Here is a 72,089-nt window from a genome sequence, read left to right on the forward strand (position 1 = left end):
TAAAACAAACGAGGCCCAAAGATTCTGGGAGAAGCTGAGTAGGGGTCGGATTCTGGGAGAATCCCCAGATTATGGCAAAAGAACTGGGCCTATATCAATGAACTTCCACACGATATTGCTTGAGACAATTTTAGGAATTGTTAGACCTACTTAGTAGATATGATCCCATTTTTGGTTAATTTGTGTCAGACTTTCAACAGTGCTTATATTTGACCTTTCCATTTGGTCTGTGAGATGGGGTTTTTTTGTGTTCGGACCGCATGTTGAAGATAACATGGCGGATAGTTCGGACAATCACATTTCTTCTCAACATATGGGTTGGATTTGGGGAGGCCGGACTGTCACGGTTGAATTTTGAGGAGTCCGATGGGTGCCCATTCGGTATCCGAATACGCCTGAACGTATGAGGAAGAAATGAGCTTCAACCTTGAAGACGGACTTAATTATTTATTTGATTTATTTTTCTAGCCCGTAGCATTCGCGGCAGTAAAGGTCAGCGCCCCATCTTCGTTTCTTCCTCATCTATCCTATCGCATGTCCGAGTCTTGCGTCGTGTGCTACTGTGTTGTGCCTTAGCTGGAATGATTCCCACGCCATGCATGTGCGCATGGTGGGTTATTCACGACCTTTGCCTCTATGGTCGGGACTGGCGTGAGCGAGGACAGATTGATTGTTCTCGGGGGCGCGGCGAACATCGGCGGATCAGAGGGCAAGGGCCAAGGGTCGCCGTTTGTTGGCCAGGACGGGACGGGAATCATCGCGATGGCACGGATGGAGGAAGACTTGTGTTGGTCCGTCCAACATTGGGTTGTCAAGCTAATTGGTCCGTCAAGGCAAAGGTTCTTACTCTCTTTTTAACCTTCCGTGTCTTCTTCTTCCCTGTGAAGGTGAAGTTCACGTGTCTAGAACTCTGATTACTTAGAACTATGATTGCTTGCTAAACCTTGTTAACTCAACCACCTGATGTTACACTATGTACTACGTGTATGCCTAGATTGCGTACTAGCTAGCCCTTGCTTGTTGACTCTTATGTACGTGTATGTCTACATTATTTGTTGTATATGATGACCCATATTGCCGGTCATACAAAGTTTGTTTTTTTGAATTTTGTAAGTTCAGTTCAGATTTGAAGTTTTTCACACTTTTATTTGTCTTGATAGTGTGTGTTAGCTGAGATGTGCCAATATTGAAGCTATCATTTACATGGAGCTACATCTATGGTAGTCTTTAGGTCAGTCTACTCTTCATTATACACCAATTTGCGCATTTGACACTTATTACACTTAAATCAACACTGTTTTTTGTTGTTCATTTTCAAATTCATAATACATAAAATTTGTTTTTCCAGCATGTATATCTTTAGAAGACACCCAAATCTTTTTGTTCAGCGGCGAGTGTTGTTGAAAGTTCTAAGAGCCTTCTGTTGGAATTCGTCCAGAGGATCGATCACATCACAGTACGACAAACACGCGCACAAAAACTTTTATAGCCAAAGGCCCTTGTCGTGCCCTTCTTTTATCTTTATTTATTTTCCTCTCCACGGTACAAATCTTGCAGCCCTGGCTATGTATATATATATATACAGGGCCAATGCTAAGACACCAAGCCGACTAAGACACAATCCTAAACCTATACGTACAAACTTGCTAGAAACCTGACCGGACTAGACCTATCTAGCTCTACACGACCGGATACAAACATGCACATATATGCCTCCTCCTACTGCTTGGACTCTCCTACTAGTGCACGTGCATGACTTTGGTAAGTTGCCAAAGAACTAAGCCACGTGGCATGCAAGGATACTACTTTTCAAACCTAACAATCAAGATTATATCTAACAATCTCTTCCTAATATTGATACTATGTCTCTGTGCTTCTCCGGTCTTGACTCGTTGATGATTCATCCCTTGTCGACTCATCCGCTCGCACCACGACAAGTTAAATTGATAGGCTTCATTGACTGCAACAATCTCTCCCCAATTTCAACTTGGCGAATTTACGGACCACCTCAAATATGCCTTGGACTACCCAACCTCGCTAGTAATCTGTGAAAAAACACCACCCAGTGGACTTCACCATCCACCCTAGCAAGATACATGTCGACTCCTTGTGGATCACACCATCCTGTGGACTACACCGTCCACTCCAGCCTCATGTAGAGACATGGCCTCATTGAAGAGACTCACCTTCACTGGTTTACTGCCCCCGCATACTTGAACTTGATCCTCTCGTCGAGACACATAGATGACCTGGATGCGCTTCATCTTCAACGCCTCCTCACTGAGACGAGCACTTGGACATGACGACGCTGAGGACTGACCGACCAACCGACCGATCGACCGAGACATGCTGACTCACACGACTCCTTGACTCATCAAACTCCCGCGGACGACGATCTTGACGACTTTCCGGCACCGCATCACCACACCACCGCCCCCGTCAACGATCTCCATCCGCCGCGTTGCCGACGACAGACCGCCGTCTCCCTCCTTGTCGCTCCATTGAACGACCATCACATAGTCCTCCTCGTCGCTGCAGCACCCAGCGACAACATCGCCCGCTGCTCCTCGTCGCTGCACCACCCAGCGACCATATCGCCCGCCCCGAGGCGCTAGCAGATCGCCATCCCGGGGCAAGCGCGGCTTCAAATTGACCTAGCTCTGATACCAACTGTTGGAATTCGTCCAGAGGATCGATCACATCACAGTACGACGAACACGCGCACAAAAACTTTTATAGCCAATGGCTCTTGTCGTGCCCTTCTTTTATCTTTATTTCTTTTCCTCTCCACGGTACAAATCTTGCAGCCCTGGCTATGTATATATATATATATATATATATATACACGGCCAATGCTAAGACACCAAGCCGACTAAGACACAATCCTAAACCTATACGTACAAGCTTGCTAGAAACCTGACCGGACTAGACCTATCTAGCTCTACACGACCGGATACAAACATGCACATATATGCCTCCTACTACTGCTTGGACTCTCCTACTAGTACACGTGCATGACTTTGGTTAGTTGCCAAAGAATTAAGCCACGTGGCATGCAAGGATACTACTTTTCAAACCTAACAATCAAGATTATATCTAACAATCTCTTCCTAATCTTGATACTATGTCTCTGTGCTTCTCCGGTCTTGACTCGTTGATGATGCATCCCTTGTCGACTCATCGCTCGCACCACGACAAGTTAAATTGATAGGCTTCATTGACTGCAACACCGTCAGCTAATGCATCTTTTTGTTCTCTGTTGCATAGATTATTCAACACTAATACATTTGTAACATTTACCAGTTGTTATGATACTCAGGTGACAATTAAAGTGCGGAGAGAAACATCGCAATCCTTGCCAAGGACCTAAAATTCCTAACAGGTGATCTTCCTCTTACCACGGTTGTCACTTGAATTATTTTTATGATCTACTCTGTATTTATTCTATCCCTGTTAGACGATGTGCTGAAGTATAGTTGGAGGTACCAATTTATGTACCATCACTCCTTCGTACATAGATAGAGATGTTATGCATGTGTTTCACGTAACAAACAAATCCTTAAAGAGAATATGACTGTTGGCATTGACCACAATCCGTATCAATTCTAATTGCATATATGTAGTCTTTTTTAATAAAAAACAACGGTATTCTGTTCCATTACCAGTAGGAGGAAATTTCTCATCGGTTAAAGAGATAATAAAATAAGGCAAGCAACACAGGCAAGATTTGATAAATATTTATTTACACAATCGCATTAGTATGGGCAGGTCATTACAAGCTAGTAACATACTATTAGACTATTTAATATTAATGATGATTGCATATGGACCTATAGCTATTTTGTTTACCTTAATTAGGAACAATACCAATCTTAGAAAGTAACAATTACATGATGTTTTTCGCCATTCCTACGCTACCCTTAATTTTATTATGACATATGAGAGTATGCGTCAAGGGGTTTGCAGAAAGTAAGAAAAACTAGGTGGATACAAGCCCTTGTCACCTTATATGGGGTGATGATGGAGGAGACACAATGAGGTGAAAGAGGTGTGATGGGCATAGAAGAGTAGAGCCATGAGGGGGGCGTTCGACACCACTCGCCGGCTTTAGGGTGGCGGTGGTAGGTAGTTAGGCAGGGAGAGGTGGGCGGGTCGATAAGGTGGACGACAAAAAAAATAGCGGCTGGAGGAAAAAATAACTAGTAGCAAATGAAGTGGTTGTCGTTTTAGGAGAAGGGGCAGGGGATTAATGGATTCGAGTGTAGGTACGGGTCTCGGGTGGTAGGGTTTAAAGGGATTGACGGTGCAACATGTTGCAACATTTCGTTTGCACAATTCATCTCGAGCAATTATAAAATAACAGAGATTGCTAAAACTATGTTAGAAATTAAAATCTATTTGGGTGGAGAGACCGTGAGTAATACAACTCATGGCAATCGCTTTCATCATCTACGTATTGTCAACATAAGAATGCAGATTATGTCCATTGTCTTCCGTAGCAACGTACGTGCATTCTAGTAGTCAACATAGCAATTGACAATTGTGTCATCAGTTGGCCCATCATGTGGTGGTGCTTATATACAATATGTGGCAACTAGAACTCGGAGTCAGCAACTAAGTGACCTACAACTCGGAGTCTACACCATATTTAATATTTACACCTAAATGTAAAGTGACTTGTTGTGAAGGGGAAGTAAATAGATCACCTTGTCCTATCACTGCTCCATTCAGAAGGTTGTTGAACACATATCAATCAGTTCCAAAAATAAGTTTAACTCAAGTACTAGACCAATGAATGCAATTAATTTGTCCAAACACAAACCTAGTTGATGTATACATACTTGCAAATATAAATTGTGCATCGGTACATAAATATTGATAAAAACACAGTTGATGTTAGTAAATAAAATATAAGCTCCCCTCGAAAGAAAGTCAATGATCATGTGTTTTTTGTTTGTGTCTATAGTACCAAAAAACTTGGCATACCACTTTAAATCGATGGGACTAAATGCCCTTCTTACCTAGAGTTAACATTCAGATCGAAACACGGGATGGATAACTGCATCTAGAAGCATGAACAAAGTCCATATCAGTTCTAGGTACAGAGCAGTTAACGAGAATTCATTTTGTCTCTACTATAGGATACACCATCTTCCTTATCCAACCATTAGTAAATGGGAACAAAAAGGCATTCATCATTAAACGGGAATACACCTGGTTATTGAATGTGAGTGCTCCTTTTTGTAATACATAGTAAGTTGGAAGAACAATATTAAATGAACACTACACGAGTCGCTATTTCCACATAGATTTTCCGCAACATGATACCTTATGATAACATCGTTGTAACAAACTATTAGCTGTATGAACTCTAACTTATCTAAACAACTGAACTAACTAATATGATGTACCAGATTACTAACTACCAAGGTCGATCTTTAACCTATGAATAGCAGCCATCTCTTACATACCATATTTACAATATAATGGAAGCATATTTCAACAACAAAAAGCTTACATACCTGTCAATAAAACTGAGAACTGAAAATGGTTAACCAGTCCCCAAAAAGTTAGAATGCTGGACACGTATTGCAGAACATACCACACTTAATGATTAGGATGTGTATTGCTACTAGAGGAAATTAAGAACAAAAGAAAAAAAGAAAAAACACTATGAGGTCGAAGGCAAAATGGATACATAGACGATGAATGTTTTGTTTTTACATGCTTATTTAATCATCTATTCTACTGCGAGTGGACATAGTGTTGGTGCATAATATGCCTTATGAAATCCTAGATATTTGACTACACTTTTAATAGTATTACATGCAGACTCTTGCTATGATAACATAAGACATACTAATTCTATAATTAGTGATAGTGCAGACCTACTCAAAAAACTGCAAATATTGTTCTTCCAACTTTCAGGTCACGGGTCCCATGATCTAACCTGCAAAACAATTTGACATACTCTTTGTAACACCCCGGCCACAACCATCGGTGCTCGATCATTACGCCTGATTTGCTAGACATACATATGAAACTCCTAGCTACGTTGTAAATTCATTATCTAGATCGTGGCAACTTACCATGTGTTTGCTACATATATGAATTCCTGGATATGCGACAGTTTGACTTTCTAGGTTCATGGCAGTTATTTATGTGTTTGCTACATATATGAAATTCCTGGCTATGTGGTAGTTTTGTTATCTGGATAATGGTAACTCTTTCGTGTTTCATGTATTTTTATGTAATTCTTGGACATATGTCGGTTTTATTTATAGACCATTGCAATTTTTATGTGTATTGCTATATAAATTTGTGGATATGTTCCAATTGTATCTCTAGATTATGGCAATCCTTTTCTATGCTAGCTATACACATATGAAATCTTGGACATGTGGTACTTCCTTTTCTATATCATGGAAACTTTTGTGCGCTTTTGTGTGGTGCTTAAATTTGATTTTATGGGGTTGAGATAATTAATAAATGTTCAATAAAACTATATATTGCAGTTATCTATATAAACTATCTATTGCCATGCTGAATAAATCAAGTCGCTCTCCTGCATGTGTGAGTTGGGTGTCATGCACTAGCTCTTTGGCGTGAAGTCTTTCTCGGTGATAGTTTTATGTTGCTCGCTAACTAGCAAGAAAGTAAGAGGTATGGAAAAATCATGTTTTTTGAGTGGTAGTTTTATGATGTTCGCAAGGTGGCATTCCATATTGGTTATAGGAGGCAACTTTTCTTTGCTTGTTGTAGGGGGGGGGGGGGGGCTTGTGGATGCTTGATGGCAACTTGTCTACAAAATATGGCTGCAATTCTTTATATTGACTATCAAATAACCATGAACTAGTTAGTGTGCATGTGCCTTGGTAAGTTCCCCACATTGGGTGGGGATTACCATGCAAGCGCCCCTAGTAGGTAGTGTCAAGTGCCTTGGTAACTTTATCCGTTGGCCACTAAAAAACCATGAACTAGTGAATAGAGTTCCCACTTTAATAAATCATTGGGTGTTAACTGAAAATCTAACAACTTTTATCGTAAATGTGGCATATGGTAGTAAAGTGGTTGGCAGCTACCTTCTCTTGGTAACTTTTTCCTGCCAATGAGTGACTTACAACTTCCAGCAATGACACCATGGCAACCTGATCTCTAGTTTGATAGCAACATGCATGGAAACATAATGGTCTCCTTTGTAAGGAGTGGGTGGAGGTCTGAGGTAACAAAAGTTAAATCTTATACTTTTTTAACTTCTTTATTCTTGTGCCACGGTATGGGATGGGCAGTGCAAACAAAGCAAAAAAATCTTCACCTTTGTCATGAAAACTGTGACAACAACTTTAAACTATCATGGACAACATCACATGTTTCTCGCTCGTGTTAACTACATGTGTCATAGGTTAATAACTTGTTTTTCTAGATTTCACAACCTTTTTAACTCACTCTTTCTTTTTGTTTGAGCAGGTATATGTGGATCAACATCAACCTCCTAGCCGCGTTGAATTATTGAAATGATGCGAATACCCGCTGCAAAAAGTAGAAACCACATAAACGTGTACACATACTTTTATATGTACTTGAAAATACTTCATACAATTTTAAATAGTGGGCCATGGCAATTATGTATAGTATTTTTTTCATCTTTTTGGCACCTATTTGTGTGTTTGACATGTGACAGAAAGACTTGGCAGTTTTATGTTGTGGGTCATGGAAAAAAAGATGTGGCGATTTTTGTTGCATATATGTGTAACCTATATATGCATTGGAAGAATTTGTGGTAGGTTTAGTAAGTGAAAAAACATGGCAACTTTATGTAGTATTTTTTGTTCTGCATATATGTCACTTGACTTTTTTTTCATGTAAGATGTTTTTTGTGTTGGTAAGTCAAGTTTAGCTGATTTTTCAGATATTTTTATTGTGTATTGCATGGAAACTTTTGCTTTATGGACATGGTAACTAGTAATGTCGATCCACAATTAGTCTTGCCATCGGGATTTTAGATTAGGCCATAGCAATTTAGTAAGCTCTCATGGATAACACTGATGCATACTTTTCTCCTCGGGGAGATTTAGATTCTTGAATGTTTTAGATTTTTGTGCTATTTTGGGGGTCATCTGCAACTACCTAGCAAGGATCTATGCTATGGTCCTGCTCACCATTGAGAAGGTTGTGTTATTGTAGTTGGGATTGGGGGTAGTTTTCTTGAGAGAAAAAGGAGGTGGGGTTGGGAGTAGAGTTGTCCTGGCTAGGTTGCTCTCATGGCAATGTCCATCCTATCTACGCTTACGACGACTCACGCTCATGCACATCACGCTCTTGTTCTCATATGATAGGGGACAAGCGGGTTGACGCGCCAACATGGCATCATGGGATGGGTGAGCTCTATCACGTGTACGTTCATGCAGAACTCATGTACATTTATATTAGTTATGCCATTAATTGCATTGCTCTAGACCATTGAGCATTTATTCTTTTGTTGCACATTCAGTAGCAATTGTTGTTCTAAATTTCATATCTAACGATCTTTTGATACCTCGCAAACTCGTTCAATTGAGCAAACAAAGGAAACTTTCTCTAGACATTTAGTCTTTGTGATTCTACTATTGTGGCTTGGGAATATTTGGAATGAGTGTAATAATTTCACCTTTAAGGGTAGAACTAATGCATATTTGTGTCCTCTTTATTATAGTCTCTCTATGATGGAGTGGTGCTTGTTCATAACTATAATTGTTGGCACCTGAGTCACCTTCCATCACCTTTCCATAAGGAGTCCATGTGTTCAACTTCTTCCATGTTCGTTTGGTGGAGGCTGGTGTTGTTGTGCAACTTCAGTTCCGGTCAGCGATGGGGAAAGCCGATGGACGCACGTGCAGGTTGGGTGCTACTGGTGGCATCTCTAGAGATGGAAAGTGACATGTGTTGCTTACATGTGTTTAGTAAGGCTTTATTTTCATTTGTCATCTTTTGTAAGCATGGATTTCTTGGATAGTAAATTCGTAAAGAAGGGCAATAATCCAAGTAAAGGAGGTGTAGCAGACATAGAGTTTCTGCTCCCGGGTGCACATGCACCCTGATGAACAATTACCTATAAACAAATAGAAAAAACAAAGCAAAACTGTTTTTTGTGTGATAAATATTTATGAGTGATTCACATGTGTGCACAAATTCGTGATGGGATATGGTAAATACAACAAAAATGATGCTCCAAATAGATTAATTTTGAAGAAAAAATGGTGCGGTGATTTTTTTAATTTTCCCCACACATCCATGAATGCCGTTTCATAACGAAAATTTACACACGCTCATAAAACTAAGCAATGTTTGTTGCCAAAAAACAGATTTTTTTAAAAAAGAATCGATTCTATAGTTCATAGCAGGTGCGTATGAATTCAGACGAGAATGACACTTTTGATGTGTAGCTTTTTGTTTTGCGCATAGGGTTTGTCCCTATAAACATATTGTGTCTCTTTTATATGTGTTAACATGCATGGTACAGTAGGAGACTCATACTTTTGACAGTGTCAAAAATAAAATAAAAGTAGGCATTCCCTTTTTACATGAAACACCTCCAATTCCATCAACAAACATACTTGATTTGCCAGAAAACATAAAGAATACAATTTTCTCACTCGCTCAATACCTATATTTCATAGTATAAACTATTCCTTCCAATCTTCTCACATGCGAGAGCACTCTGCCTAGGGTAAAAGTTTTGCAGGTTGGTGAATCATGAATCAGGTACTAGTAATCATGTACATGCATTGCACATTTTCCCTTGACTTCTTCGAAGATATCGCCAAGCACAAATATGTCTTCACAACCCGCAAGTATCTCGGCATACGTTGATGCGACGTTTAATCCTTCTGTAGCAGGGAATGAAGCTACCTTTAGAGTATTCCTCAAAAATGCATTTAACAATCACTATATATTCATTCAAACAGTAGCCCTAGTTGTGTTCTCAGTTTTGCAGGCAGACGCTATGGGATTGCGTCTTGCGGCTTCAATGGTCAAGGCTTGGGATGGAATTTTCTTTCTTTCTTTCCTGATTGCAGGACCTTGGCTAATGATGTGGAAGCAAGGAACTTACTTAACAATCGACATTGGAAGATTAGGCCCATACTTGTGGATTTCTTCAACTTTGCTTCTTGCCCCAACTCTTTCAAGGTTTCACACATTTATAGGACCCAAAATCTCCTTGCTCATTCTCTTGCCAAAAAGGAATATCTTTGCAGCAAAGCATCTAGATGTAATTTCAGGAAAGCCTTTGAAACTAGTACTTTTGCTTTGGAAAACTCCTCTCTGTATACTGTTTGGGATGCTAAATAAATAAAGGTGAGCCCTCTTTGAGGGGCATGGTTTGCCGCAAAAAAACCATGGCTAGCTTTATTAAGTCGTAAATAATGCTTACATCGTCAATGAGGATAGGCAGAAGGAAGCCAGGAGGCTATTCCAACCACATAGTCGGCATGGTTAGTACGTGCAATGTCAAGTAGGTGATTAATGCAAACATTTATATTAGGTATGCTATTTAATGTGCGCTAAACATGTGCTCAATATTGGAGCAATTCAGGTCATTGATTGACAGGGATTGATGGCTGAGATTAGTTGGATCTTCTTTTTGGATTTTTTTTATATTATATTAGGTATGCTATTAATTACATTGCTATCGAACAGATCATCGAGCATTTAATCTTTTATTTGCATCCAGCAACAACTGTTGGTCTAAATTTAATATCCAATGGTCTCCGAATACCTTGCGGATTTCTATAATTGAGAAAACCAAGGTCACTTTCTGTCACGTTTATTCTTGGAGATTGGAGCATAACAATCTCAACTTAAGGGTATTAGAACCTTGTGACAGGAAAAAAAACTAAGGCAGATTTGCTCAAAAGCATCCTCTTTATATTTCGTCTATTGTCAACTCCGTGTAGCTTCTATTCTGCTTCTAAGGCTTGTCGCGACTCTTCTATATGTTTGAATGCATCACAGTAAGATCCTCTCCTACTGCTTTTAGTGTCAAAAACAAAATAAAATAAGACAATCCCATTTTTAGATGAAATGCCTCCAATTCCATCTAGAGACAGAGTTGATTTGCCAACAAACATAAGGAAAACAATCTTCTCACTTGCTCAATACTTATATTTGATGAAAACAAACAATAACTATATTTTATTTGATAATGATAATAATAATATAATAAATGGTTTACCCAAAGTCGTTCTGACCAACTCAAGTCAACGGCAGCGTGCACCAGCAAACGAAGAACTAGAGAACGACCACATGACATCTGTGGTCCAGCTATAACGAATCGAACATGTCTAGCAAAAATCCAACGCTAGAGAGCAATGACGAACGAGCTTAATCATATGCGGTACGGGGCAAGCGGATCCTTGGACTCAAGCTGATCATGGTACAGCCCCCACGCGTAGCTCTCCAGGGAGAAGGGGCGAAAGCTGCCTCCATCCTCATCACCGTCTTCAGAGACCTCCTCCTTCTCCTCCTTCTCCACGTCGCCGCCGTCTTCACCGGCACCAGAGAGCGGCAGCAGCGGCGAGACGACGCTGTCCAGGGGCAGTGTGATCAGCACGGTGATGGACAGGCGGGCTGGCTCCCCGCCCTCTTCACCGTCGCTGCCGGGGGCAGGAGTGGGGCGAGCCATGCCTCTCACTTTCTTCAGCTTGCCATTGCTCCACACCTAGAACGCATCACAAAAGAACCACGGCATCAAAATGAGTGTCACTGCTACTGCGTAAAGACTGATAAAAAAAAGGTACTTTTGCAGCAAAAATATATACATGATGACCCCTCTTTGTTTTCAAAAGACGTGGTCTTTGTGACTTTGTCTCTTTCTGTTATGTGGTTTTCAACCAATCATGCTGTGATGCAGACACGCGGCCTAATTAGCTGACCTGGTTCAGGTTGAGTAGAGTGATGCAAAAAAAGGACTTAGATTCTTTTTGAAACTAAAAAAAAAGACTTAGAATTTGATGGCAGTAGAACAATCTCTTCTCTCCTATCCCACATCCTTCGTTTTTGGTTTTGTTGATTTTTACTGGTTTTTCCTTGAGAACCGGCTGAACTAGTACTGACCCACCTCTTATTGGCTAAATCATGTTTTTCTGGTAAGTCAATAAGTATATACTAATAATATTGTATTTTTTTAGTATTTAATTAATCACATTAATAACAATAAAATGGCTGGCATGTGCATTGTATCAAGCAAAATGAAATAAATGCATATCTACTATTATGGCAAAATGCAAGTTGTAGAATCCGCGCGCCAATTTTCGCTCGCCAGCCGACAGTTGCATGGTGCCACACGTAATTTTTACCAACGCGCGGGGAAAATGACGGCGGAAAAAGCATTCACCAAAAAATTCGGCGACCAAATTGCGCGCCAATATGCATGTATGTTGGTTATTTGCTGCAAACCAAATGGAGACCAGCTTTTTTTCCCAATATTTTAGCAGGTTCTAGAGTTACAATCAAACAAGCTATGTACTTGTCAAAATTTTGATCATGCCTTTTGTTTGGTTATGCTAAACTTTTGGTAGGGCGCTCAATGCAAGCATAACCTTATGAATGAAATAGTTGTGCAATGCACTTGTGCTTATCCTTTGCTAAATATTGTAGATGAAATGAACGATTTGCACGACTGTATACACACTACACTACACTACACATCTGTATAAATAATCTAATGCTATCATGATCAGACAAAAGCACTTCCCAGGGAATAAAAACAAAGTCAATAGAGATGGGTGTTGCAGCGATACCTGAGCAATGTCACCGATGGTGACCAGGAGTGCACCCTCGCTGGCGCCTACGGCCCTCCACTCGCCGCTGTCGTCCATCACCCAGCTCGACGCACCGGCTCCCTGCTCCCACTCGCAATGGAGTCCCAAGACGTACGGATACGCCTTTGCGTCGCCGGCGGCCGGAGGCACCGCCGGCTCGCCCGAGCCGACCTTGGAGACCCACACCAGGCACCTCGCCTTCCTTCCCCCCTCCTCCGCGAACGGATTCTCCCCGAAACCCACCCCACCAGACCCAGAGAAAAGCCCCACCACCTGCATACCCACCTCCCTCATCAGCCGCGCGTACTCCAGCGCCGCCGAGAGCGCGTCCATCCCCAGCTCGTCGACGTCGAACACCATGACGGGTTCGACGCCGGCGTCCACTCCCTGATTCTCCGCGGAGAACCCGAGCGTGGAAAGGATGGACGCGCGCATAGCGGACGCGTCGACGCGAGACAGCTCGGCGAGTGCAGAGGATGGCAGCTGGGGAGGGATGCCATGGCCGACGAGATGGAAGTAGCCCACGTCGCCGGCGGCGCGAAGGGAGGCCAAGTCAGGGGAGTCGAGCGAGACCAGCGGAGTCGCCGACGAGCGGATGTTGAGGCGAGAGGGGGCGCCTAGGCGGAGGACTGGAACCGGCGGGGAGAGGACCATGCGGTCGAACAGAGCATTGAGCTCGGCGTCGGCGATGAAGGGGAGCGGCATGTGGCCTTTAGGCGTTGGCGGAGGGGGTCTGGGGAACACGCTGTCCTCGGAGATTGCTCCTGGGAAGGACCCGACGGCGAAGGCGGCGCCGGGGGAGGGGGTGGAGGGGGAGTAAGCCATGGAGGTGGTGGGGTGGCGGAGACGGGCGGAGCGGCGGACAGGGATGGGTGTGGGTGGGAGGCTGGTGCAGGACTGCAGGTGTTGCTGGGCGAGCAGGTGCTCTGAGGGTGTGCGAGCAGGCGGGTTTTATAGCCGCCGCGGGTCCTCGGTTGGGCCCTGTCGCTGGGCGTGTGGTGGGCCAGCTGAGGGGGACGGGTCGTACCTGGACCGGTAAGCAGGCCGGAAGACAAAGGCCCGCAGAACCACTCCCTCGAAACAGTGAGCTGTTAGGGTTTTTTTTTGGCGCTGCAATGGAGGCCATAATGAATATATTTATGAAAGATCTCGCAGGATCTTCTGGGAGATTTGATTTGATATCAGCGCTTGCTGACTTGCCAAAAGAAAAAGATTTTATTTTATTTGGAAGAAGAAAATTATCACGTGCGGCTCCGCATCACTGCAAATTTCCTGAGTATACTTGCGCGATGGCCCCGGTAAGAAAGTCATAATAGCTACAGAAAGCAAATCGTTGGCCTCAGCTGTGGAGAGCCCACACGTGCAGCTGTAGGCTTCTGGAAACAGCAGAGCCTTTTGTTCACAACGCGAAGCTGGAGCTGAACCATCGGTCGGTGTCGTTGCGTCCATCACCCAAACCGAGAACGACTCGAGTCATGCATTGGATGGCGAGAGCACGAGACATCTCACATCTGTAGCACGGATTTCCTTCTGATCGAGCCTGATCAGGGCAAGTCGTTCGACGCATTGACCTTCGAGCTCGAGCTCGAGCTCGAGGACACGTGCCATTCCGGCACGACACGCCACTTTGTCGATCCGGTTAAACTACTGCTGAATAGAGTGCAGCGTCACGCTTTTTCTCACTTTATGGACCTTTTTTTGGTCATGGCTCTTGGATCATGGAAATGTGGAATTTTTTGTCTAAAAAGACCACTTGCCGAACATAATTGACAGAAAAGACCTTTAAAAATGCTATCTGGTCTGATATTAAACTAAACAGGTTTGGAGACGTATCCTCTTGATGATCAAGAAATGGATGATCCTGTTCAAAAAGGATTACCTTCCCCAGATCGAGACATTCGTCCAGTGGGTCTCAGAGAAGCTCAAGAACCCCTTCCAGCTTTCGATGGGGTGACACGCCTGGACCGCGCTGGGGTGCTTGACATGCTCTCCCTGGGTGAAGCTGATGCATCGAGGAGCCCTCCACCTGCTGGGAACAAGAAGCTGTCTGTGCTCAGCCCGACAACCCCGCTGGAGCTGCTGCTGCTGCCGCCATCCCCTGAACCTTCCCCCTTGAAGAAGGCCAGGTTCAAGACAGCAGATCCGGAGAAGTTGATCTCTGCCGCCTAAGTCTCCTGTCATACGGAGTTCTGATAAAAATAGGGGACAGTGCTATGTAATAGGGATAACTTTCATTTTCCTCTTTGCTCATGCTTTTAGAGAAATTTTGGGATGTTTTTCCGCTGCTGTGTAATAGCATGTTGGACCTTTATGTTTTTTCTCTCTTGTGAACCTTATGGTTTCATATATATATATATATATATATATATATATATATATATATATATATATATATATATATATATATATATATATATATATATATATATGGGGAACCGGGAGGGCTTTGCCCCCTCCTGTTGCTCTAAAAAAAAGACCATCCCTGAGTCACATTGGCAAAACGGACCAGCTGGATCGTGAAGGCAGTCTCGGCAGCTGACACATGACGCCTGCCGCCACACGCGGAGGCGGCAGCCCCTGCCGCCACAGAGCCAGGCGGCAGGTGGCCTGCCACAGGATTCAGCAACCGCGAAACGGAACGGAGCGCCCTACCACCTGCTGATGTGGTGGCAGCACTGTGCAAGGCTGTGCTCCTTTGCATTGTAGCTCCTCCATGCGAGATGCATCGTTGTGCACTGGATTTAGCCTGTTCCGTGCTGATCCAACCAAGTGTCCGACAAGTACTCCAGGGTCATGCATGGTCGCTGTGAAAAGCTTCCAAGAGAGCCAGACGCATCTACAGTGTGGCGACATGGGCTAATGTATGGTCACTGTGAAAAATAGAGGGGTTGTTTGGTTGGAGACTCAAATTGCCACACCTAAGGTTAGTCACTAGCCACAAGTGTGGCTTGCCACAATGTGTGGCAAAATCAGACTGTTTGGTTGGTAGCCATGCCTTAGGTTAGGTGTGGCAGATTTTGTGTCGTGTGTGTTTGGATTGCTTCCACACATGTTTGGCAAAAATCTGTGGCTTATGTTTGGTTTCCTGCCACATCTGGTTAGAATCACCTTAGTGCTAGAGTGGTGAGATTATGCCATTTTTGTTACAAACCAATCAGATTACAACATGCTCTAGTAAATGTAAGAAGATTTTGTCACATTACTAATAGCCACAAAAAATAACATGGATCATTTTCCGTTAAATACCATCTGTGCAAAATAAGTCACAACCACAATTTAGTATCAAGATACAAAATAAGATAGATGCATGCAAGTTCCAGCCATCATTCATAAAGTCATGAAGTAACAGTCCTAACCATAGCACAAGTTCCAGCCACCTTACATTAAAGTGTTTCGCTACACATCAACAGATCAATAGGTGTAGCACAAGTTCAACTCCCAAAAGCAGCGAGCAGACACATCACAATCTCCTAAATACCAAAAGTTGCCATCTTCTAAACATCACACGTGAGCAACTAGCAAACCACACAGGTTGCTATCTCCTAAACATCATCTTTGTCAAAGAACTTCCAGACCCAAGTTTCAAAAGTTTTGTCACTTGCACAACATAACCAACCACGCAAACCTTCATTGTTCTTGCTAGACAAGTGCATACCAATAGTAACTCTTTGATCCATGGTAATTGGGAGTACCTCCAACCTGTGCCATAAACTAGCATATGGGTCAATAACTTGGGGCATTTGAGGAGCAGGGGCAGCAAGAGATTGCTGGAGTGACTTCAATGTAGAGTTGATTTCTTCAGCGGACTCCGCAAAAGACTCTTGATTTTTTGTCGCTTCTTACTAGGTGACCTGCTACCTCTTGGGCGCTTCGAACCAACTCGGCTAGTGCTAGATGAGGAATTATCAGCACGTACATGAACTGGAGGTCTTTTAAGACCATATGTTGTTGGCAAAGTGTCAGAATCCTCCTCAAAAGGGCCCTCATATAGTCATATTGTGGGTAGCAATTAAGGTCATACAACCCTTCATCATTATCCGAGTCATGAGAATCAATTGTGCATGTATGCTGGTCCATGGCCAAAGAACCATCAGCACTAGTGCCTGTGAATAGCTCTTGCATCTCGTAGATGCAAGAGAGGCAAAACCAAGCAGCTGCTAGACTAGGAAATCCTGCAGATCACGAGAGAAGGCTGCTATTTTTCTCTTGAAAAAACAAGAACGCCCAGATCTGCATGTTTGAGATGAATAGTAGGTGATGAGATAGAGGAGATGGCGGAGATTACTATTGCGGTGGTGAGGATTTTTACCAGGGAAGAGAAGGTCGATTGTAGCGGCGAGCTCCTTCTCAGTTGGATCGGTCAGGAGAGAGAAGGGCTCTCATCCATGGCGGTGAAGATTGTGTGAAGCAGAGTTTTGGGGGAGGAAACAGGGAAGCGGCGACTTTATTAATCAGGCCCGCGGGGATTTTCACGGCTTCTTTGGCGCGCTGCGGCGAGTATGACGGGCAAATCGAGCGCCACACATTTGGCGAATTTTTCTGCGGCAAAGGCTCTGTGGCGCTGTGGCGAGCCTAACCTTGATGGAGAACCAAACGCCTGCCTACGAAGTCGTGGCACGCCTCATCTTAGGCGTGGCGAGCTGAGGCTCTGAACCAAACAGCCTCAGATTTGCTAGCTCGCTCGCCATGGCCATCAGCCCATCATCATATGAGATCAGACGGACCGTGCACACTATTGCTGCACTGCGCGCGTAGCGAATTTAGCCCGCTTACAGTGCTGCCGCCACACCAGCAGGCGACAGGGCCCACTTGCCCAGCGCCCCGTTCCGTCACGCATCGGTTTCGTTCGCTGAATCCTGTGGTGGGCTACCTGCCGCCTGGGCCTGTGGCGGCAGCCCTTGCCGCCTCCGCGCGTGGCGGCAGGCGCCACGTGTCGGCTGCCTTGCCTGCCGTCACAATCCAGCTGGTCTGTTTTGCCAATGTTATTTAGAGATGGTCTTTTCTGTCAATTGTGTTCGGCGGGTGGTCCATTCCGACAAAAATTCGGAAATGTGTAGTGCATATGATTGTCAACTCACAGATGTGGTATACATCTCTTTAGAATATTGTGCGGCCATACCATGCTGTATCTGCTATTATTTGATTATTATCGACTTATCGTTCGTGCATGCTTTGTTGGCACCTAAACAAACAAAATGGCTTTATCGTCAGGGTTGAGATACTGCCACTGGCCTCTAATAAAAGAATGCAGGGGGCAAAAGTTTCAGCGATAAGCATAAGAGAGACCATCCCCAGAAAACAAGCTTGTCGACAACTACGTGACACTCTTTACATTTGTTTTTGGTGTTATTATAGTTGGCGTGTTAGGTTGGAGAGCAACTTAATCTAATTTTCTTCCTCGTGTCCTATAGTATAAAGATTAATTCGAGGTTCTGCTCGCTCACTGTAGCCTAAATTGCACATTCAGAATACAGAAAATCTGTATAGTCTGTCTGTACTGCATTCAGAATAGAGAAAATCTCGATCGCCGCGAGTCATTAGAATGTTGCTACTTATGTTTTTCTCCTTTCTTTCTTTCTTTTTCTTTCTTCTTCCTCTTTCTGTGTGTACCGGCAAGTTTTTCTTTTCTGATGGTACTAACAAGGCCGCTGATCAAACAAATCATCTATACATGGTGCGATGGGCCGAGAGACGGACCCAAGTACTGGACCCAACTGCATGTAGGCTCAAAAACACGAAGGAAGCTGGTACCTAGTGGCCCAATTGGCCTGCTTGCTTTAATTAACTCAGGTTGCTCTCCTACAACAGCTAATTGTACCATTGTCTCAAAAAAAAAGCTAATTGTACCACATCGGTTGTGCAGAATTAGATTGAGGATGATGGGGTATAAGAGCAAATATCAGCCTTGCGCTTGGGGCAATGATGGAAATAGTGAGGTTGGGGTTAGCTTTCCCCAGTGCCATTAGCGCCCCAATAACACTGAGTCGCTCGCTCACCTGAATCTAGTTGCTTGCTAGCCCGGGAGTTCCTAGTAGGGGCAGATCTGACGACCACTAGCCTGAAAGAATGGGCCAGCCCATTGGCATTTGATTTGTCGGTCAAACTTTGACTTTTGCAAGTCTGTGATTAAATAAATCAAAAAATATTCATAGATTTTAAACAAACTTCGAGTTGGTTCATGAATTTGAAAATTTCATCGATTTTTTAAAACAAGTTATCAAATCTGAAAAGATCACAAATACTGAAAAGAAAGTACAGCAATTTTGAAAAGAGAAAAAAAGTTAAAAGGTTCATCAATTTTGAAAAAAGTTCATTGATTTTACAAAAGAGTTCACAATTTGAAAATATTTTCTAAATTTTATAAAAAGATCATGAATTTCAAAAAAAGTTAGCCGTTTAGAAAATCACGAATTTGAAAATTTTCATGGGTTCTAGAAAACACTTCATCGAATTTAATTAAAAGTTTCCTAATTTGTGAATTTTTAAAATTACAAATAAAGATAAAAGTAAAGAATAGAAAAATAAAAAATTACAAAAAGGAAAAGAAAAACATAACAAGACCGGTCCAGGAAAAACCAAAATCCAAAAAACAGAAAACAAATGGCTGCATGTTGCACCCATGGATGGGCCAACCCGGTAAGAGCGCCTTCATCGCCAATTAACCAAATGTACGTTAACGGGCGCTGAAGGCGCCGAATAAGAAATGCCTGCTGGCCCTTTATTCTTTTGTCGCCCACGTCGCCTGCTTGATTTGCTCATTTACCAGTTTTTTTAAGAAAAAGGAAATGAGAAAATGTTTGTGGTCTAGCAAAAGGTTCATATTTTTTTAGAAGTTCACTAATTCAAAAAAAAAGATCATGGGTTTAAAAAACTGAACGAATTTAAAAATCAGTTTTGAGATTTGTAAAAAGTTCACGAATTTAGAATATCATGATTTGGAAAAAAGCGTGGATTGAAAAGGTTAAATAATTCATAAAAAAGATTGTAGATTTCAAATAAGTTCATGAATTTGAAAAGGTTCATGGATTCTGCGGATTTAAAAGAAACTCATGGAATTCAAAAGGTTAAGGTAACACATTCTAGAAGGTTCACAAAATCGGTGGGAAAAAGAAGACGCACGATGCGAACTTGTGTATTATTTGAGCGAGAAAGTGTTACCCTACATGGGCCCGTCACAACAAAACTTGCTTCTCCGGGAGGTAGGTGGAGGGTGCGCTTTTTATCAGAACCAGCGCTTAAGGCGCCAAATAGCGAGATCACTAATTAAGGGGTAGCCCTTGTAAACGTCAGTCCACTTTTCTTTGGTGCTAAGTGGCACACTTCATGTCACAACCTAGAAGTTTTTCTTTTCATACATTCGTTTCTGTTACAAAATGGTTTATCTGTTGAACCGTGTGTCCAAATCACAAATTGTTTTCACCGTTAAATTTCATGTCGATCTTCGAAACTAGATCTCGTGTTAATAGGTTTTGTTGAACTTTTTTTCACGAAAGCCGAGAATAAGAAAAAAAATAAAAAAAATCAAAAAATGAAAACCCATAAAAAGAGGAGCAATTGTCCGAAAACCAAAAAATGGAAACCCGAAGCACAGTTGTGCCTTTTCACCCTTTTTAAGCAAGACTGTGCTTTCTCCTTTTCAGGAAGCACAACTGCACTTCTCGCAAAAGCACGGGATGTGATTTTTCATTTTCGGGAAGCATAGTTGTGCTTCCTAAAAAAAGGAAAAAGTCACGGCTCGTGCAAGTGTAGGTTATGCTTCTCGTGCAAGCACGGGTTGTGCTTCTCGTAGAAGCACGAGTTGCGTTTTTCTATCATTTCAGAAACCACAGTCATGCTTCTCGTAGATGTATATGCTATCCTTCTCATGGAAAACACTGTTTTCCAAAAAAAAATACCAAAACCTAAATAACCCAGGCAAAAGCTAATAAAAGTATGAAAAAATATCTAAAACCTGAAGACCCGTAAAAAATATATCACAATCTAGAGGGAGCGTGAGTGCGCGGCACATGTCGGCCGCTAAGCGCATCACTTGGTGCTCTCAGACAAAAAAGACCTTTTCGAGAGCCCCCGAAGTTATAGTTAGTTAGTTGCTCCCATCAAATGGGAACCAGCCCACACCATAGCACCTGCCTCGGCGGAACGAATGCCCAAGCGCACCTAATTATCTCAGTTTGTTGCTGTGTGAAAAGGTGAGCTAATTGTATCACATCGGTTGTGCGGAAATAGTTTGAGGATGATCCGGGTATTAGAAAATTTTCTTCAGGCTTTGCCACATCCATCTTTGCACTTGGAGCAATGACGCGGCTAGTGAGATTTCAAGAGACGTGTTAATTGTTGGTTGAAAACTATTTCAAAACCCCCTCTTTGGCTCTCATTGGTCATTGAGAATTTTTGGAAGGGTTCCAAACTTTTTTCTTGCTCCAAACATTACTTGGTACACTCTTTTTGAGTTGGAAGTGATCCAATTAATGCCCAAGCATTGGGCAAGAAAGAAAAAAATGTAGTTGTTTCCAAGCTTTGCATAAAGACTCTAGGGAGAATACCTCGCGAAAGAGTAGATTTTGTCTCTAGTTTGATTTGGTGTTAAGTAGGTTTCCCCTGTTGTAGTGTGAGAGGTAAAACCGCAAGCGACCGCGTCACTCACGTCAAGCGCCGGCGATGCTGACAGTTCCTCTCCCCTCCGTCTGACATGGGCAGCGTGAGGTGGGAGAACCCCGTTTCTCCCCTTTCGGCTTGTATATAGGGTTAGGGTTAGGTTTCACGGTAGCGGTGATGGCGCCCCGTCAGAATAAGGTGATGTCATTCCACCTCCACCATGATGTCTCATGGGGCGGCGCGAAGGACCTGGCAGCTTAGTCTTCTCGATGCTCATGCGTGACAGTAGGATTTTTTTTTCTCGTGGCATCGGCGCTTGGAAGATGGCAGCGATGTGATAGGGAGTTTGTCAGCTCGGATTTGATCCACTAAAACTTCACCGATCCAAATGGAATCGTCGGATCCTCGGCGTAAATTCCTGACGTACTATGGGTGGCAAGGTTAGGATGCTTCTGCCCGTGGTGCCATCCGCTTGTGCGTGGGCGGAGCTCTTTTGGACTTGTGGCATATTGGACATCGATGACTCTTTTCTCCATGGCGATGATCCGACAGGATCGGGGACCGGCAAGTTCCCATCCGCCACTAACATGGACATGTTGGCTCCGGCAGTGGAGCATCGGTGGAGGCGCACCACCGGCCCGTTCTGGAATATGGAGGCAGTCAACTCCCTTTGACCTTGGTGTAATTTTCTTCCTTTGGGGGGTTGTTTGTATTGCTGGTGTTGCTAATAGATCTAAGGGTTTTTTTCCGCAAAAAAAGACAAAAAATGGTGTGGTGTCTTTTTGCCTTCCAGTCATCATGTGATTGGACTTTGAAAATCATGTAAAACTTATTCTCCAATTCTATAAAGATGGTACGCTTAAGCATACTCTCCCCCCCCCCCCCCCCCCCCCCCCCCCAAAAAAAAACTTTACACCTAACCAATGGTACCCAATTATAGTTGTATAATCCTTGGTGCAAAGAAGGCGTGTGGATTTGATTACAAGTTAAACAGTGCAATGTTTGATTAAATTTATAGAAACTAAGAACTGCAATATCAAATTAGAATCATGAAGTACGCAATAAAAATTTAGAACGGGGTGATACAAACTATAATATAAGCAAGCTGGACGACCTGCTTAATTCCCTAAATGTACAATTCTACCTGAACGCGCCATGCTCAACCATAACGTCGAATCTAAACCCCTGATTGAAACCTGGAGCAACTGCTTCTCCGGCAGCAGTGGCACGCATTTGCCTTACTCGGGCAAACTTTTCCCATCCAAATGTAGTTCCGACCTTTCCTAGTCCGCGAAACATTTTAGATGATTTATTAATCAGCAAGGCTATAAAAGAAGATGGAGAAGAAAGAAAAAATAAAAAGAGGAAGGAGAAGTAGCACAGGTTTCACGTTACGCGCACTCGCGGATAGGTACAAGAACTACAGCATTGTTTTTTCAGTGGAAATACAAAAGCCACTAACGTGGTGCCATGGGCCGAGAAGCGGCACAAATCTAGCCATATTATTATACTGGTGCACCGGGAGGCTCAAAGCGAAGGGCTGGTACGTGATGGCCCAATGGGCCTTTCTGTTTTACGTAACTCAGGTCGTGTTTTCCAGATCCAATTAGCTCAGGTCGGTGATGGGTTAATTGTACCACATCGTTTGTGCAGAAATTGTTTGAAGATGACCCGGCTATAAGAAGGAGATCTCTGGGCTATGGAACACTCGCCTTGCGCTTGGGGCAATGATGCAGCTAGTGAGGTTATACTGAGGCGCGTCAATTGCTGGTTGAAAACTATTTCCAAACCCCCTCTTTGGCCTTCATGGGTCATTGAGAATTATTGGAAGGGTTCCCTCCTAGTGAGGGTAATACCCAACAAATTGAAATATAAAATCTTTCTTTCCGGCAAAAGTCAATGGTGTTGACAAGATTTATTTTACATATAATTCCGGTTCAACCCCTTGGCCTGTTGTGCTGCCAATATAATATAGTAGCAGGGAGCGCCGGACTCTTGTGCTGCCACCAGGAGGATCTCTACCTGACTAACGAACACCGAAAATAGTCTGAATGAAAATAGCAATATCTTAGTATCTGATTTGTGCAGTACTGAAAACAAAGTGTGTGTAAAATTCAATGGATGTGGTTGAGTTGGGAAGCAATCTGGAGATGCAACTTCTTAGTGTTCAGAGAGTAATGTTCAGGTCTAGCAAGTCTAGGCAGCCCCCAAACGGATGGAGTCGCCGATTCTACCTGCTGACTGTTCCTACTTCACTGGCGAACAGCGATTATCTGTAGTTTATGCATTACAATGTAGTAGTAGTAGTGCACAAACAAGGCTGAACGGTCCGCTTAATTCCTACACAGACAGTGCTACAGAGACGCACCATGCCCAACCACGACGCCTCGTCTGAATCCCTGACTGAACTGGCCTCAAGCAAGAGCTCAGCCGGCAGCACGGCGGCTTGCACACGGTTGTTGTCTTGTTGCCTCGCCTTGCTCAGGCAAAGGCCGACAGACCTTTCTCGTCCCAAAGTATCTTGATTATCAAAAAAGAAGAAAAAAAGTATCAGCCTTTCCTTCCTGGTCTGCTAAACTTCCGATCCATTTCGGCCGTGATCGCGACCCCGCACCAGATTGTTCACGTGCAATCTAACTACTATGTCATTTAGGTCGTTGTGATGAATTATTGTATTTTGTTGAACTATTCTGTGTGCTGGAACTTATTTATAAGGACATATTATTTGCTGAAATTACTATTTGTAATGACTATTATTTGCTGAATTATTGTACTTTGTTACTATTTGTAATTACTATTTAAGTTACTTTCTCAATGTCCAAACCCTTGCAAATTGTGAGGGTAATCTCACCACCTCAAGTAAAAAAGATTACCACAACCCTTATCCTTCATTCATCCCTCGAACCAAACACTCTGATGGCTATCCTCAACCACGTTTCATCCTCTGAACCAAACAAAACATGGGATAACCCTACCCTTCCAACCAAACAGAAAAAAGGCTATCCCTAGCCACCTGGTTGGGGATACCCACAACCTCCCTAGCTTGTCCATGCAACCAAACACAAGAATTGGATTTGAGGGTTCTACTAGTAATGCTCTAAGAGCAGGGCAAACCATACAGACAGTTCGTGAAGGAGCTACACACCGCTCCTGAACCAAGATCCAACGTTACAATGACTCACGGCGGCAGACTCTGAATTAGTCCATGAATATGTGATGCAGTAATATAGACATACCATACAGATTTTCTGGATTCAGACTGTACAGACCACACACTCACACGGTCAGCAAGCAGAACCTCGAATTAATCTCGATGGGACATGATGACGAACGAAGTAACATTGGACAAGCTTGTTTGACGTAATACCACCCGGAATCAAGATTCAAGAGACTCATTGCTTGTTCATCATCTCGATTACGGGTTAGAGACTTTCCGTTGGATCGGTGAGCGGGGTGGCGAGCCCTTTTGCGCAAGTCCAGGCTGCTGGTGCGCTCTGGTAGATCTCGATGTACAGAGAAGTTAGGATGTGTTTGGTTGCAGGAATATCCTCTGAGGGACAGGGATAGCCCTTTTATCCGGGAGATGCCACACGTTTGGATCCGAGGCGAGGGAGGATAGGGGCAATCAGATGCCTCGAATATTCGCCAAAACGGGGCTGGGGTCACCCGCGAAAAATGAGCGGGTCGCAGCAGCCACCCCGCGCGTGCGTCGCTTCGTCAGGCACGAAACAATATTTTCGCGTATTGACCCCCCCTCACCCCCCATGAAACCCTCACTTTCCCCATTACTCATCTCCCTCTTCCGTGAGCGGCGGCGACAGCGGCGGCGGCGCATCTAGCAGAGAGGCCGGCGAGAGGTGAATCCTCTACTCTTTCCCTCTCTCCTCCTTTCCTTCTATCTCCCCACCTCCATCAATCATGTGTGCCGGTTGGTCGTTGCGGAGGGCGTGCACGGAGGCGACGCTGGCTAGATTTGAGGCGGCGGCGCGAGATCTGAACGAGTACGGCGGCTGGGGGCTTGAGGAGGCGCGAGCGGCACCAGGAGGCCACCCATGCCCACCGTGGGGAGCCTGGCCATGGGAGGAGCTCGCCACCAGGGCCTGCAGGTGGAGGTGGAGAAGGATTCTCCGACGAGCGGCGCAAGTGCACACGGGAGCTTCTCCACGGCGAGCGCAAGTGCATCCGGTGCCGCGCTCGGCTGCATGTGCACGGCTGAATCCGCTCGGCTGCATCGGCGTGTGTGTGTTCTGAAGTTTACTGTTGCAGACTGATGCATAATGTTTATGAGTGTGTGTGCTAGAGTCTGCTCATGTGTGTGTGTACAAGACTGATCTATACTATTTGTATTTTTTTGTGGGAACTGATTGTATATTATCTACTATTGCAGGATATTTCAAGGTCACCGTGAGCACTTCCAGCACAATCCTTCAATTGAGGTAACACATACACCCCATTGTCTAACCCCCTGTTTCTTTTTCTGAAATGTTTGACAGTAGAAAAGAATGTTGATTTACCTCTGAATAATTGGCTTCTTATAGACAGATTGTTTGCTATTGAATTATTCTTGTTAACATGTTAAAGTATCATTTGTAATTGCATTGTAGATGGACGGAAAAATAAAGATGTTAATTTATGGAGTGAATTCCAGTTTTTACCTCTAAGTTTGACATTTTTGACGCTAATTACCCCATTTAAGAGAATTTCATCCGGCATACACCATTTAACAAAAGTGTTGTCAGGGTTTACCCACTTCTATTTTTTGTGAGCATTCTGATTCATGGGTCACGATTGCAAAGTCCACGTGCCATGCCACATTGTCGGTTTTTCTGGGTTTTTTCCTCGTGTGAAACCAGTCCACGCCGTTGAGCCCGACCGGATCGCTGAACCGCACGCACCGTCAGTCATGGCGATCGACGCTCGACCCAGACCGCACCGCGTTCGCGTCTAGCCTAGCGCACGCACCGGTCGCCCGGCTTCTTACTGCACGCACCGCTCTCGCTCACGCCTAGGGTTAGGGATTCGCTTACGACGGCGACGGCGTGTGCTGAAGGGAAATGATGGCAGCTGCAGGTGCTGAATGACATCGACGGCAACTGCGGGTGCTGAATGGCGGCAACGGAGACGGCGGGTGCCTAAGGGCCGCGACGGTGGCAGCGGTGCTGAAGGGTCGTGACGGTGGCGGAGGGTGTTGAAGGGCGGCGATGACAACGGCGTGCGGCTGCCGTGCCTCGAGCGTGTAGTCCCATGCTGGCGCGTTATCCCGCCCCGCCCGTCACTGTCAGCAAGTTCAGGTATTTCTTTCTTCCTCTGAATTGTTTCTCCATGGAACTAGACTCCCTGTGCATACATCGTTAGCCTACTGTATGTGTGAATAGTTCTCGCTTGATGCAGGGTGCAGTTAACTCCTCTAGTGATACTGTGATGGTTGGTTTGATGATGCTCCGGTGATCCATGGGCAAAGTCCAGGGTTTACCCTCTCCTCTAGTGATCCATGCGTGGCGCAACAGACTCCAGCGAGATATGCGTGGCGCGATTGGATGGGATCGTGGTGAATCATACTCAAGCGACCTGTAAATCGGTGAGGACATGCGTCTGCGTGTGCTTGCCATCGGCCCGGTCCGGTCGGCAGAAGCTGGCGAATCGGTTCACTCTGTAGAAAAGTCGCCAAGGAAAAAAACCGACGACGTGGCACGCCACGTGGACCTGGTAATCGGGGCCCATAGATCAGAACACTCACAAAAAATAGAAGAGGGTAATTTGTGGCAACACTTTTGTTAAATGGGGTATGTCGGATAAAATTCTCTTAAATAGGGTAATTAGCGTCAAAAATGTTAAACTTAGGGGTAAAAACTGGAATTCACTCTAATTTATGCGGCTGCGGCACAATGGTTTATCAACATGATAACATTGGTTGTTCAATCCAGAAAAAGAAAAAGAAGAGAAGCAATTACGTATGCCCCAATTGATGAGAGAGATAGGATGAGAAGAGAGTATTTTGACAACAAAATATGGAAGAATGACACAACTTGTGTGAACATGCTTAGGCTTCGGAGAGAATCTTTCTTTAGGTTTTGTCAACTGTTTAGGAATCGCAACTTGCTAAATGACACAATACACTTGACTGTTGAGCAACAACTAGCAATGTTTCTGCACACTGTTGGGCACAACATTAGAAATAGGGTAATTGGCGCCAATTTTGGTAGATCCGGTGAAGTTGTGAGCCGTTACTTCAAAAGGGTATTCCATGCCATTGGTGAGCTTCGAGATGACCTTATTAGGAAGTCTTCATTGGAGACCCAAACCAAAATAGAAGGAAACTACCGGTGGGATCCATACTTTAAGGTATGTGAGACGGAGTGACAACTATATTTTGTCATTGTAGGCATGAATTTGTTTAGATCCTAATTTTTGGGTTTTGTTTTCACCAAATAGGATTGTATTGGAGCTATTGATGGCACACATGTGTGAGCCTCCGTTACACCAGATATGGAGGCTGCCTTTCATGGTAGAAAGACTTATGCTACTCAAAATGTGATGGCGGCTGTAGATTTTGACCTTCGATTCACATATGTTTTGGCCGGTTGGGAGGGGACATCACATGATGCTCTAGTTTTACGTGATGCTTTAGAACGTGAGAATGGTCTATGTGTCCCACAAGGTAATAGATGAACTATATACATCTGTATTGTCAATGGGGTATTTATATATATAACCAAGTAACCTGAATGTCCCTCGTTTAGGAAAATTTTATCTAGTTGATGTTGGATATGGAGCCAAACCGGGTTTTTTGCCTCCTTTTCGTGGTGTGAGGTATCACTTGAATGAGTGGGGAAACAACCCCGTGCAATACGAGAAGGAGCTATTCAACCTTAGGCATTCTTCTCTTCATGTGACCGTAGAACGTGCATTTGGCTCATTGAAGAGAAGATTCAAGATACTTGATGATGCCACCCCATTCTTTCTATTTCCAACACAAGTTGACATTGTTGTGGCTTGTTGCATTATTCACAATTGGGTTATAAATGATGGGATAGATGAATATATCATACCCGAGGATGAATGGGTGCCAAATATTACTCATGCTTCGTCATCAAGTGGTCAAGCACATGAACATGCATACATGGCTAGTTTTAGGCAAGGACTTGCTGATCAAATATGGGAAGACCGACAAAACCATTTGCAAGGTCAAAATATGTAGTAACTACTATGTCATTTAGGTCGTTGTGATGAATTATTGTACTTTGTTGAACTATTCTATGTGCTGGAACTTATTTGTAAGGACATATTATTTGTTGAAATTACTATTTGTAATGACTATTATTTGCTGAATTATTGTACTTTGTTACTATTTGTAATTACTATTTAAGTTACTTTCTCAATGTCCAAACCCGTGCAAATTGTGAGGGTAATCTCACCACCTCAAGTAAAAAAGATTACCACAACCCTTATCCTTCATTCATCCCTCGAACCAAACACTCTGATGGCTATCCTCAACCACGTTTCATCCTCTGAACCAAACAAAACATGGGATAACCCTGTTGGGTTTCGTAATAATTTCAAAAAAATTCCTACACACACGCAAGATCATGGTGATGTATAGCAACGATAGGGGGAGATTGTGATCTACGTACCCTTGTAGATCGACAACGGAAGCGTTAACTTGGTTGATGTAGTCGTACGTCTCCACGGCCCGACCGATCAAGCACCGAAACTACGGCACCTCCAAGTTCTAGCACACGTTCAGCTCGATGACAATCCCCGGACTCTGATCCAGCAAAGTGTCGGGGAAGAGTTCCGTCAGCACGACGGCGTGGTGACGATCTTGATGTTCTACTGTTGCAGGGCTTCGCCTAAGCGCCGCTACAATATTATCGAGGACTATGGTGGAAGGGGGCACCGCACACGGCTAAGAATATGATCACGTGGATCAACTTGTGTGTCAAGGGGTGCCCCCTGCCCCCGTATATAAAGGATCAAGGGGAGGAGGCCGGCCGGCCTCTATGGCGCGCCAAGGAGGAGTCCTCCTCCTAGTAGGAGTAGGACTCCTACTAGGAGGGGGAAAGAAGTGGGGAGGGAGAGGGAAAGGGGGGCGCCGCCCCCCTCTCCTAGTCCAATTCGGACCAGGAGGGAGGAGGCGCGCGGCCCACCTTTGGCTGCCCCTCTCTTACTCCACTAAGGCCCATATGGCCCATTACTTCTCTCAGGGGGGTTCCGATAACCCTTCGGCTCTCCGGTTTTCTCCGAAATCACCCGGAACACTTCCGGTGTCCGATTATAGCCGTCCAATATATCAATCTTTATGTCTCGACCATTTCGAGACTCCTCGTCATGTCCGTGATCACATCCGGGACTCCGAACTAACTTCGGTACATCAAAACTCATAAACTCATAATATAACTGTCATCGAAACCTTAAGCGTGCAGACCCTACGGGTTCGAGAACAATGTAGACATGACCGAGACACGTCTCCGGTCAATAACCAATAGCGGAACCTGGATGCTCATATTGGCTCCTACATATTCTACGAAGATGTCAGACCGCATAACAACATACGTTGTTCCCTTTGTCATTGGTATGTTACTTGCCCGAGATTCGATCGTCGGTATCCCATACCTAGTTCAATCTCGTTACCGGCAAGTCTCTTTACTCGTTCCGTAATACATCATCTCACAACTAACTCATTAGTTGCAATGCTTGCAAGGCTTATGTGATGTGTATTACCGAGAGGGCCCTAGAGATACCTCTCCGACAATCGGAGTGACAAATCCTCATCTCGAAATACGCCAACCCAACATGTACCTTTGGATACACCTGTAGAGCACCTTTATAAGCACCCATTTACGTTGTGACGTTTGGTAGCACACAAAGTGTTCCTCCGGCAAACGGGAGTTGCATAATCTCATAGTCATAGGAACATGTATAAGTCATGAAGAAAGCAATAGCAACATACTAAACGATCGGGTGCTAAGCTAATGGAATGGGTCATGTCAATCAGATCATTCATCTAATGATGTGATCCCGTTAATCAAATAACAACTCTTTGTTCATGGTTAGGAAACATAACCATCTTTGATCAACGAGCTAGTCAAGTAGAGGCATACTAGTGACACTCTGTTTGTCTATGTATTCACACATGTATTATGTTTCCGGTTAATACAATTCTAGCATGAATAATAAACATTTATCATGATATAAGGAAATAAATAATAACTTTATTATTGCCTCTAGGGCATATTTCCTTCAGTCTCCCACTTGCACTAGAGTCAATAATCTAGATTACACAGTAATGATTCTAACACCCATGGAGCCTTGGTGCTGATCATGTTTTGCTCATGGAAGAGGCTTAGTCAACGGGTCTGCAACATTCAGATCCGTATGTATCTTGCAAATCTCTATGTCTCCCATCTGGACTAGACCCGGATGGAATTGAAGCGTCTCTTGATGTGCTTGGTTTTCTTGTGAAATCTGGATTCCTTTGCCAAGGCAATTGCATCAGTATTGTCACAAAAGATTTTCATTGGACCCGATGCACTAGGTATGACACCTAGATCGGATATGAACTCCTTCATCCAGACTCCTTTATTTGCTGCTTTCGAAGCAGCTATATACTCCGCTTCACATGTAGATCCCGCTACAACGCTTTGTTTAGAACTGCACCAACTGACAGCTCCACCGTTTAATGTAAACACGTATCCGGTTTGTGATTTAGAATCGCCCGGATCAGTGTCAAAGCTTGCATCAACGTAACCTTTTACGATGAGCTCTTTGTCACCTCCATATATGAGAAACATATCCTTAGTCCTTTTCAGGTATTTCAGGATGTTCTTGACCGTTGTCCAGTGATCCACTCCTGGATCACTTTGGTACCTCCGTGCTAGACTTATAGCAAGGCACACATCAGGTCTGGTACACAACATTGCATACATGATAGAGCCTATGGCTGAAGCATAGGGAACATCTTTCATTTTCTCTCTATCTTCTGCAGTGGTCGGGAATTGAGTCTTACTCAACTTCACACCTTGTAACACAGGCAAGAACCCTTTCTTTGCTTGATCCATTTTGAACTTCTTCAAAACTTTGTCAAGGTATGTTCTTTGTGAAAGCCCAATTAAGCGTCTTGATCTATCTCTATAGATCTTAATGCCTAATATGTAAGCAGCTTCACCGAGGTCTTTCATTGAAAAACTCTTATTCAACTATCCCTTTATGCTATCCAGAAATTCTATATCATTTCCAGTTAGTAATATGTCATCCACATATAATATCAGAAATGCTACAGAGCTCCCACTCACTTTCTTGTAAATACAGGCTTCTCCAAAAGTCTGTATAAAACCAAATGCTTTGATCACACTATCAAAGCGTTTATTCTAACTCCGAGAGGCTTGCACCAGTCCATAAATGGATCACTGGAGCTTGCACACTTTGTTAGCTCCCTTTGGATCGACAAAACCTTCTGGTTGTATCATATACAACTCTTTTTCCAGAAATCCATTCAAAAATGTAGTTTTGACATCCATCTGCCAAATTTCATAATCATAAAATGCGGCAATTGCTAACATGATTCGGACAGACTTAAGCATCGCTACGGGTGAGAAGGTCTCATCGTAGTCAATCCCTTGAACTTGTCGAAAACCTTTTGCGACAAGTCGAGCTTTGTAGACAGTAATATTACCGTCAGCGTCAGTCTTCTTCTTGAAGATCCATTTATTCTCAATTGCTTGCCGATCATCGGGCAAGTCAACCAAAGTCCATACTTTGTTCTCATACATGGATCCCATCTCATATTTCATGGCTTCAAGCCATTTTGCGGAATCTGGGCTCATCATCGCTTCTTCATAGTTCGTAGGTTCATCATGATCTAGTAGCATGACTTCCAGAACAGGATTACCATACCACTCTGGCGCGGATCTCACTCTGGTTGATCTACGAGGTTCAGTAGTATCTTGTCCTGAAGTTTCATGATCATCATCATTAACTTCCTCACTAATTGGTGTAGGTGTCACAAAAACAGTTTTCTGTGATTCACTATTTCCAATAAGGGAGCAGGTACAGTTACCTCGTCAAGTTCTACTTTCCTCCCACTCACTTCTTTCGAGAGAAACTCCTTCAGAAAGTTTCCGAACTTAGCAACAAAAGTCTTGCCTTCGGATCTGTGATAGAAGGTGTATCCAATAGTCTCCATTGGATATCCTATGAAGACACATTTCTCCGATTTGGGTTCGAGCTTTTGAAGCTTTTTCACATAAGCATCGCAGCCCCAAACTTTCAGAAACAACAACTTTGGTTTCTTGCCAAACCATAGTTCATAAGGCGTCATCTCAACGGATTTTGATGGTGCCCTATTTAACGTGAATGCGGCCGTCTCAAAAGCATAACCCCAAAACGATAGCGGTAAATCAGTAAGAGACATCATAGATCGCTCCATATCTAGTAAAGTACGATTACGACGTTCGGACACACCATTACGTTGTGGTGTTCCGGGTGGCGTGAGTTGTGAAACTATTCCGCATTTTTTCAAATGTACACCAAACTCGTAACTCAAATATTCTCCCCCACGATCAGATCGTAGAAACTTTATTTTCTTGTTACGACGATTTTCAACTTCACTCTGAAATTCTTTGAACTTTTCAAACGTTTCAGACTTATGTTTCATTAAGTAGATATACCAATATCTGCTTAAGTCATCTGTGAAGGTGAGAAAATAACGATATCCGCCACGAGCCTCAATATTCATCGGACCACATACATCTGTATGTATGATTTCCAATAAATCTGTTGCTCTCTCCATAGTACCGGAGAACGGCGTTTTAGTCATCTTGCCCATGAGGCACAGTTCGCAAGTACCAAGTGATTCATAATCAAGTGGTTCCAAAAGTCCATCAGTATGGAGTTTCTTCATGCGTTTTACACCGATATGACCTAAACGGCAGTGCCACAAATAAGTTGCACTATCATTATCAACTCTGCATCTTTTGGCTTCAACATTATGAATATGTGTGTTACTACTATCGAGATTCAATAAAAATAGACCACTCTTCAAGGGTGCATGACCATAAAAGATATTACTCATATAAATTGAACAACCATTATTCTCTGATTTAAATGAATAACCGTCTCGCATCAAACAAGATCCAGATATAATGTTCATGCTTAACGCTGGCACCAAATAACAACTATTTAGGTCTAATATTAATCCCGAAGGTAGATGTAGAGGTAGCGTGCCGACCGCGATCACATCGACTTTGGAACCGTTTCCCACACACATCGTCACCTCGTCCTTAGCCAATCTTCGCTTAATCCGTAGTCCATGTTTCGAGTTGCAAATATTAGCAACAGAACCGGTATCAAATACCCAGGTGCTATTGCGAGCATTAGTAAGGTACACATCAATAACATGTATATCACATATACCTTTGTTCACCTTGCCATCCTTCTTATCCGCCAAATATTTGGGGCAGTTCCGCTTCCAGTGACCAGTCTGCTTGCAGTAGTAGCACTCAGTTTTAGGCTTAGGTCCAGGTTTGGGCTTCTTCTCTTGAGTAGCAACTTGCTTGCTATTCTTTTTGAAGTTTCCCTTCTTCTTCCCTTTGCCCTTTTTGTTGAAACTAGTGGTCTTGTTGACCATCAACACTTGATGCTCCTTCTTGATTTCTACCTCCGCAGCTTTCAGCATTGCGAAGAGCTCGGGGATAGTCATATTCATCCCTCGCATATTATAGTTCATCACGAAGCTCTTATAGCTTGGTGGCAGTGATTGGAGAATTCTGTCAATGACGCAATCATCTGGAAGATTAACTCCAATTGAATCAAGTGATTATTATACACAGACATTTTAAGTATATGCTCACTGACAGAACTGTTCTCCTCCATCTTGCAGCTATAGAACTTATTGGAGACTTCATATCTCTCAATCCGGGCATTTGCTTGAAATATTAACTTCAACTCCTAGAACATCTCATATGCTCCATGACGTTCAAAACGTCGTTGAAGTCCCGATTCTAAGCCGTAAAGCATGGCACACTGAACTATCGAGTAGTCATCAGCTTTGCTCTGCCAGACGTTCATAACATCTGGTGTTGCTCCAGCAGCAGGCCTGGCACCCAACGGTGCTTTCAGGACGTAATTCTTCTGTGCAGCAATGAGGATAATCCTCAAGTTACGGACCCAGTCCGTGTAATTGCTACCATCATCTTTCAACTTTGCTTTCTCAAGGAACGCATTAAAATTCAACGGAACAACAACATGAGCCATCTATCTACAATCAAGCATAAACAAGCAAGATACTATCAGGTACTAAGTTTCATGATAAATTTAGGTTCAAATAATTTACTTAAAGAACTCCCACTTAGATAGACATCCCTCTAATCCTCTAAGTGATTACGTGATCCAAATCAACTAAACCATGTCCGATCATCACGTGAGATGGAGTAGTTTCATTGGTGAACATCACTATGTTGATCATATCTTCTATATGATTCACGCTCGACATTTCGGTCTCCGTGTTCCGAGGCCATATCTGTATATGCTTGGCTCGTCAAGTATAACCTGAGTATTCCGCGTGTGCAACTATTTTGCACCCGTTGTATTTGAACGTAGAGCCTATCACACCCGATCATCACGTGGTGTCCCAGCACGAAGAACTTTCGCAACGGTGCATACTCAGGGAGAACACTTCTTGATAATTAGTGAGAGATCATCTTATAATGCTACCGTCAATCAAAGCAAGATAAGATGCATAAAAGATAAACATCACATGCAATCAATATAAGTGATATGATGTGGCCATCATCATCTTGTGCTTGTGATCTCCATCTTCGAAGCACCGTCGTGATCACCATCGTCACCGGCGCGACACCTTGATCTCCATCGTAGCATCGTTGTCATCTCGCCAATCTTATGCTTCCACGACTATCGCTAGCGCTTAGTGATAAAGTAAAGCATTACAGCGCGATTGCATTGCATACAATAAAGCGACAACCATATGGCTCCTGCCAGTTGCCGATAACTCGGTTACAAAACATGATCATCTCATACAATAAAATTTAGCATCATGTCTTGACCATATCACATCACAACATGCCCTGCAAAAACAAGTTATACGTCCTCTACTTTGTTGTTGCAAGTTTTACGTGGCTGCTACGGGCTAAAGCAAGAACCAATCTTACCTACGCATCAAAACCACAACGATAGTTTGTCAAGTTGGTGCTGTTTTAACCTTCGCAAGGACCGGGCGTAGCCACACTCGGTTCAACTAAAGTTGGAGAAACTGTCACCTGCAAGCCACCTATGTGCAAAGCACATCGGGAGAACCGGTCTCGCATAAGCGTACGCGTAATGTCGGTCCGGGCCGCTTCGTCCAACAATAACGCCGAACCAAAGTATGACATGCTGATAAGCAGTATGACTTATATCGCCCACAACTCACTTGTGTTCTACTCGTGCATATAACATCAACATATAAAACCTAGGCTCGGATGCCACTGTTGGGTTTCGTAGTAATTTCAAAAAAATTCCTACGCACACGCAAGATCATGGTGATGTATAGAAATGAGAGGGGGAAATTGTGATCTACGTACCCTTGTAGATCGACAACGGAAGCGTTAACTTGGTTGATGTAGTCGTACGTCTCCACGACCCGACCGATCAAGCACCGAAACTACGGCACCTCCGAGTTCTAGCACACGTTCAGCTCGATGACGATCCCCGGACTCCGATCCAGCAAAGTGTCGAGGAAGAGTTCCATCAGCAGGACGGCGTGGTGACGATCTTGATGTTCTACTATAGTAGGGTTTCGCCTAAGCGCCGCTACAATATTATCGAGGACTATGGTGGAAGGGGGCACCGCACATGGCTAAGAATATGATCACGTGGATCAACTTGTGTGTCAAGGGGTGCCCCCTGCCCCCGTATATAAAGGATCAAGGGGAGGAGGCCGGCCGGCCTCTATGGCGCGCCAAGGAGGAGTCCTCCTCCTACTAGGAGTAGGACTCCTACTAGGAGGGGGAAATAAGTGGGGAGGGAGAGGGAAAGGGGGGCGCCGCCCCCCTATCCTAGTCCAATTCGGACCAGGGGGAGGAGGCGCGCGGCCCACCTTTGACTGCCCCTCTCTTACTCCACTAAGGCCCATATGGCCCATTACTTCTCCCGGGGGGGGGGGGGTCCGGTAACCCTCCGGCTCTCCGGTTTTCTCCGAAATCACCCGGAACACTTCCGGTGTCTGAATATAGCCGTCCAATATATCAATCTTTATGTCTGACCATTTCGAGACTCCTCATCATGTCCGTGATCACATCCGGGACTCCGAACTAACTTCGGTACATCAAAACTCATAAACTCATGATATAACTGTCATCGAAACCTTAAGCGTGCGGACCCTTACGGGTTCGAGAACAATGTAGACATGACCGAGACACGTCTCCGGCCAATAACCAATAGTGGAACCTGGATGCTCATATTGGCTCCTACATATTCTATGAAGATCTTTATCGGTCAGACCGCATAACAACATACGTTGTTCCCTTTGTCATCGGTATGTTACTTGCCCGAGATTCGATCGTCGGTATCCCATACCTAGTTCAATCTCGTTACCGACAAGTCTCTTTACTCGTTCCGTAATACATCATCTCACAACTAACTCATTAGTTGCAATGCTTGCAAGGCTTATGTGATGTGTATTACCGAGAGGGCCCTAGAGATACCTCTCCGACAATCGGAGTGACAAATCCTAATTTCGAAATATGCCAACCCAACATGTACCTTTGGAGACACCTGTAGAGCACCTTTATAATCACCCATTTACGTTGTGATGTTTGGTAGCACACAAAGTGTTCCTCCGGCAAACGGGAGTTGCATAATCTCATAGTCATAGGAACATGTATAAGTCATGAAGAAAGCAATAGCAACATACTAAACGATCGGGTGCTAAGCTAATGGAATGGGTCATGTCAATCAGATCATTCATCTAATGATGTGATCCCGTTAATCAAATAACAACTCTTTGTTCATGGTTAGGAAACATAACCATCTTTGATCAACGAGCTAGTCAAGTAGAGGCATACTAGTGACACTCTGTTTGTCTATGTATTCACACATGTATTATGTTTCCGGTTAATACAATTCTAGCATGAATAATAAACATTTATCATGATATAAGGAAATAAATAATAACTTTATTATTGCCTCTAGGGCATATTTCCTTCAAACCCTACCCTTCCAACCAAACAGAAAAAAGGCTATCCCTAGCCACCTGGTTGGGGATACCCACAACCACCCTAGCTTGTCCATGCAACCAAACACATCCTAAAGCAGTTGAGGGTTCTAGTCTTTGCCTCAACCCCAACCTTTAAATCTATTATTTGACATCTCACAATTTATGACAATAAGAACACAATCAACTTCCAAACAAACTATCAAATGACAATTATTGATGCATGGTTTAATAGTTTACATCACAAAATCATCATCTTCCTCCTCTTATCGGCACCATCACCAAAAAGTTGCACCTCGGCGCCATCTCCTAGACCACATGCGGGCTCCATCAAGCATCTCCATGGGCACCGGTGGAGTCGTACACACCGCCATTGCCACAACTACTCATCGGAGTGTCACCTCGAAAAGTAGAGGACGCAACACGGAACATCCTCTTCCTCTCCGCGATGTCCTCCTTGTAGTCCTTCCACCATTGCAATTGGTCTTGATCCATGTCCTTCTTGGACATCATCATGTGCTCTTTCTCTTCCACCATGAGTTCTTTACATACCTTTGTCTCTGATCTTGATCATCCTCTCCTCCAACTCGGCCTTGCGCCTTGCTTCTTCACGCTTTGCTTCAACTTGTGCAAGCTTGACCTCTTTCTTCTTCTTGGTGATAACAAGCTTCGTCTCCAATGTCTTCGTTGTCAATTCCTCTCTTGCCTTCATCATGTGGTCCATCTTCTCCCTTAGGCTTGACGCCTCTTCTTCCATCTTCACCCTTAGCTTGCCCTTCTTGGTTCCCTCGGGCTTGCCCAAGTTCCTCTCCTCCTCATCTTCACTATCATCCATCCTAAGCATTGCCAACTTCTTGGGTGCGGTCTCTTGATCCCTCAACTTCCACTTGCCAAAGGTTTGAAGAATTGTCCAAGCATGCTTAAATGGGAATGTCTTGCCCTTGGAAGCGGCCATCTTCTTGTACCTCATGCCGGCAATTGTCTCCTATCAACCACACATAAATTACATAAGAACCCACCAATAGCATAGTACACACACATAATCAAAATAGTGAAGAAATATGTACTCACATAGTCACTCTCCACGGTTCGACTAGGTGGTGCATCCCTCACTTGGTCCATGGCCGCACTCCAACGAGCACAAGCGGGCTTCATCAACTCCCACCGGCCTTGAAGCGACCGGTAAGTGCGAGAGATGAACCCACTATTCTTAGGCTTGATCCTACAATAGGTGTCCTCGATCCTTTGCCAATACCGTTTACCGGTTTGATCGGTGCCGGTGGTTGCATCCATTCCCACAGCTTCCCAAGCACGAACCAAGAGGATATCTTCCGCCTCGGTGTAGTTTGTCGACCGCGCGTGTGGGCGGGAAGCGGCGGTGAATGCCTCCTCCCCTATCTCGGCCACCTCCTTGTCGTCATCACCTTCATCTCCTCATCTTCCTCTAAGTTGTCACCAACCCTAAAGGGTTCGAGAGGCAGAGCCCCTGTTGGGTAACGTTGCAGAAAATAAAATTTTCCTACTCGTTTCACCAAGATCATCTAGGAGTTCATCTAGCAACGAGTGAATAGATGCATCTACATACCTTGTAGATCGCAAGCGGAAGCGTTCAAAGAACGGGGATGATGTAGTCGAACACGACGTGATTCGAATCACCGGAGATCCTAGCACCGAACGGACGGCACCTCCGCGTTCAACACACGTACGGAACAGCCACGTCTCCTCCTTCTTGATCCAGCAAGGGAGGGAGGAGAGGTTGAGGGAGATGGCACCAGCAGCAGCACGACGGCGTGGTGTTGATGGAGCTGCAGTACTCCGGCAGAGCTTCGCTAAGCAATAAGGAGGTGGAGGAGGTGTTGGGGAGGGAGAAGGAGGCAACCAAAGGCCAAGGACTCAAGGTATGAAGTCCCTCCTCTCCCCCACTATATATAGGGGTGCCAAGGGGGGGTGGCCGGCCCTAGGAGATCCAATCTCCTAGGGGGTGCGGCGGCCAAGGGGGGTTTCCCTCCCCCCCAAGGCACCTAGGAGGTGCCTTACCCTCCTAGGACTCTTTCCCCCTTAAACCCTAGGCGCATGGGCCTATGTGGGGCTGGTGCCCTTGGCCCAAGCAGGCCAAGGCGCACCCCCTACAGCCCATGTGGCCCCCGGGGATGGGTGGCCCCACCCGGTGGGCCCCCGGGACCCCTCCGGTGGTCCCGGTACAATACCGATAACCCCGAAACTTGTCCCGATGCCCGAAACAGGACTTCCCATATATAAATCTTTACCTCCGGACCATTCCGGAACTCCTCGTGACGTCCGGGATCTCATCCGGGACTCCGAACAACATTCGGGTTACTGCATATACATATCCCTACAACCCTAGCGTAACTGAACCTTAAGTGTGTAGACCCTACGGGTTCGGGAGACATGTAGACATGACCGAGATCGCTCTCCGGTCAATAACCAACAGCGGGATCTGGATACCCATGTTGGCTCCCACATGCTCCACGATGATCTCATCGGATGAACCACGATGTCGAGGATTTAATCAACCCCGTATGCAATTCCCTTTGTCAATCGATATGTTACTTGCCCGAGATTCGATCGTCGGTATCCCAATACCTCGTTCAATCTTGTTACCGGCAAGTCACTTTACTCGTACCGTAATGCATGATCCCGTGACCAAACACTTGGTCACTTTGAGCTCATTATGATGATGCATTACTGAGTGGGCCCAGTGATATCTCTCCGTCATACGGAGTGACAAATCCCAGTCTCGATCCATATAAAACAATAGATACTTTCGGAGATACCTGTAGTGCACCTTTATAGTCACCCAGTTACGTTGTGACGTTTGATACACCCAAAGCACTCCTACGGTATCCAGGAGTTATACGATCTCATGGTCGAAGGAAGAGATACTTTGACATTGCAAAAACTCTAGCAAACGAACTATACGATCTTGTGCTATGTTTAGGATTGGGTCTTGTCCATCACATCATTATCCTAATGATGTGATCCCGTTATCAATGACATCCAATGTCCATAGCCAGGAAACCATGACTATCTATTGATCAACGAGCTAGTCAACTAGAGGCTTACTAGGGACATGTTGGTGTCTGTTATTCACACATGTATTACGATTTCCGGATAACACAATTATAGCATGAATAAAGACAATTATCATGAACAAAGAAATATAATAATAATGCTTTTATTATTGCCTCTAGGGCATATTTCCAACAGTCTCCCACTTGCACTAGAGTCAATAATCTAGTTACATTGTGATGAATCGAACACCCATGGAATTCTGGTGTTGATCATGTTTTGCTCTTGGGAGAGGTTTAGTCAACGGATCTGCTACATTCAGGTCCGTATGTACTTTACAAATCTCTATGTCTCCATCTTGAACATTTTCACGGATGGAGTTGAAGCGACGCTTGATGTGCCTTGTCTTCTTGTGAAACCTGGGCTCCTTGGCAAGTGCAATAGCTCCAGTGTTGTCACAGAAGAGCTTGATCGGCCCCGACGCATTGGGTATGACTCCTAGGTCGGTGATGAACTCCTTCACCCATATTGCTTCATGTGCTGCCTCCGAGGCTGCCATGTACTCCGCTTCACATGTAGATCCCGCCACGACGCTCTGCTTGCAACTGCACCAGCTTACTGCCCCACCATTCAAAATATACACGTATCCGGTTTGTGACTTAGAGTCATCCAGATCTGTGTCGAAGCTAGCGTCGACGTAACCTTTTACGACGAGCTCTTCGTCACCTCCATAAACGAGAAACATTTCCTTAGTCCTTTTCAGGTACTTCAGGATATTCTTGACCGCTGTCCAGTGTTCCTTGCCGGGATTACTTTGGTACCTTCCTACCAAACTTACGGCAAGGTTTACATCAGGTCTGGTACACAGCATGGCATACATAATAGAACCTATGGCTGAGGCATAGGGGATGACACTCATCTCTTCTATCTCTGCTGCCGTGGTCGGACATTGAGCTGAGCTCAATTTCACACCTTGCAAAACAGGCAAGAACCCTTTCTTGGACTGATCCATTTTGAACTTCTTCAAAATCTTATCAAGATATGTGCTTTGTGAAAGACCTATGAGGCGTCTTGATCTATCCCTATAGATCTTGATGCCTAATATATAAGCAGCTTCTCCAAGGTCCTTCATTGAAAAACTCTTATTCAAGTAGGCCTTAATGCTGTCCAAAAGTTCTATATCATTTCCCATCAAAAGTATGTCATCTACATATAGTATGAGAAATGCTATAGAGCTCCCACTCACTTTCTTGTAAACACAGGCTTCTCCATAAGTCTGTGTAAACCCAAACGCTTTGATCATCTCATCAAAACGAATGTTCCAACTCCGAGATGCTTGCACCAGCCCATAAATCGAGCGTTGGAGCTTGCACACCTTGTCAGCATTTTTAGGATCGACAAAACCTTCCGGCTGCATCATATACAATTCTTCCTTAAGGAAACCATTAAGGAATGCCGTTTTGACGTCCATTTGCCAAATTTCATAATCATAAAATGCGGCAATTGCTAACATGATTCGGACGGACTTCAGCTTCGCTACCGGTGAGAAAGTCTCATCGTAGTCAACCCCTTGAACTTGTCGATAACCCTTAGCGACAAGCCGAGCTTTATAGATGGTCACATTACCATCCGCGTCTGTCTTCTTCTTAAAGATCCATTTATTTTCTATGGCTCGCCGTTCTACGGGCAAGTCAGTCAAAGTCCATACTTCGTTTTCATACATGGATCCTATCTCGGATTTCATGGCTTCTAGCCATTTGTCGGAATCCGGACCCGCCATCGCTTCTTCATAGTTCGAAGGTTCACCGTTGTCTAACAACATGATTTCCAAGACAGGGTTGCCGTACCACTCTGGTGCGGAACGTGTCCTCGTGGACCTTCGAATTTCAGTAGGAGCTTGATCAGAAGTATCTTGATCATTATCATTAACTTCCTCTCTAGTCGGTGCAGGCACCTCAGGAACATTTTCTTGAGTTGCGCCATTTTCCGGTTCAAGAGGTAATACTTCATCAAGCTCTACTTTCCTCCCACTTACTTCTTTCGAGAGAAACTCTTTCTCCAGAAAGGACCCATTCTTGGCAACAAAGATCTTGCCTTCGGATCTGAGGTAGAAGATATACCCAACAGTTTCTTTAGGGTATCCTATGAAGACGCATTTTTCCGATTTGGGTTCGAGCTTTTCAGGTTGAAGTTTCCTGACATAAGCATCGCATCCCCAAACTTTTAGAAATGACAGCTTAGGTTTCTTCCCAAACCATAATTCATACGGTGTCGTCTCAACGGATTTCGACGGGGCCCTATTTAAAGTGAATGCGGCAGTCTCTAAAGCATAGCCCCAAAAAGATAGTGGTAAATCGGCAAGAGACATCATAGATCGCACCATATCTAATAGAGTGCGATTACGACGTTCGGACACACCATTACGCTGAGGTGTTCCAGGCGGCGTGAGTTGTGAAACTATTCCACATTTTCTTAAGTGTGTACCAAACTCGTGACTCAAGTATTCTCCTCCACGATCTGATCGTAGAAACTTGATTTTCCTGTCACGTTGATTCTCAACTTCACTCTGAAATTCCTTGAACTTTTCAAAGGTCTCAGACTTGTGTTTCATTAAGTAGACATACCCATATCTACTCAAGTCATCAGTGAGGGTGAGAACATAACGATAGCCACCGCGAGCCTCAACACTCATTGGACCGCACACATCAGTATGTATGATTTCCAATAAGTTGGTTGCTCTCTCCATTGTTCCTGAGAATGGAGTCTTGGTCATTTTACCCATGAGGCATGGTTCGCACGTGTCAAATGATTCGTAATCAAGAGACTCTAAAAGTCCATCAGCATGGAGCTTCTTCATGCGTTTGACACCTATGTGACCGAGGCGGCAGTGCCACAAGTATGTGGGACTATCACTATCAATCTTACATCTTTTGGTACTTACACTATGAATATGTGTAGCATTACGCTCGAGATTCATAAAGAATAAACCATTCACCATCGGAGCATGACCATAAAACATATCTCTCATATAAATAGAACAACCATTATTCTCGGATTTAAATGAGTAGCCATCTCGAATTAAACGAGATCCTGATACAATGTTCATGCTCAAACTTGGCACAAAATAACAATTATTGAGGTTCAAAACTAATCCCGTAGGTAAATGTAGAGGTAGCGTGCCGACGGCGATCACATCGACCTTGGAACCATTCCCGACGCGCATCGTCACCTCGTCCTTCGCCAGTCTCCGTTTATTCCGCAGCTCCTGTTGTGTGTTACAAATATGAGCAACGGCACCGGTATCAAATACCCAGGAGTTACTACGATTACTGGTAAGGTACACATCAATTACATGTATATCAAATATACCTTTGGTTTTGCCGGCCTTCTTGTCCGCTAAGTATTTGGGGCAGTTCCGCTTCCAGTGACCACTTTCCTTGCAATAAAAACACTCAGTCTCGGGCTTGGGTCCATTCTTTGGCTTCTTCCCGGCAGCTTGCTTGCTGGGCGCGGCAACTACCTTGCCGTCCTTCTTGAAGTTCTTTTTACCCTTGCCCTTCTTGAACTTAGTGGTTTTATTGACCATCAACACTTGATGTTCCTTTCTGACTTCTACCTCTGCTGATTTCAGCATAGCAAATACTTCAGGAATGGTCTTTTCCATCCCCTGCATATTGAAGTTCATCACAAAGCTCTTGTAGCTCGGTGGAAGCGACTGGAGGATTCTGTCAATGACCGCATCATCCGGGAGATTAACTCCCAGCTGAGTCAAGCGGTTATGCAACCCAGACATAGTGAGTATGTGCTCACTGACAGAACTGTTTTCCTCCATCTTACAGCTGAAGAATTTGTCGGAGACTTCATATCTCTCGACCCGGGCATGAGCTTGGAAAACCATTTTCAGCTCTTCGAACATCTCATATGCTCCATGTCTCTCAAAACGCTTTTGGAGCCCCGGCTCTAGGCTGTAAAGCATGCCGCACTGAACGAGGGAGTAGTCATCGGAACGTGCCTGCCAAGCGTTCATAACGTCTTGTTCCGCAGGGAGAACAGGTGCATCACCTAGCGGTGCTTGTAGGACATAATCTTTCTTGGCAGCTATGAGGATGATCCTCAGGTTCCGGACCCAGTCCGTATAGTTGCTGCCATCGTCTTTCAGCTTGGTTTTCTCTAGGAACGCGTTGAAGTTGAGGACTACGTTGGCCATTTGATCTACAAGACATATTGTAAAAATTTAGACTAAGTTCATGATAATTAAGTTCATCTAATCAAATTATAATGAACTCCCACTCAGATTTGACATCCCTTTGGTCATCTAAGTGTTACACGATCCGAGTCGACTAGGCCGTGTCCGATCATCACGTGAGACGGACTAGTCATCGTCGGTGAACATTCTCATGTAGATCGTATCTTCCATACGACTCGTGTTCGACCTTTCGGTCTCCGTGTTCCGAGGCCATGTCTGTACATGCTAGGCTCGTCAAGTTAACCCTAAGTGTTTTCGCTGTGTAAAACTGTCTTACACCCGTTGTATGTGAACGTAAGAATCTATCACACCCGATCATCACGTGGTGCTTCGAAACGACGAACTGTAGCAACGGTGCACAGTTAGGGGAGAACACTTCTTGAAATTTTGTAAGGGATCATCTTATTTACTACCGTCGTTCTAAGTAAACAAGATGCATAAAACATAATAAACATCACATGCAATTATATAAAGTAGTGACATGATATGGCCAATATCATATAGCTCCTTTGATCTTCATCTTCGGGGCTCCATGATCATCTTGTCACCGGCATGACACCATGATCTCCATCATCATGATCTCCATCATCGTGTCTTCATGAAGTTGTCACGCCAACGACTACTTCTACTTCTATGACTAACGCGTTTAGTAATAAAGTAAAGTAGTTTACATGGCGTTCTTTAATGACACGCAGGTCATACAAAAAATAAAGACAACTCCTATGGCTCCTGCCGGTTGTCATACTCATCGACATGCAAGTCGTGATTCCTATTACAATAGCATGAACATCTCATACATGACATATAGATCATTCATCATTCATCACAACTTTGGCCATATCATATCACAAAGCACTTGCTGCAAAAACAAGTTAGACGTCCTCTAATTGTTGTTTGCAAGTTTTACGTGGCTGAAGTAGGGTTCTAGCAAGAACGTTTTCTTACCTACGTGAAACCACAACGTGATTTGTCAACTTCTATTTACCCTTCATAAGGACCCTTTTCATCGAATCCGCTTCAACTAAAGTAGGAGAGACAGACACCCGCCAGCCACCTTATGCAACTTGTGCATGTTAGTCGGTGGAACCGGTCTCACGTAAGCGTACGTGTAAGGTTGGTCCGGGCCGCTTCATCCCACAATACCGCTGAAGCAAGATAAGACTAGTAGCGGCAAGAAAGTTGACAAATCTACGCCCACAACCAATTGTGTTCTACTCGTGCAAGAAGAACTACGCATAGACCTAGCTCATGATGCCACTGTTGGGTAACGTTGCAGAAAATAAAAATTTTCCTACTCGTTTCACCAAGATCATCTAGGAGTTCATCTAGCAACGAGTGAATAGATGCATCTACATACCTTGTAGATCGCGAGCGGAAGCGTTCAAAGAACGGGGATGATGTAGTCGAACACGACGTGATTCGAATCACCGGAGATCCTAGCACCGAACGGACGGCACCTCCGCGTTCAACACACGTACGGAACAGCCACGTCTCCTCCTTCTTGATCCAGCAAGGGAGGGAGGAGAGGTTGAGGGAGATGGCACCAGCAGCAGCACGACGGCGTGGTGTTGATGGAGCTGCAGTACTCCGGCAGAGCTTCGCTAAGCAATAAGGAGGTGGAGGAGGTGTTGGGGAGGGAGAAGGAGGCAACCAAAGGCCAAGGACTCAAGGTATGAAGTCCCTCCTCTCCCCCACTATATATAGGGGTGCCAAGGGGGGGTGGCCGGCCCTAGGAGATCCAATCTCCTAGGGGGTGCGGCGGCCAAGGGGGGTTTCCCTCCCCCCCAAGGCACCTAGGAGGTGCCTTACCCTCCTAGGACTCTTTCCCCCTTAAACCCTAGGCGCATGGGCCTATGTGGGGCTGGTGCCCTTGGCCCAAGCAGGCCAAGGCGCACCCCCTACAGCCCATGTGGCCCCCGGGGATGGGTGGCCCCACCCGGTGGGCCCCCGGGACCCCTCCGGTGGTCCCGGTACAATACCGATAACCCCGAAACTTGTCCCGATGCCCGAAACAGGACTTCCCATATATAAATCTTTACCTCCGGACCATTCCGGAACTCCTCGTGACGTCCGGGATCTCATCCGGGACTCCGAACAACATTCGGGTTACTGCATATACATATCCCTACAACCCTAGCGTAACTGAACCTTAAGTGTGTAGACCCTACGGGTTCGGGAGACATGTAGACATGACCGAGATCGCTCTCCGGTCAATAACCAACAGCGGGATCTGGATACCCATGTTGGCTCCCACATGCTCCACGATGATCTCATCGGATGAACCACGATGTCGAGGATTTAATCAACCCCGTATGCAATTCCCTTTGTCAATCGATATGTTACTTGCCCGAGATTCGATCGTCGGTATCCCAATACCTCGTTCAATCTTGTTACCGGCAAGTCACTTTACTCGTACCGTAATGCATGATCCCGTGACCAAACACTTGGTCACTTTGAGCTCATTATGATGATGCATTACTGAGTGGGCCCAGTGATATCTCTCCGTCATACGGAGTGACAAATCCCAGTCTCGATCCATATAAAACAATAGATACTTTCGGAGATACCTGTAGTGCACCTTTATAGTCACCCAGTTACGTTGTGACGTTTGATACACCCAAAGCACTCCTACGGTATCCAGGAGTTATACGATCTCATGGTCGAAGGAAGAGATACTTTGACATTGCAAAACTCTAGCAAACGAACTATACGATCTTGTGCTATGTTTAGGATTGGGTCTTGTCCATCACATCATCATCCTAATGATGTGATCCCGTTATCAATGACATCCAATGTCCATAGCCAGGAAACCATGACTATCTATTGATCAACGAGCTAGTCAACTAGAGGCTTACTAGGGACATGTTGGTGTCTGTTATTCACACATGTATTACGATTTCCGGATAACACAATTATAGCATGAATAAAGACAATTATCATGAACAAAGAAATATAATAATAATGCTTTTATTATTGCCTCTAGGGCATATTTCCAACAGCCCCGAGGTCCACCTCCGTGTTTTGGAGGAGGTCCATGAACGAGGATGGGGTTGCCATTTTCTCGAACACCTCGTGCGCGGCGGGAGGAGGTTCGGCCACGGCGACAAAAGGAGGTTCGGCGATGGAGGCGGGCGGGGGCACAGGCTTCTTCCGCGGCATCTTCACGGCCGGGGCAACCTTGGATGGCGCCTTCGGCCGGCTCTTCTTGGTGGCCGAGGCGGGAGCCGGGGAGGCAGCGGGGGCGGGTGCCGGGGCGGTGACGGTGGCCGGGGCGGGAGCCGGGGAGGTGGGAGGAGGAGGTGCGAGGCCCTCCCACCGCCGCTTGGCCCCGACATGGGTCGCCGCCACCACGTCGGCCACGGTCGGGTGGGCGGGCACCGGGGCGGGCGCGGCGGGCGGGGGTGCGGCGGCGGCGGGGCCCTCCATGGCCGGCGCGGCAGGAGGCGACGGGAGGAGGAGGCCGGGAGGAGTAGGGAGTTTCCTCCTGCGCGAGAGAGGAGGAGGAGTGCGGGTTGGGGGGAGATTTCCCTCTCAACCCCTACTTCTACAGGTTGCAAACTGGTTTGAGGGTTGGACCTCTAAATTTTTTTTACGGGTTTGAGGGTTTAGAGGTTCTAGTCTACGATGTTTTTTCGGCGAAAACTGTAAAAAAAAAACGATTATTTTTAGAGGTTTGAGGGCTCTACTAGACTTGCTCTTAGGCGCTGTTTGGTGATCCACTAGCTCCGCCAAATTTGAGGATCTGCAGAGCACCTATTCCCCCACTCCGAGATTTTTAACTTGAGCTCCGCCAACTCCCGGAGCGAGAGTGTGGAGCGGAGGAGGGCCGAACAGGCCCTTAGAGCATTACTAGTAGAGCCCTCAAACCCCCAAATCTTTAAAAATAACTGCTTTTTTTTTACAGTTTTTGTTGAAAAAAAGCCATAGACTAGAACCCCTTAACCCTCAAACCCTCAATTTTTTTAAAGGTCCAACCCTCAAACCCTCTCCCAATCCTCAAAAGTAAGGGTTGGGGAGCAAAACCTACCCAACCCTCATTTGGCGGTTATCCTCGCGCGGGAGGGAAAAATCCTCCCAACTCCCGCGCCCACGCCCGCGACCGTCGCTGCTAGTCGCCCCCGTCGCCGGCGGCCGCCCCGTCGACCTCCCGCGCGCAACGACAACGTCGTTCATGGGGAATATTCCGTTATAAGGGTTGGGTTTGAGGGTTCTAATCTTTGTCCCTGTTTTTCAACTCGTAAAAGTGCACAAAAAAATATTTTTGGACCCTTAAAACGTTAGTGAGGGTTTAAGGGTTTGAGGGTTCTACTAGTAATGCTCTAAAACTGAATGACCGGCCAGCAGCCCAACATTCAGCAAGCAAACCTTGCTTCAAATAAAGGGGGAGAAGAAAGGAAAAACGGAAAGAAAGCGGCAGAAGCAGCAAACAGGACTCATGCAGTTTTTTTTTCTTTTTTTCTTTTTGAGCAGGGACTCACGCGGGTGCAAGACCTACTGCCCGTAAAACAAAACATAATGTCATGGGCCGAAGAGATAGCTTGGTACCTTATGGCCCAACGACCTGCTTTAATTAACTCAGGTTGTCGCTCTGCGGCGTGATGAGCTAATTGTACCACATCGGTTGTGGAGAAATAGTTTGAGGATGACCCGGGTATAAGAAAGAGATCCCTGGGATAAGGTACACCCATCTTTGTGCTTGGGGCAATGAGGCAGCTAGAGAGGTTATACCGAGGCGCGTCAATTGCTGATTGAAAACTATTTCTAAACCCCCTCTTTGACTCTCACGGGTCATTGAGAATTTTTGGAAGGGTTCCCTCTTTGAGGGTAAAACCCCACAAATCAATATGTAGAAAAAGATTTGACAATATCAACTCTTTGACCTTTGCCAAATGTGATGTTTGGGCTGTAACTTGTGGTACCTTTCAGCCTTTTCTTTCTGAATGGCAGTTCAAAAAACAAACTTGTATCAAAGTAAGACTAATACTTCATCCGTTCACAAATTCTCTCTCCGTTTCTAAATATAAGACTTTTTAGAGAATCCAATACAGACTAAATGCGAAGCAAAATGAGTGAATCGCAATCTAAAATACGTCATTATACATTCTGATGTAGTCCAAATCTCTAAAAGGCTTATATTTAGAAACGAGGGAGTATAAGATGTTTCGAATATTTTATTAATATGGATTATGTACGAACTGAAATTAGTTAACAAATACACTAAAGTATGCCTATATACATAGGATTTAGAAAAAAGTTAGAATATCTTATGCTTATTTATTAACGAACGGAGTAGTAGTCTAGCTAGTACTCCTCGGTGCTTCAAAGAAGCCGTATATATTTTATCCAAAGTCAAACAGTGCAATGTTTGACCAATTTTGTTCAAAATACCATCAAGACTACAATATCATATTAGTATTGTTGAGTATTGTCGTGGGAATAAATCTGACAATATGTAGAGGGATAGTGACGGATTGTTCCAAAGAAGAGTGCTCCCTCCGTTCCAAAATATTTGAAGTTTTAGGTTTCTTCTAAGCCAAACTTCTTTATGTTTGACCAAGTCTATAGAAAATATACCACCATCTAAGACACTAAGTAGTTTTATTAAATTCATCTAATGTATATTTGCATACTATATATGTAGTTGATGTTGTGGATCTTAGTATTTTTTTTTCTATAAACTCGGCCAAACTTAAGGGAGTTTGACTTAGAACAAACCTAGAACTTCAAATATTTTGAAATGGAGGTGGTATTCTCCAAAAAAGAAAACTACAAACTTGTACACGTGTCCACCATTTTCATGAAGTATTTTATTTCCCAATTCAATTTTATGCAGCTAGGGCTACAATGTACAGACTAATATAAGTCTCAATAAAAACAAGCTGAACCACATGCTTAATCCCCTACATGGACAATTCTACAGCAAGAAGCCGTGGCCAACCATGATGTAAAATCTGAAAATGAGGAAGAAAAGAAAAAAACAGAAGTATCAACCATCTATATGCACAAAATAAGTTAGTAATTGCAAAAGAATAAAAAAAAATCTGATTTTTGTGGAATCAAATATGATTAAGTATTATACTCGTATAAAATGTTTCACCAAGAAATAACTCCCGTTGAACTCAGGGCAAAAAAATCGAGGATAATACAGTGTGAATAGTATTTGTATATAGCATTTGATTTTTTTTCACCCAAATTACAATGAAAGTCGGTCCTTGGCAAATCTTTTTGTACGAGTTCAATACTTGATCATATTTGATTTAAAAAAAGTTTCAGATTTTTTGACATTTTTTTCAGTCACTAAATTATTTTATGCATATAGGGTTCGCTGACACCCGGGTGCACCAGGGTATCTTCCCAGGTCTCACGTTATCACGTATAGGTACAAGACCTTTTTTTTTACTCGCAAAAAACAAAGGAACAAGACCTTTTTTTCTCAAAAACAAGAGTGAATGGAAGAGTTTTTTTTTTCTTTTTGAGAAAAAAAAGGGTGAACGCAAGAGCTACTTCAAAAGACAGGACGTACCATGGTCTGGAAGACGCCCCTACTCCCCCGTCCTTGGACGCAGATCTGCTGGTATGTAATGGCCCAATGGGCCTTCCTGTGTCGTTGATTGGTTATTTTTCGAAAGAAAGAAGTATACAAATCACTCTCAAATCCATTCTTTAGGATACATAACCTCCTAAACTCAAAACCGAGACAAATAACACCCTGAAATTACTAAAATCGGGTTAATAACCCCCTTGAGTGGTTTCTGTCCAATCTAGAGCGGTTTTGTCCCCATGATGCAGATTACGCGCTGACTGGACAAATTACGCTGAGAAGGTCCCATTAGTCAGTTGTCTCTCTCATTTCTTCCTTTTTATCACCTCGTCTCCTCCCTTTCTTTCTTCGTCAGAGCAGCATCGCCTCCAGAAACGCCTCTCCCCTTTCGTTCGCTAGGACTTGGCAATCGCAGGCGCCGTCCGCCATCCGCCGTCGCCTGCCGCTTGCTCGTCCCCGAAGGAACGAAGCCATGTGTCCAGGTGCGTGTGCCTCCATCTCCGCTGTCGCTGTGCTATACTTCTGGTGTCGTTCGTCGGCGGAATCGCGAGCTCATACAAGTGGCAGCGCCCACCGACGATGGCTCCATACGTACGGCCGGCCACGCGTTTCCTCAAATTTACTAGTCTCCCGCCTGGCGCACGACGCATTGCCATGGCCGAGACTGAGCCGTCCGTCGTGTAGCAGTGAAACTGTTGCGGCGCCGCGCCCTGCATGCGCACTCTGCGGTTGTGGTCGGGCGTTCTCAGCTTGCAACAGCGCTACGTCGCCCGGTCTTTGCTGGAAGGAGGGACCAAATTAATAATCAACGTTGTTGTTCTCCTACAGGAGCCCGTTGCTTTTTATATCCGGACGGTGAAGTTCCGAAGGATGCTCTGGTGATTTGCGGGATGTTGTGTATCGATTGAAGGAACGGTCAAGGAATGAAAATGGTCTGCTAAATGCCAGCTTGGCGAAGAACATGATGCTAGATGCGTATGTGTGTGATTTAGAAGTCAGCATCGTGGAGAAGTTGATGTCCTGAAGAAGAGGATTCAGAAACTGCAGTTGTCCTTTGTGCTTGCTCTGTTCTGCTTTGTCATTTCACACTTTTGGAAATGATTGTCATGAAGAAAAAGAAGCATCCTGGTGAAATTAGTCCAATAGGGAGTCATTTATGTATGTTGTTTTTCTTTGTAAGCTGTTAAGCAAAATTCAGAATGTATGATGTTAAAAAGGTTTAGAATTTGTCTTGTATCTTGTTATGCAAAATTCAGAATTTGGTACAATGCTTCTTGGAAGTGTTATGAAAATATTTGGAATTTGGTACAATGCAAAATCGCAATGCTATGGCTGATCTTCTTATGTATATTGTATACTGTATGCTGATCTGAAAAGATTCGGAATATATGTCTGATCTTCTTATATGTGTTCTCATGTATGCAATACTCTGTTTTATTTACAGTGAACCAAATATACAAATATAGTGTATGCTGTTATGAAAAGATCATCTCACTGTAGATGCACTAAATGAAATTTTGCTATCTTGTTCAGTGACTGTGCACCAAAATGACAGTACAATTTCAGTACTGACTTGTACAAGCCCTGAAGTACTATCTTGTTCAGTTCTGACAGCACACCTTGTGCATTTTTGTGCTTCACAGAGTTATATTAGGAAAAAAAATTATGTACTTCATAGAATGTAAATAACAACAAATTGACAGTAAACTGTTCCAAAAGATCATGTACTTCACAATACACCATAATTGAGAGTACATTATAGCAAATAGATGTTCCTATCTTGCTGAAATAAACATATGGACCCCATAAACTAATTCAAACAAAAACACTTCATTCAGACAAGTATAGCAGATAATTTACTATGGACTAACATGTTCAGTTCATTCAGACAAGAAAGTGCACTTTTCTCCTTAACTAAACAGGGTAATCATCCACAATAAATTCTCCTAGCAATGCAAGTTCATTCAGACCCATTTACTTTGCACGAGAGATACCAGCTTGTCCTGCACCAAAATCTGCTGAAAAGTCACACCTTTTCCCTAACAAAAACATCCCTTTTTTCATGAACAGAATAGGGCATCATCCAAAACGCACTTGAACAGAACAGGGCGCATCCAAAACACTACTTCTCCCCCTAAATCCCTAGCACCGAGACGCCCCATTCCCCTCACCCGAGCCCACACCTCTGCGGCGCACACGATCGTTCACTGGAGCTCACGATTCCGCCGATGAACGACACCACAAGTGAAGCAGAGCAGCAACGAAGATGGAGGCGCACGCACCTGGACACATGCTTTCGTTCCTTCGGCGACGGGCAAGCGGCAGATGACGGCGGCGGCGGCGGACGGGGACGGCGGTGACGGCGGACAGCGCCCTAGCAAACGAAAGGGGAGAGGCGTTTCTGGAGGCGACGGCGCTCTGACGAAGAAAGCAAGGAAGGAGACGAGGTGATAAAAGGAAAGAAATGAGAGAGACAACTGACTAATGGGACCTTCTCAGCGTAATTTGCCCAGTCAGCGCGTAATCTGCATCATGGGGGACAAAGCCGCTCTAGATTGGACAAAAACCACTCAAGGGGGTTATTAACCCGGTTTTAGTAATTTCAGGGTGTTATTTGTCCCGGTTTTGAGTTCAGGGGGTTATGTATTCCAAAGAGTAGATTTGGGGGTGATTTGTATACTTCTTTCTTTTCGAAATGGAGTTGATGAGTTAATTGTACCACATCGGTTGTGCAGAAATAGTTCGAGGATTGACCGGGCTATAAGTGCTAGATCTCTGGATACAGATAACTCATCCTTGCGCTTGGGGCAATGACGCAACTAGTGAAGTTATACCGAGGCGCGTCAATTGCTGGTTCCCTGTGCCGGGGCGCGAGCGGGGGCGTCGCGACGGCTGCCGTCTACGCCCTGGAACGCTTCGACGGCACGCGAGCCTCCTTCGCCAACTTCATATGGGGGTGCGCTGCACCGTCCCGTGTCCGGTTCTTTGGGTGGCTCCTTGTACAACAGAGGATTCACACGAGAGATGTCCTGCTCCGGAAGACTATTGTGACGGCTGAGGAAGCTACATGCCCCGTGATCGAGACGGCGGATCACCTGATCTTCGATTGTCCCCTTGCCCGCTCGTTCTGGCTGACCGTGGGCGTTGAGGTGGCCGAGAAGGGTTACCATGTTGGTGCGCTTCAGGCCCTGGACGTGCGGGGTGTGGCCGGTGATGTTGCCCATGCCTCCTTCACCCTCATTTGCTGTTGGCAGTTGTGGAAGCATAGAAATGTCGTGGTGTTCCAAGGCGCCCGGCCTTCCCTGGCCCGTTTGCTCGGGTGCTGCCGGGAAGACTCGGTCCTTTGGAAAGGCCGTTTGAAAGTGGCCGACTGGCCGTGCGTAGATAGGTGGCTGCGCGCGTTCTCTCAGGCGAATTACCCCTCTCAGTCCCTCTCTCCCTCCCCCACATGTGTAAAAACCTTCCCCTTTCCAGGGGTGTGATGTAATAGAAAAAAGAAAAAGATTCAGGTGGACCTTCAAAAAAAATTTTGCTGGTTGAAAACTATACCCTCTTTGGCCATCACTGGTCACTAAGAATTTCCGGAAGGGTTCCCTCCCGGCGAGGGTAAAACCCAACAAATCCAAAATTAAAATCTTTAACCCCACGCTGCCGCGATCTTCCAGCCCTAAAAGCACCTTGTGCAAGGACGAGCACAACCGAAGATCCAGAGCACCCGACCTCTTCTTCTCAACCAAAGAGAATGAAGCATCGGCATTTGCTTTGATCCATCTCCAGCAAAGGCCATCTTTCCTTAACCATCATTGTTGTCTTTGTTGCCTCGCCTTGCTCAAGCCAAGGCAGACAGACTTTTCTCTCGTCCCCAAAGTATATAGTATCAGCCTTTCCTTCCTGGTCCGCTAAGCTTTGGATCCCACTCCGGTGCCGACGGCGACCTCGCACCGGATGTTCACGTGCAACCAAACTTCCCTGTACTGTGCATCGAGAGCTACCAGAGCGCACCAGCAGCCACGACTTGCGTACAAGGGCTCACTGATCCAATTCCAACGTAATCTGGAATCGAGATGATGATCAAGTAATCAGTCTCTTGAGCCCGGGTGGTACTGCGTCCAAATCTGATAATGAGCCGATACATTGCTGGTCCTTCCTCCCGTCTATGCAGGCCTGCGCTCACGCGCGGCGATGGGGATCGCGGAAGCTTGCCCGCGCGTTCCGGCCGGGTCCTTGACCCCCTTGCAAAGCACATGACTGACAGAGGCATTTTGGCGAGAAGCTTCCTGGCAGACGGCCACAGACGCAACGAAAATCCGGACTGTTCTGACTGCGTCGCCCGACCCGTCGTGGATCGTTGATTGCCGTCGTTAGCCGGCCGGCCGTGGTTTCTCTTCCGTGCGACTGTGAGCCGGTGACGAGATGGGTTATGGGTACATGCCATGATCCTGAACCTGAACGCTACATAGATTGCACCCATGCCTTGCAAGAAAAGGAGCATCGCGACGGCCGCGCGATCCACTTGAGCGACCCATCCTTGTGCAAACGCTTCGTGTCCCTGCTCTCCGCTACCACCACATCAGATACCAGCAGTCGAGATCACACCCGAAAGCGGAGAATTCTCCGTCCATCCCTGGCTGGACGCGAGAAGAACACGAGGACTCGAGGAGAAGCGGTTGGTGCCCCAGCAGGACAAGCGAGAACCGGGCCGGGACAAGAGGAGCAATTCAGATTCCTCACGATTCCACCCCGACTACTTGCTCTCTCTCGCGGAAAGTGGCCGCGGTCGCTCTCCGGCTTTGTCCCGGCCAGCGCGGGCCTTCGTCGCGTCCGAGAGCACGGCGCGCGAAAGCCGAACCATCCACTGGCCCTGGAACATCGCTGTTGCCGCAAAGAAGTTCTTTGGACGACGCGCGCAGATCCATCACTTTTCGCTGTTCTGGTAGGTGGCCCGTGGCCGGCCGAACAGTGGAAGCGGATGGATGCAGAGTGGCGCTGGAGGGCCGACGACGACGACGGCCTGCGAGCAGTGTGACAGGAGGCTTGTTGTCATTGGGTCTGTACTGTACCGTGCGCCTGCAGATGAGACTTGACGGCAGTTCGGCTCGCAGCTGATCATCGCGTTAGGTTCTCGACGGGTCGCCGTCCGTGGGGACGTGCGCATGCTTGGCACTCGAAGCAGCAGCCTCGTCAGGTTCTTAGCGCCCGATCATCAGCTAGTCCAAATAATCTCTCTTCTTGACAAAGCATGAAAAAGAAGTTATATGCACCACGGTCTGTCTTGTGTCTGTCTGCTTGGATTCATCCACAGCCCAACACTGTGAGCTCCTCTCGACGTCTGAACTCTGAGCTGAGCACAAACAAAAACAGAGAAGAAAGGGTGTGTGTGTGCGTGTGCTCCAAGGCCGCCGGCCGGCAATGCACGCATCGTTTTCCCAGCAGTAGCACAGCTAAGGCGTTGCCTTGGTGTTGAAAATGATCGCGAGATGATTGGGCAAGGCAATGCAGTGGGGATGGTATCTGCCAAAGAAACTAGGCTCGTTGCTTCAGGCGTAATCAGGGACAAATAAGTCATCTGAGAAAACTTAGTCAAATGGCTCAATCATATGCACATTGAGAGCACTGATACAGTGTCGTGTGGTGGACAGAACACAAGCATTCAGGCTTATATGCTCCACTGGTATGTCGATAGCTCCAAGTGAAGAGACAATGTTTATTAGGGATATACGTTATTAAAGTACTAAAGGCATAAATATATCATGTACTCCTTTCGTCTCATATTATAAGAACGTTTTTGACACTAGTGTACAGAGTGAGTGATTGCTAGTTAGAGGCACAATGTGTGATACTACTATCAAGTTCTCTAGTTAAACTTTCTGAATTTGCTATACGGCACACACAACGCACAAATTAAATTGTTTATGGACAATACAAAACTGAATGAGATGCAAATGTCAGGCGAGTGCTCTTTTAAAGGAATGTTAAACTCCCCCGACTTCCATGTCCGCGGATACACATAGCCACAATATTATTGAAGTTGATACAAGGTAATGCAACCAAAGCATCAACAAGCAAGTACAGGAAATAGGCAACAATGATAGAGCCATGACATGACATGACATGTAAACACTTATGACTAACTCATTTTCTTCTGCAGCAACGCCTCCAAGAAGAACACACGGCAACAACACAATTATGCCAAGTTCAACCAATCAAGGCTAGAGTGTCGGTCCAGAAAATGCCTTCAACAAGTTAACAACACAATTATGTCGTTATTGAGTCGGATGAGTAAAGGCCAGAGCATGGATCCCCACCCCCGGCATGAAGTGGTATTTCTGTCACCATGTTGATGGCAGATTTTCCAGAAGCTCTCTCACCTAGCAGTCATCAAGAAAACCACAATGGAATCCTAATTAGATAGTTGTAAAGTAACCCGTAAACCGAAACTTATCACAAATGTGCACCAAAACTGGCCTAGATAGAGGATTGGCCTCGATTGGTTGTCCTCGGACTCATGAGACAAAAAGGAAGAGACGACAGCATGAGTCGCATCAAGATCCGTTGATCATATAGATTTGCAAGCACACCATTGATGCGCTTGCGGTCTGTGGATGATAGCACATAAGCTTCACCATAAGAGAGTCACCTACCTGTTTGCCTCTAATGGAGAAGTGTTATAATGTGGCGGTGACAAAGGCCGAGCTAACGGGAAGTCGATGATGAGACATCTCCTACAAAAAGCTGCCACCAGTCAAGACGGATCATGGTCAAGCAGCATGCCGACGCCCGCCACTGCTCCTACACGGAGGGAGCCGTGCTTGCCGGTGAAAGGATCACGATGGATTGCCACCGACTCGATCAATCGTCGCAGTTCCCCACAACTACACTGACATGTCCACCATTGCCGGATTCCGGGGGTCATCACCCTAGTGTTTGAGCTTTATTTTTCCATCGCCCATGGTTATCACATTGCCATAGTCAGAGGCCCCCTCTTCGTGCGAGAAAAGACCCCCCCCCTCCCCCTCCGCAACCCTCTCGACCATCTATTTAGTTGGCTTTACCCGGTAGCATCATCTGATGACGGGGAGAGGAATATGATGGGAGGAGACAATAGTAGCGGCGGTGGCTAGGTTTCACCTTTCGTCCCAAAGCTTCCCTAAGAATGACGCGAATGAGTTGCATTCACAAATAATAATATTTCCTTGTTGCGGATGAGGTGAATGAGTGATGCAAATCACACAAAAAAATTTCCTCGACGGGCAAGGATAGTGGTATCTCATGATTAAAAAAAGGAAATATATTCAAAATCACCATGTGGAATGCTCCTTTTTCTTCCAGGTATAATAATGCTCCTTTTTTTGCAGGATATATATAGAATGCTCCTTGTACTACACCCAGAGGAGTACAAAATTTTACCAAATATTGCATATTTGAATTCCTTTGCCTGCAACTCGGGGAACAATTTGGAAGCATCCGTGTTCATGAAGAAAAAATGGCATGTGTGTATTTCCATTTAGAACCGAGTGAAAGCCCACCATGATTATGATATTCATAATGTTGAAGTCATGGTTAGTCACGTCGCTGCAAAGTTCTTTGGTTCCAGAAGGCTCGGACCGGTAGTAGTTAGCATATCAGCGAGAAGGATAGCTTGCCAGAACTCTACACGGACGTCATTGTACTTGTACCCCCAGACCAAAATAAAGGACACTGGAGATATGATGGGCCAGTTGGTTCATCTTAAATGTCATTTCGCAACGCGTGTGCGTGTTGTTGATCTATGTTCCCTTCAGAAGCCAATCTGGTGTTTGGGCTCTGTTTTTCCATTGTCCATGATCGTCACATTGCCATAGTCGGAGGCCTCCTCTCCGCGCGAGAAAAGAACTCCCTCCCCCTCTCAGCACTACTCCCGACTATCTATTTAATCAATATGATGGGAGGAGACGATAGTAGCGGCGGTGGCTAGGTTTCATCTGATGTTGCAAGCTTCCCTAAGAACGACGCGAACGACTTGCATTCGCAAATAATAATGTTTCCTTGTGACGGATGATGCGATTAAGTGAAAACTGATTACGAGCTTGTATGGTGCAAATCACATAGAAGTTTTTTTTTCTCTAGCGGGCAAGGATGGTTGTACGCTCCTTTTTGTTTCATGCATATAGAATACACCCTTTTTCGCGGGATATATAGAATGCTCCTTGTACTACACCCAAAGCAGTACAAAATTTTACCAAATAAAGATGACCCTTGAGTCTGCAGAACCTAAGGGGAAAAGACTTATGTGGCAAATGGTAAAACTAAGGTTGGGCCTTGCTGGAGGAGTTTTATTCAAGGCGAACTGTCTTGGGGTTCCCATTATAACCCAACCGCGTAAGGAACGCAAAATCAAGGAACATAACACCGGTATGACGGAAACTAGGGCGGCAAGAGTGGAACAAAACACCAGGCATAAGGCCGAGCCTTCCACCCTTTACCAAGTATATAGATGCATTAAATAAATAAGAGATATTGTGATATCCCAACAAAATCCATGTTCCAACAAGAAACAAAAGTCAATCTTCACCTGCAACTAGCAACGCTATAAGAGGGGCTGAGCAAAGCGGTAACATAGACAAACAACGGTTAGCTAGGACAAGGTGGGTTAGAGGTTTGACATGGCAATATGGGAGGCATGACATAGCAAGTGGTAGGTATCACGGCATAGCAAAAGAGTGAGCAACTAGCAAGCAAAAATAGAAGTGATTTCGAGGGTATCGTCATCTTGCCTGAGATCCCGCAAGGAAGAAGAACGAGTCCATGATGAAGACAAACGGACGTAGATAAACGGATCCTCACAACTCCGGAACGAAACCGAAGCTAACGCGAGAAGTAACCCGGAAAGAAGCAAACAACATAGTAAACAACCATCACATAAACATGGCATGATGCACAATCAAGTATGATGCATGTCCGGTTTAAATATGCATGGCATGGCAAAGTGCACAAACAATACTACAAATTAAGTGGAGCTCAATATGCAACGAGTTGCATATTGACGAAACACCACATGACTTATTTAGTTCTCTCTCATTTAGGTACTCAACAAAATTAAATGTTGGTTAACATGGCAAGAGGTGAAACATGAGTAGAAAACACGGTTAGGCATTTTAAATGAGGCCGGAAACATCAACCAACAAATCCGGTAAAACCCCATATGCATTTAGCAATTTAATGTAGCAACAATGTTAAACATTTTAATTGTTGTTATCATGATGCGGATGACATGAACAAGTTTATGCAATTTTTTATTAAAAGTTGACAAGAGCATTACGACGCATTTGTCACCGTGGTGAAAAGGAAAGGGGTGCCACGGCAACGATAACGAAAACGGTGCCACGGCAGCGTTTCGGTTCCGGTAACTCGATTGGGATACTGATGCAAAGGAGAAGTGTGCAGATGCGTGCAAAAGATGGTGGGGCGCTCCCGGATTCCGGGTGTCCCACGAGTTGGCGACAAGGAAACGAGTGACAATTTGGACACGGTGCAAACATGAGCATCTCAAACATCGCAAGCATTCGTTCACGGACGTCGTCTCGAGGTTATACCTTCAAAGCGTGCAAGCGGGTGCAAAGTAGAGGAAGTAGACGTTCTCGCGACGGCGGTAGTGGAAGTAGTCGTTCTGGCACGCTCTAGGGTTGACGGTAGAGATTCTCGCGATCTCGGCGATGGTAGTGGTACATGTTTATCGTTGCACGAGTTTCCATAGACGTTCATGTCATCGGTGTCGTGGTACTTGGGGTCTTCAGACTTTCCGGTCCCGTTCTTGCGATGATAGTCGTTCACGTTCGTTCGGAGAGGTACTTGATGACTCCAACGTTTTCGGGGCGACGGTAGTTGTACACGGTCCACGAGACGTCGATCATTCGGGGTCCGACTTGCGGGTCTTGCCGACATGAGGCGTTTTTGTGTAGACGAACTTGGCGCATCCGAAGGGTCACACTTGTCGTCGTGGGAACTTGGTGAATCCGAGGTCTTCGAGGTCGGCGGTAGTGAAGGAAATATGCCCTAGAGGCAATAATAAAGTTATTATTTATTTCCTTATAATCATGATAAATGTTTATTATTCATGCTAGAATTGTATTAACCGGAAACATAATACATGTGTGAATACACAGACAAACAAAGTGTCACTAGTATGCCTCTACTTGACTAGCTTGTTAATCAAAGATGGTTATGTTTCCTAACCATGAACAATGAGTTTTTATTTGATTAACGAGATCACATCATTGAGAGAATGATCTGATTGACATGACCCATTCCATTAGCTTAGCACCCGATCGTTTAGTATGTTGCTATTGCTTTCTTCATGACTTATACATGTTCCTATAACTATGAGATTATGCAACTCCCGTTTACCGGAGGAACACTTTGGGTACTACCAAACGTCACAACGTAACTGGGTGATTATAAAGGAGTACTACAGGTGTCTCCAAAGGTACATGTTGGGTTGGCGTATTTCGAGATTAGGTTTTGTCACTCCAATTGTCGGAGAGGTATCTCTGGGCCCTCTCGGTAATGCACATCACTTAAGCCTTGCAAGCATTGCAACTAAATGAGTTAGTTGCGGGATGATGTATTACAGAACGAGTAAAGAGACTTGTCGGTAACGAGATTGAACTAGGTATTGGAATACCGACGATCGAATCTTGGGCAAGTAACATACCGATGACAAAGGGAACAACGTATGTTGTTATGCGGTCTGACCGATAAAGATCTTCGTAGAATATGTAGGAGCCAATATGGGCATCCAGGTCCCGCTATTGGTTATTGACCGGAGACATGTCTAGGTCATGTCTGCATTGTTCTCGAACTCGTAGGGTCCGCACGCTTAAGGTTACGATGATTGTTATATTGTGAGTTTATGCATTTTGATGTACCGAAGGTTGTTCAGAGTCCCGGATGTGATCACGGACATGACGAGGAGTCTCGAAATGGTCGAGACATAAAGATTGATATATTGGAAGCCTATGTTTGGATACCGGAAGTGTTCCGGGTGAAATCGGGATTTTACCGGAGTACTGGGAGGTTACCGGAACCCCTCGGGAGCTAAATGGGCCATGATGGGCCTTAGTGGAAAAGAGAAGAGGCAGCCCTACATGGGCCGCGCGCCTCTCCCCTCCCTTGGTCCGAATAGGACAAGGAGAGGGGGCCGGCCCCTCTCTCTCTTTTCCCCCCTCCGCGAATCCTATTCCAACTAGGATTGGGGGGGGGGATCCTACTCCCAGAGGGAGTAGGACTCTCCTGGCACGCCCTCCTTGGCCGGCCAGCCTCCCCCCTCTAGTCCTTTATATACGGAGGCAGGAGCACCCAGAGAGACACAAGTTGATCCACGTGATCTATTCCTTAGCCGTGTGCGGCGCCCCCAGCCACCATAGTCCTCGATAATATTGTAGCGGTGCTTAGGCGAAGCCCTGCAACAGTAGTACGTCAAGATCATCACCACGCTGTCGTGCTGACGGTACTCTTCCCCGACACTTTGCTGGATCGGAGTCCGGGGATCGTCATCGAGCTGAACGTGTGCTAGAACTCGGAGGTGCCGTAGTTTCGGTGCTTGATCGGTCGGATCGTGAAGACGTACGACTACATCAACCAAACGCTTCCGTTGTCGATCTACTAGGTATGTAGATAATACTCCCCCTCTCGTTGCTATGCGTCACATGATCTTGCGTGTGCGTAGCAAATTTTTTGAAATTACTACGTTCACCAACAGTGGCATCCGAGCCTAGGTTTTATATGTTGATGTTATTTGCACGAGTAGAACACAAGTGAGTTGTGGGCAATATAAGTCATACTGCCTACCAGTATGTCATACTTGTTGGGTAACGTAGCAGAAATTCAAAAAATTTCTTACGTATCACCAAGATCTATCTATGGAGAGACCAGCAACGAGTAGAAAGAGAGTGCATCTACATACCCTTGTAGATCGCTAAGCGGAAGCGTTCAAGTGAACGGGGTTGATGGAGTCGTACTCGTCGTGATTCAGATCACCGATGATCAAGTGCCGAACGGACGGCACCTCCGCGTTCAACACACGTACAGCCCGGTGACGTCTCCCACGCCTTGATCCAGCAAGGAGAGAGGGAGAGGTTGAGGAAGACTCCATCCAGCAGCAGCACAACGGCGTGGTGGTGGTGGAGGAGCGTGGCAATCCTACAGGGCTTCGCCAAGCACCTACGGGAGAGGAGGAGGTGTCACGGGAGGGAGGGAGGCGCCAAGGGCTCAGGTATGGATGCCCTCCCTCCCCTCCACTATATATAGGGGCAAGGGAGAGGGGGGAGGCGCAGCCTTGCCCCCTACTCCAAGAAAGGGGTGCGGCCAAGAGGGGGGGAGGAGTCCATCCTCCCCAAGGCACCTCGGAGGTGCCTTCCCCCTCGAGGACTCTTCCCTCTAGGGTTCCCTAGGCGCATGGGCCTCTTGGGGCTGGTGCCCTTGGCCCATGTAGGCCAAGGCGCACCCCCTACAGCCCATGTGGTCCCCCGGGGCAGGTGGCCCCACCCGGTGGGCCCCCGGGACCCTTCCGGTGGTCCCGGTACAATACCGATGACCCCGAAACTTGTCCCGATGGCCGAAACAGGACTTCCTATATATAAATCTTTACCTCCGGACCATTCCGGAACTCCTCGTGACGTCCGGGATCTCATCCGGGACTCCGAACAACATTCGGTAACCACATACAAGCTTCCTTTATAACCCTAGCGTCATCGAACCTTAAGTGTGTAGACCCTACGGGTTCGGGAGACATGCAGACATGACCGAGACGTTCTCCGGTCAATAACCAACAGCGGGATCTGGATACCCATGTTGGCTCCCACATGTTCCACGATGATCTCATCGGATGAACCACGATGTCAAGGACTCAATCGATCCCGTATTCAATTCCCTTTGTCTATCGGTATGTTACTTGCCCGAGATTCGATCGTCGGTATCCAATACCTTGTTCAATCTCGTTACCGGCAAGTCACTTTACTCGTTCCGTAACACATCATCCCGTGATCAACTCCTTGGTCACATTGCGCATATGATGATGTCCTACCGAGTGGGCCCAGAGATACCTCTCCGTTTACACGGAGTGACAAATCCCAGTCTCGATCCGCATAAAACAATAGATACTTTCGGAGATACCTGTAGTGCACCTTTATAGTCACCCAGTTACGTTGTGACGTTTGATACACCCAAAGCACTCCTACGGTATCCAGGAGTTACACGATCTCATGGTCAAAGGAAGAGATACTTGACATTGGCAAAGCTCTAGCAAATGAACTACACGATCTTTGTGCTAGTCTTAGGATTGGGTCTTGTCCATCACATCATTCTCCTAATGATGTGATCCCGTTATCAACGACATCCAATGTCCATAGCCAGGAAACCATGACTATCTGTTGATCACAACGAGCTAGTCAACTAGAGGCTCACTAGGGACATATTGTGGTCTATGTATTCACACGTGTATTACGATTTCCGGATAATACAGTTATAGCATGAATAAAAGACAATTATCATGAACAAGGAAATATAATAATAATACTTTTATTATTGCCTCTAGGGCATATTTCCAACAGTCTCCCACTTGCACTAGAGTCAATAATCTAGTTCACATCGCCATGTGATTAACACTCACAGGTCACATCGCCATGTGACTAATACCCAAGAGTTTACTAGAGTCAGTAGTCTAGTTCACATCACTATGTGATTAACACTCAATGAGTTTTATGTTTGATCATGTTGCTTGTGAGAGAGGTTTTAGTCAACGGGTCTGAACCTTTCAGATCCGTGTGTGCTTTACAAATCTCTATGTCATCTCCTAGATGCAGCTACCACGCTCTATTTGGAGCTATTCCAAATAACTGTTCTACTTGGAGCTATTCTAAATTGTTGCTCCATTATATGTATCCGGTCTCTCTACTCAGAGCTATCCGGATAGGTGTCAAGCTTGCATCGTCGTAACCTTTACGACGAACTCTTTTACCACCTCCATAATCGAGAAAATTCCTTAGTCCACTAGTTACTAAGGATAACTTTGACCGCTGTCCTGTGAGCCATTCTTGGATCACTCTTGTACCCCTTGACTGACTCATGGCAAGGCACACTTCAGGTGCGGTACACAGCATAGCATACTGAAGAGCCTACGTCTTAAGCATAGGGGACGACCTTCGTCCTTTCTCTCTATTCTGCCGTGGTCGAGCTTTAAGTCTTAACTTCGTACCTTACAACTCAGGCAAGAACTCCTTCTTTGACTGGTCCATCTTGAACACCTTCAAGATCATGTCAAGGTATGTGCTCATTTGAAAGTACCATTAAGCGTTTTGATCTATCCTTATAGATCTTGATGCTCAATGTTCAAGTAGCTTAATCCAGGCTTTCCATTGAAAAACACTTTCAAAATAACCCTATATGCTTTCCAGAAATTCTACGTCATTTCTGATCAACAATATGTCAACAACATATACTCATCAGAAATTCTATAGTGCTCCCACTCACTTCTTTGGAAATACAAGTTTCTCATAAACTTTGTACAAACCCAAAATCTTTGATCATCATCAAAGCATACATTCCAACTCCGAGATGCTTACTCCAGTCCTTAGAAGGATCGCTGGAGCTAGCATACCTTTTAGCATCCTTAGGATCGACAAAAACTTTTCTGATTGTATTGCATACAACCTTTCCTTACGAAAACTGGTAAGGAAACTTGTCTTGACATCCATCTGCCAGATTTCATAAATGCAGCTAATGCTAACATGATTCCGACGGACTTTAAGCATCGCTACGAGTGAGAAAATCTCATCGTAGTCAACTCCTTGAACTTGTGAAAAACTTTTCGCCACAAGTCGAGCTTCATGGACGGTGACATTACCATCCACGTCCGTCTTCTTCTTAAAGATCCATTTATCTTAATGGCTTGCCGATCATCGGGCAAGTCCACCAAAGTCCATGGATCCGTTCTCGGATTTTATGGCCTCGAGCCATTTATCGGAATCCGGGCCCACCATCGCTTCTCCATAGCTCGTAGGTTCATTGTTGTCCAGCAACATGACTTCCAAGACAGGATTACGTACCACTCTGAAGTAGTACGCATCCTTGTCATCCACGAGGTTTGGTAGTGACTTGATCCGAAGTTTCATGATCAATATCATAAGCTTCCACTTCAATTGGTGTAGGTGCCACAGGAACAACTTCCTGTGCCCTGCCACACACTAGTTGAAGAGACGGTTCAATAACCTCATCAAGTCTCCACCATCCTCCCACTCAACTCTTTCGAGAGAAACCTTTCCTCGAGAAAGGACCCGATTCTAGAAACAATCCATATTGCTTTCGGATCTGAATTAGGAGGTATACCCAACTGTTTTGGGTTTCCTATGAAGATGCATTTTATCCGCTTTGGGTTCGAGCTTATCAACCTGAAACTTTTTCATATAAGCGTCGCAGCCCCAAACTTTTAAGAAACGACAACTTAGGTTTCTCTAAACCATAATTCATACGGTGTCATCTCATCGGAATTACGTGGTGCCCTATTTAAAGTGAATGTGGTTGTCTCTAATGCCTAACCCATGAACGATAGTGGTAATTCGATAAGAGACATCATGGTACGCACCATATCCAATAGGGTGCAACTATGATGTTCGGACACACCATCACACTATGGTGTTCCAGGCGGTATTAATTGCGAAACAATTTCCACAATGTCTTAATTGTGTGCCAAAACTCGTAACTCAGATATTCATCTCTATGATCATATCATAGACATTTTATCCTCTTGTCACAATGATCTTCTACTTCACTCTGAAATTACTTGAACCATTCAATAATTCAGACTTGTGTTTCATCAAGTAAATATTCTCAACATCTACTCGAATCATCTGTGAAGTAAGAACATAACGATATTCACTGCATGCCTCAGCACTCATTGGACTGCACACATCAAAATGTGTTACTTCCAACAAGTTGCTATCTTGTTCCATCTTACTGAAAACGAGGCTTTTCAGTCATCTTGCCCATGTGGTATGATTTGCATATCTCAAGTGATTCAAAATCAAGTGAGTCCAAACGATCCATTTGCATGGAGTTTCTTCATGCATATACACCAATAGACATGGTTCGCATGTCTCAAACTTTTCAAAAACGAGTGAGTCCAAAGATCCATCAACATGGAGCTTCTTCATGCGTTTTATACCATTATGACTTACATGGCAGTGCCACAAGTAAGTGGTACTATCATTACTATCTTATATCTTTTGGCATGAAAATGTGTATCCCTACGATCAAGATTCAATAAACCATTCCTTTAGGTGCAAGAGCACTTATTCAGGTTTAATACTAATCTTGATGGTAGAGGGAGCGTGCGATGTTAGATCACATCAAACTTGGAAACACTTCCAACACATATCGTCAGCTCACCTTTAGCTAGTCTCCGTTTTATTCCGTAGCTTTTATTTCGAGTTACTAACACTTAGCAACCGAACCGGTATCTAATACCCTGGTGCTACTAGGAGTACTAGTAAAGTACACATTAACATAATGTATATCCAATATACTTCTATCGACCTTGCCAGCCTTCTCATCTACCAAGTATCTAGGGTAATCCTGCTCCAGTGGTTGTTCCCCTTATTACAGAAGCACTTAGTCTCGGGTTTGGGTTCAACCTCGGGTTTCTTCATTGGTGCAGCAGCTGATTTGCCGTTTCATGAAGTATCCCTTCTTTCCCTTGCCCTTCTTGAAACTAGTGGTTTCATCAACCATCAACAATTGATGCTCCTTCTTGATTTCTACTTTCGCGGTGTCAAACATCGCGAATACCTCAAGGATCATCATATCTATCCCTGATATGTTATAGTTCATCACGAAGCTCTAGCAGCTTGGTGGCAATGACTTTGGAGAAACATCACTATCTCATCTGGAAGATCAACTCCCACTTGATTCAAGTGATTGTTGCACTCAGACAATCTGAGCACAAGCTCAACGATTGAGCTTTTCTCCCTTAGTTTGCAGGCTAAGAAAATCGTCGGAGGTCTCATACCTCTTGACGTGGGCACGAGCCTGAAATCCCAATTTCAGCCCTCGAAACATCTCATATGTTCCGCGACGTTTCGAAAACGTCTTTGGTGCCTCTACTTAAACCATTTAACTGAACTATCACGTAGTTATCAAAACGTGTATGTTCGATGTTCGAAACATCCACAAACGACGTTTGGGGTTCAGCACACTAAGCGGTGCATTAAGGACATAAGCTTTCTACTGTCGCATAATTGCTACTTTCAACTTTCAACTATATTTTCTCTAGGAACATATCTAAAACAGTAGAACTATAGCGTGAGCTACGACATAATTTGCAAAAGGTCTTTTGACTATGTTCAGGATAATTAAGTTCATCTTATGAACTCCCACTCAGATAGACATCCCTCTGGTCATCTAAGTGATCACATGATCCGAGTCAACTAGGCCGTGTCCGATCATCACGTGAGACGGACTAGTCATCATCGGTGAACATCTTCATGTTGATCGTATCTACTATACGACTCATGCTCGACCTTTCGGTCTCCGTGTTCCGAGGCCATGTCTGCACATGCTAGGCTCGTCAAGTTAACCCTAAGTGTTTTCGCTGTGTAAAACTGTCTTACACCCGTTGTATGTGAACGTAAGAATCCATCACACCCGATCATCACGTGGTGCTTAGAAGCGACGAACTGTAGCAACGGTGCACAGTTAGGGGAGAACACTTCTTGAAATTTTGTAAGGGATCATCTTATTTACTACCGTCGTCCTAAGTAAACAAGATGCATAAACATGATAAACATCACATGCAATCAAATAGTGTGACATGATATGGCCAATATCATATAGCTCCTTTGATCTTCATCTTCGGGGCTCCATGATCATCTTGTCACCGGCATGACACCATGATCTCCATCATCATGATCTCCATCATCGTGTCTTCATGAAGTTGTCACGCCAACGACTACTTCTACTTCTATGACTAACGCGTTTAGCAATAAAGTAAAGTAGTTTACATGGCGTTCTTCAATGACACGCAGGTCATACAAAAAATAAAGACAACTCCTATGGCTCCTGCCGGTTGTCATACTCATCGACATGCAAGTCGTGAATCCTATTACAAGAACATGATCAATCTCATACATCACATATCATTCATCACATTCTTCTTGGCCATATCACATCACATAGCATACCCTGCAAAAACAAGTTAGACGTCCTCTAATTGTTGTTTGCATGTTTTACGTGGCTGCTATGGGTTTCTAGCAAGAACGTTTCTTACCTACGCAAAACCACAACGTGATATGCCAATTGCTATTTACCCTTCATAAGGACCCTTTTCATCGAATCCGTTCCGACTAAAGTGGGAGAGACTGGCACCCGCTAGCCACCTTATGCACCAAGTGCATGTCAATCGGTGGAACCTGTCTCACGTAAGAGTACGTGTAAGGTCGGTCCGGGCCGCTTCATCCCACAATACCGTCGAAACAAGATTGGACTAGTAACGGTAAGCATATTGAACAACATCAACGCCCACAACTACTTTGTGTTCTACTCGTGCAAAGAATCTACGCAATAGACCTAGCTCATGATGCCACTGTTGGGGAACGTAGCAGAAATTCAAAAATTTTCCTACGTATCACCAAGATCTATCTATGGAGAGACCAGCAACGAGTAGAAAGGAGAGTGCATCTACATACCCTTGTAGATCGCTAAGCGGAAGCGTTCAAGTGAACGGGGTTGATGGAGTCGTACTCGTCGTGATTCAGATCACCGATGATCAAGTGCCGAACGGACGGCACCTCCGCGTTCAACACACGTACAGCCCGGTGACGTCTCCCACGCCTTGATCCAGCAAGGAGAGAGGGAGAGGTTGAGGAAGACTCCATCCAGCAGCAGCACAACGGCGTGGTGGTGGTGGAGGAGCGTGGCAATCCTGCAGGGCTTCGCCAAGCACCTACGGGAGAGGAGGAGGTGTCACGGGAGGGAGGGAGGCGCCAAGGGCTCAGGTATGGATGCCCTCCCTCCCCTCCACTATATATAGGGGCAGGGAGAGGGGGGAGGCGCAGCCTTGCCCCCTACTCCAAGAAAGGGGTGCGGCCAAGAGGGGGGGAGGAGTCCATCCTCCCCAAGGCACCTCGGAGGTGCCTTCCCCCTTGAGGACTCTTCCCTCTAGGGTTCCCTAGGCGCATGGGCCTCTTGGGGCTGGTGCCCTTGGCCCATGTAGGCCAAGGCGCACCCCCTACAGCCCATGTGGCCCCCCGGGGCAGGTGGCCCCACCCGGTGGGCCCCCGGGACCCTTCCGGTGGTCCCGGTACAATACCGATGACCCCGAAACTTGTCCCGATGGCCGAAACAGGACTTCCTATATATAAATCTTTACCTCCGGACCATTCCGGAACTCCTCGTGACGTCCGGGATCTCATCCGGGACTCCGAACAACATTCGGTAACCACATACAAGCTTCCTTTATAACCCTAGCGTCATCGAACCTTAAGTGTGTAGACCCTACGGGTTCGGGAGACATGCAGACATGACCGAGACGTTCTCCGGTCAATAACCAACAGCGGGATCTGGATACCCATGTTGGCTCCCACATGTTCCACGATGATCTCATCGGATGAACCACGATGTCAAGGACTCAATCGATCCCGTATACAATTCCCTTTGTCTATCGGTATGTTACTTGCCCGAGATTCGATCGTCGGTATCCAATACCTTGTTCAATCTCGTTACCGGCAAGTCACTTTACTCGTTCCGTAACACATCATCCCGTGATCAACTCCTTGGTCACATTGCGCATATGATGATGTCCTACCGAGTGGGCCCAGAGATACCTCTCCGTTTACACGGAGTGACAAATCCCAGTCTCGATCCGCATAAAACAATAGATACTTTCGGAGATACCTGTAGTGCACCTTTATAGTCACCCAGTTACGTTGTGACGTTTGATACACCCAAAGCACTCCTACGGTATCCAGGAGTTACACGATCTCATGGTCAAAGGAAGAGATACTTGACATTTGCAAAGCTCTAGCAAATGAACTACACGATCTTTTGTTCTAGTCTTAGGATTGGGTCTTGTCCATCACATCATTCTCCTAATGATGTGATCCCGTTATCAACGACATCCAATGTCCATAGCCAGGAAACCATGACTATCTGTTGATCACAACGAGCTAGTCAACTAGAGGCTCACCAGGGACATATTGTGGTCTATGTATTCACACGTGTATTACGATTTCCGGATAATACAGTTATAGCATGAATAAAAGACAATTATCATGAACAAGGAAATATAATAATAATACTTTTATTATTGCCTCTAGGGCATATTTCCAACAATACTTTGGTTCGGCGGTATTGTTGGATGAAGCGGCCTAGACCGACATTACGCGTACGCTTACGCGAGACCGGTTCTCCCGACGTGCTTTGCACAGAGGTGGCTTGTGGGTGACAGTTTCTCCAACTTTAGTTGAACCAAGTGTGGCTATGCCCGGTCCTTGCGAAGGTTAAAACGGAGTCAAATTGACAAACTATCGTTGTGGTTTTGATGCGTAGGTGAGATTGGTTCTTAATTAAGCCCGTAGCAGCCACGTAAAACTTGCAACAACAAAGTAGAGGACGTCTAACTTGTTTTTGCAGGGCATGTTGTGA

General features: G+C 45.1%; 1 protein-coding gene, 1 long non-coding RNA gene, 2 other non-coding genes and 1 pseudogene across 4 annotated transcripts; 4 read left to right on the top strand and 1 right to left on the bottom strand.

Annotated features, from left to right (window-relative positions):
- Positions 1 to 11,212: 11,212 nt before the first annotated feature.
- On the bottom strand, positions 11,213 to 13,677 carry LOC123058745 (uncharacterized). The gene is made up of 2 exons (XM_044481437.1): positions 12,780 to 13,677; positions 11,213 to 11,698 (listed from the first exon to the last, which is right to left on the bottom strand). Exons 1-2 carry the CDS (start codon positions 13,623 to 13,625, stop codon positions 11,366 to 11,368), a joined length of 1,179 nt encoding a protein of 392 aa, XP_044337372.1. The 5' UTR covers positions 13,626 to 13,677; the 3' UTR covers positions 11,213 to 11,365.
- Positions 13,678 to 21,077: 7,400 nt separating this feature from the next.
- On the top strand, positions 21,078 to 21,209 carry LOC123063791 (uncharacterized; annotated as a pseudogene).
- Positions 21,210 to 23,104: 1,895 nt separating this feature from the next.
- On the top strand, positions 23,105 to 23,252 carry LOC123063790 (U4 spliceosomal RNA). The gene has a single exon (XR_006430558.1). It is a non-coding gene; the product is annotated as a U4 spliceosomal RNA (small nuclear RNA).
- A 1,873-nt stretch (positions 23,253 to 25,125) lies between these two features.
- LOC123062486 (uncharacterized) lies at positions 25,126 to 52,825 on the top strand. Its single transcript, XR_006429705.1, has 3 exons — positions 25,126 to 25,252; positions 25,783 to 25,831; positions 52,248 to 52,825. It is a non-coding gene; the product is annotated as an uncharacterized lncRNA (long non-coding RNA).
- On the top strand, positions 49,565 to 49,710 carry LOC123063789 (U4 spliceosomal RNA). The gene has a single exon (XR_006430557.1). It is a non-coding gene; the product is annotated as a U4 spliceosomal RNA (small nuclear RNA).
- Positions 52,826 to 72,089: the final 19,264 nt, after the last annotated feature.

The sequence above is a fragment of the Triticum aestivum genome, chromosome 3A, assembly GCF_018294505.1.
Source record: "Triticum aestivum cultivar Chinese Spring chromosome 3A, IWGSC CS RefSeq v2.1, whole genome shotgun sequence".
NCBI lineage: Eukaryota > Viridiplantae > Streptophyta > Magnoliopsida > Poales > Poaceae > Triticum > Triticum aestivum.

Bases quoted from the DNA above. Each gene is read 5' to 3' on its own strand.
- LOC123058745 (XM_044481437.1), bottom strand. From the start codon at position 13,625: ATGGCTTACTCCCCCTCCACCCCCTCCCCCGGCGCCGCCTTCGCCGTC. The intron at 11,699-12,779 runs GTATCGCTGCAA...GATGCGTTCTAG, and splicing joins CCATCGGTGACATTGCTCAG to GTGTGGAGCAATGGCAAGCT.